Source organism: Neltuma alba, unplaced genomic scaffold (genome assembly GCF_004799145.2).
Source record: "Neltuma alba isolate B1F8T4 unplaced genomic scaffold, ASM479914v2 tig00011073_pilon, whole genome shotgun sequence".
In the NCBI taxonomy this organism is placed as follows: Eukaryota; Viridiplantae; Streptophyta; class Magnoliopsida; order Fabales; family Fabaceae; genus Neltuma; species Neltuma alba.
Window position 1 is genome coordinate 232,462 of NW_021635815.1, and position 72,089 is coordinate 304,550.

The following is a 72,089-nucleotide window of genomic DNA, read 5'->3' on the forward strand; positions in this document are numbered from 1 at the left end:
TTTTAGGTCTGTTTGGATTAACAAGTAAAAAAAAGTTTTTAATATGAATTTTAGAAAAGTTAGATTGGGTAATATGATTTTTATTTAGTTTAAATTTTATAAAAATTAGTTTGTAAAGTAAAAAAGTTGTTAGGATTATGACCGGATAAGTAAGTTTAGTTTGTAAAATGATCAAAATAGGTATGATTTAAAGTAATAAAAATGATTAAAATATGAATTTATAAAATATAATAATTTTAAATTACTTTAATAGGAAGAAGTTAAATTTAGTGAATGAAATATATTTAAAAAATTAGAAATATTATAAGAAATTATTTATGTCAATATAAAATAAAAAATGACTCTAACAAGTTAAACATTATTTATTGTAAAATATTAAAATTAAAATAATTCTTAATAAAAAGCATTAATTAAAAGAGTTCGATTAATTTAAGAAGTTTTATAATTCATCAGCAACAAATTATATGAGGAAAAAAAATTAATTCTCCGCAAGAAAAAGTAATAATTTAAATAATTACTAATATATTATATTATAAAATAAGTATTAGAGGAGATTATATCAAATTCTTATTTTTCTTTTTTCTTCATATTTCATTTTTCCATGTTATTCTGGCTAATTTTTTCTCCCAAAACTAGACGTAAAGACAAAGGAATGAACGAAAACACCACTGCCTCCCTCCCTTCCTTTCTTTGTCTCAAACCAGTAACCACGATTTTAAAAGCTACAAGCAACTTTCACCAACTTGTGCCAATCGTAGAAAATAAGCTATTTTTGCCTTAAAAGTCATATGGACGAAAAGAGAAACCAAACACAAGAAGAATTAGCCAATTTGGCTTTTGGTCCATAAGCAGCTTATAAATCATTTTTTAAGTGACTCCAAACAGGCTCTTCGTCATACCAAGCGAAGGAAAACACTCAACAAAGTGAATGTTTGGATAAGAAAATTCCACTGCTAAATCGATTGGGATAAGCATGTATTAAGCTTCTACATCAGATCTAAATATTTTTTTAAAATTTTTTTGGGGTCTCCCTTTAAATTCTGTCTAACAAGTGAAAGTGTATGTTGTTTTGTGCTAAGTATTTAAGCTGTTTAGTGTTGATTAGAGTCGATAATACAGGTCAACCCACCAGTTATGGGTTGACTTGTGGTGGGTTCAAGTATCGAAGGGCTGGTCCTAAAAGGACTAACTTCTGGCGGGCTGATATGGCCTGCTAACTCACCACTTATTTTTAAAATTTTTTTGTGTCTTTTATTTTCTCTTAATCAAATCTATTCCAATTCTTAAACACCTAAAATAAATTATACAAATAGAAATTATCAAAAATAAAATATGAATTCCAAAGTTCCAAACATCTCAAAATATTAAGCATATATGATATATCATCCTAAATTATTAAACATATATCCAAAATTAAAACATAACAAATCTAAATCAACAATAACACAAACACAATGTTACAAATCACTATTAATTGCTTAGTCATGAGTCACCATTTAATGTTGATATAGTTTGAAGAATGATATGAAAATGTGAAATTATTTGGTTGAGCTTGATAAGTAAAATCACCTTCTTTTTGCTCAACTAACTTTGCCACAAATAAAATTTATAATACAAAGTAAAAGATATATTACATTATGGTAATTTTAAATAATGAGAATGAGATAAATGGTCAAAAAAGTAAACATAATTATATTTGAAGGGTGGGAAAAATTTAAAATAAAATAAAATAAAACAAGCTAACCCGCTAATCTTGTGGGTTAACTTACTGCGGGTTTGTTTTGGTGGTTACGAGCAATATCCGTTTTAAAATGAGCCTAATTTTTATCAACCCAATGTACCACTTTTTGGCAGGTTGGCAAGTTGAGCCCGTGAGTTCAACCCATATTACTGGCTCTAGTGTTGACAAGGCCCGTCAAATCCTTCCTTGGTACTCCACTACTAAACCTCTTTGATTCTTTACTATTTATTTTATTTTTTAAAACTTTTTGGCCTACTCAGTATCCAGTTTTTTTTCTAGATTTATTATCAGGTATTCAAGCAACTAACTAATTCGGATCAAAGTTTGTTTTATATTTTACGATTAAGGTGCATTTAGCATCTCTAAATATTTTAAGGTGTATTTAGCGTCCCAAAGTATTTTGAGGTGAAATTTTGTCTATAACACATTAAAAATGAATCAATTTCACCCTCCCTGCTTTCCCTCACCTTCTTCTTCTCCCTCAACTTCCATGTGGAACTCGATGACAAACGAGTGGCTTGCTTGATAAAGACCCAGAATTAAAAGTTTCATTATGATAGAAGTAAAGATGGAAGGGTGGCAAGCATTATTGCTGATTGTTATGAGCATAGCGCTGACGATGCTATTCGCAAAGCTTCTATTTGATTTCATGTGTACTATAATCTGTAGAACCAAAACAGATAATCAATGGGAGTACTAGATGTTACTGCATGTATCTCCTATTCGTAAAGCTCTGTATCAAAACCAATCCAAGTCCCTCTTCTTGTGCTCTAAAGTTACATACATACATATATTTATCTTAGCTTTTCCTTTAAAATTGCATATATGGAAATGGCGTAGAGGGTGTCCGTGTTCTTGTTGGAGTGAGAAATTAAAACATCATGCCTTTTGGTGCTGTGCAAGCTCTCTTTTGATTCTTTGCCTATGAAAACAAGGGTGGCAAATAAAGCATTCAGTCCGCTTCAATGATAATTATAAAAGGACATGGGAGGGAATCTGCACCAGTGAGGGAGGAGGGTGTGTGGGGGAGTTGAGGCAAATCAGCAAGAGGAAGAGAAGGCCAAGAGAAACCCATGGGTAACGGACGTGCTGTTAGTAGGGAGGTTTTTCTTTTCTTTTCTTTTCTTTTGTTTTTTTGTTTTTGGGGTTAAAGTAGGAAGGGTCAAATTGATTATTTTTAACATGTGAGGGGTGAAATTGCACTCCAAAATATTTTAAGACGTTGTATACATAACAAAAAGTATCTCGGGATGTTAGATATACTTCAACCCTATATTTTATATAGAGACACTGTAAATTGCAATTTTTCTTAAAATATTGACTATTAATCTAAATGTATTTTTATTTTTATTTTAGGTTATGTATAATTTAAAATCTCATACAATTATATATAACAACTTGTTCTCTTTTATAATTTGATGCTCCTCTGCATACTTGAAAGTTAAATCTACTTCAAAATTTATTACTCCATGCATCTTGTATATTAGAAGTTATTTTAATAATACTTGCCATTTTTTACACTTTTTTAATAAAGTCAATTTAATTAAAAAAATAATATGAGTACATTAAAAAGTTGGCCTATCACATTTGGGGGGTGTTTGGATGAGGCAAAACCATGGCTTAGAGAATAGCTTTTGGAAAATAGATTTTGGAGAGAATGGATTTTGAAAGAATAGATTTTCTAAAAAAATGATTTTGATAAAGTGAGAGTGTTTGGATAATTGTTGTCAGAAGTGTTTTTTCATATGTAAAAATTACTAAAAGGGACACAAGTTTAAATGATAATTACATGTAAGATATATTTTATAATATATGTTTATTTGAAGTAATAAATTTGTTAATAATATATATTTTGGCAACATAATAAATAAGACATAAATAATATAAATAATAAAAAATTAATGTGTATATATATTAATAAAATAATTAAATATGGTTTTAGGAAAATGATTTATTTTGCCAAAAAAATATTATTATTTCTTAAAAATTTTAAAGATGAAATCCCATAATTTTTTTCACAAAATTAAATAACCACAAAAAAAATTTCATATTAATTGTCTTAATAATAGAGGTTGCAACGAAATATATTTGTCTAAGTAGTTTTTTTTAGCAACACATTACATTATCTGAAAATAAAAAAGAAAATAAAAAGGACATGACTATTCTTGTATATAGTGAACAATTTGATCTCTCATGGAGTTACAAAGCCGAGCTATGTGAGATAAAGATTCTATTAATGAAGGTATTAAGACCTTGTCTACATATTAACTCTCCAATTAGGTTTTACATTAATGACCAGAATAATAATCTTACATTTAAGACCAATATTAACTCTCCAATTAGGTCTTACATTAAAGACCGGAATAATAAATTTATTAATTTTTTTTGCCAACATAATAAACAATGTATAAAAACATATACTAATTACTATATCCAGTTCTAAATGTAAGAGTTAGTTGACTAATTTGAGTAGATTAAAAAAATAAGTTAAGTTAATTACTTGTAATAAACAGGTGTTGCCTTTCCTACAATATCCCTATTCATCAAGTTTATTGGTTATAACTTGAAAAACGATAGACAAATATGAGAAATAAAATAGATTGGGGTTTTATATTTAGGACCAAATAAAAGTCAAATGAGGTTTTATATTAAAAACATGATATAGTAATTGTTAATATGTGTATATATAATTATAAAATATAAGATAATGTTTTTAGAAAAATAAATAATTGTTTTCAACCAAAAAAAAATTACCATAGGGGGTGGGGGGGGAGAACCACTCAAAAAGAAATTTTTTTTTGCTTATTACAAAACCTTGGTTTTGATAGGCAAACCATGGTTTTATCATAAAACCATAGTTTCAAAAAATTGATGGGTGTTTGGATAATTTTTTCCCAAACCATGGTTTGGGCAATCATCCAAACACCCTCTTGGACAATTTGAGCAAAGGTCAAATTACCCAAATGATCAGGCTAGCCCAGAACCAGAATAACAAAAATAGAAACCCAACAATACAAACTGCAACAAAAAAAATTAACAACGAAACAACTGGAAAGCAAAATGTTCACATACCAGAGCTGATGGCAGACCCAAACTCTAGCTAGCAGATGTGAAACAGCCAGAAGCACAAGTCCCTACCTGCACCAGCCATCCCTCCTCCATGCACAGCAGCTTTGACAGCTCCAATACCCCTGGAAATGCATCTTACGAATAAACTCGTCGACCTTATTCCATAAAATAATGCCATTATATATGTCTTAGGACGTCTACACCCTCTGGGGTGTTGAAATAAACCTTGGTGCCACACACTAGATCTAACAAGGTGGAGCCAAAAGCATGTTGAACATGAAACTAGTTGGAAGTTGTTGTGAAAGGAGTTGACTGGAGGCGACGCAGCAACCATAAACAAAACAAATGTGTAGCCTCAAACTAAAATGAATAGCCGTGACACTACCCATTTCATGGCTATTCTTTCCCCTCACCTTCATTGTATTAGAATGTGAGTTTTTTTGGCAGAAAACTCATTATAAACCTCAGCAGAGAGTTAGAACGAGAAGCTTCCCTCGTAAAACCATTACCAGCATACAAAGAGTACTGTTTCTGCTTGTGACTCTCCTCCCCATGCTTGTGCTCCATAATATTATATCCAACATTAAGCAATTTAATGTAAAGCATCAAGAGCCAACATCTCTTATCTATAGTCAGTCTTCTGAATTGACAATCCCTTATCATAACTTGACAGCGCTGTTTGAGAAGGAATGAAGTAAGACAAGAGAATCCAACTTTCCCAAAATGAAGTAAACATTTTAGACATAACAAATAACAGCAATGAAAAGAGGACATCGTAGAAGCCCAAAACTCATTGTGAAACAAGCCTAGTTCGTTTAAGGAAATGCGCAGGAATGTTAGATTCATCTCATGCCCTCTTCTTTGTTTCTATCATGTCAACTGAGGGTGGATTCACATCATTAGGATGAATGGGCTCTCGATGATTTGCAAAGGACGTAGGTTGAATATGACTTACATTGCAGCGTGAAACCAATAGGAGTTGGGTCTGGTGAAAGAGGCTAGTTTCTCACAACATGATGAACCAAGGTTCGAATCCCCGTTGAAAGAGGTGTCCACATTTAATGCCTGACAGTGCCTCAAATAGGATTTTTTCCAATAAGAGGATATGTATGCTTTAGCAAAAAATAAAAATAAAAATAAAAATAAAAATAAAAATAAATAAATTGCAACGTGAAGCCCAAATAATAAGCCCAATATTCCTTTAACAAGTAAGTAAGATAATCATTTGAAAAGGATCTATGACTTACTCAAAAAAAAAAAAAAAAAGATATATGACTAGAGGTAAGACCCGCACAATTGGAATTAAAATCATAATCTTGCACCTCCTTATTACAGTGATTGCCATGAAACCCAATCTCCCCACAACTTCTTCATAGAGTGCCAATATGCTCACCTATACACAACTGGAGATTAAAGACTTCCAGAAATGACTTGAAATGGCAATCTTAATACGTAAACCACCATATTAAACTAGAGAATGAGAGTCAAATTCCCAAAATAGCCCAAATAAACTTCCAATCTTGCGCGCAACCTCCAATGTATAGTAATCCCTAAGAAGATCCAACGCCTAAATCCACGCATGTAGGAAAGAGAAAGACACCGTGCCATGAAGATAGAGATGTTCAGCATCCATGAATAAACAGCGATCATTAAACCTTGAAGAATCCAAGTACCTTGACTAAGAATATAAGAACAATCCTGAGAATTTTCAAAGTGAAGCAAAAAATAATTCCCCTTTTGCTAGACAATACTACCTCAATCTCGAATGCACTAATGAAAAGAAATTGTTAAAAATTAGCATAAACTCCTATAGCACGAGAAACACGTGGCAGTCATATTCTAATGTTATGCTTCTAATACTTTGGGTGCTTTATTTATTTATTTGTTTGTTTGTTTTATTAGTTTACCAAGTCAAAAAGTGAGGCTTGTTCACATTAGTTTGCTATTGTTTTGTTTTATTTTATTATTGAATAATGGGGAGTGCCTGAGAGATATCTGGGTAGTTAGAGAAAAATATGGGAAGTAAATTCATGGCTTCATATTATAAATTAAGGATCATGCTGTGATCATTTAATATGCAAAAAATCTAGAAAAGGATTCCTAAAAGATATTCTCCATTTCCTTTTTGTTTCATGGTACCAGAGCTAGGTTTGTGGATGAGAGGAAATTTTTGGTTTACTACAATAGAGATCTCAAATAGAGGAAATGTTCATAATGGAATGGAGAAACCTGTAGGTAACAACTACAAGTATTGGGGACTGTGTATGGAGGCGCATCTTTAAGATTAGAACTCATGAGAGTTGGTTGCCTGTGTTGATGTAATTCCTCTAGGTACTCTTGAGAATGTTGAGTCATAATAGAAGTGGAAGATCAAGTATGGGAAGGCTCCTTTTGCTTTAAGGACATCTATTAGGAAAGCGTTCATTGATCATGTTCATGATATCACTTCTCCAAAGGAAGCTTGGCAAATGCTCAAAAGGCTGTTTACCAAGAAGAACACAGTGAGATTGCAACTGTTGGAGAGTGAGTTGGCAATGTTGACATAGGGAGGCATGTCAATTTTGGAATACTTCTTATGGGTTAAAAATATGTGCTCAAATTTTAGAAATTAATGTAAATGGAAAAGATTACTGAAGCTTGTCTATATCACTATCTTATTCATGCTTTAAAGAAGGAGAGTGGGCTTTTGTCACCTCTATACAAGGGTGGTCAACACAACCTTCCATTGAAGAATTAGAGAAGTTGCTCTCTAATGAAGAAGCATTAGCGACATAGATGACAAAGAACTTTGAAACTGATGCAATTCTATTTCCGAAGGGAAAGTCAAGCATGAAAAATGTGTTTGGCACCAAAAACAAAGAAGAAGATTCAAGTGCTAAAGAAGATGGCGATTCACACCAAGAAGCCCATCACATGCTTTCGATATAAAGAAGAATTGTCGAGTGAAGCTCTCTCAGGTCAACATTGCATGTACAATTGAAGAAGATGATCAGCTCAAATGGGATCATTGTTTTGCTGTTGAGGCTATTGGGCAAAAGTCAACCCAAGCTTTCACGAATTATGCATACAATAAGAAGGAGGATTGGATCATCGATTCATGTTGCTCTCATGATGTAATTAGAAATGAGACTTTGTTTTTGGAAGTACATGAACATTATTTAGATCGAGTTATTATAATTGCTGATAGCTCTACTCACCTAGTAACGAAAGAAGGCATTATGACTATTGACATAGCTAACGATGCAAGCAAAAATAATGTCAAATTGCATGATGTCCATTATGTTCCAAGTTTGACTAAAAATCTAGTTTTAGTTTCTTAAATTATAAATTCTAGAAACTATGTATTATCTGGCCTAAAGGATGAGAGAGTGCTTAATAATGTGAAAGAAATATCTACTGATGATGTCATTTTCTCTAGTGAGAAGAAAGGTTCTCTATTTGTTATGTCAGCAGGAGAAGCATATGTCAAGAAGACAAGCTAAAATGATAATGCTGCAATCTGGCATCCCTAGATGGGTCATGTCGTAACATCCCAATTTTTGAATATTAGGACTCAATATGCATGGCTGTGATTTGAGTAATCATAAGTGGCTTTTGATAGTAAAATTTTGTTTATACATGGCTTAGAAGAACTAAAGATAATGATTGCAAATACTAGGATGGACGTTGAGAAAAAAACTTATTTAGACTAAGTAAAATTAATGAACCTATCGAAGCCGTAGCGAAAGCGAGTCTTCATAGGGCAATTGTCATTGCTTATAGACTTAAACTTGGGTGATCTATCCATGACCAGGGTAAAGCTTGAGTGAAACTAAGTGGAGGTTTGAACCGACTGATATTGAAGAATCAGTAAATGAGTTATGGTTAGGGGCAAAATACCACTCGAACCCAGAGCTAGCTGGTTCTCCCAGAAATGCGTCGAGGCGCAGCAGTTGACTGGACATCTAGGGGTAAAGCACTATTTCAGTGCCGGCCGTGAGAGTGGTACCAAACTAAGGAAAACTTTGAATACTAGATATGACCTCAAAATAATAGGGGTCAAGGTCAGCCAGTGAGACGATAGGGGATAAGCTTTATCGTCAAGAGAGAAACAACCCAGATCACTAGCTAAGGCCCCTAAATGACCGCTTAGTGATAAAAGAGGTAGGGGTGTAGAGACAGCCATGAGGTTTGCCTAAAAGCAGCCACCCTTGAAAGAGTACATAATAACTCATTGATCAAGCACTGCTGCGGTGAAGATGAAGGGGGTTAAGCGATTTGCCAAAGCTGTGGGATGTAAAATTGCATCAGTAGGGGAGCATTCTGCCTTGAAGGGAAGGACCCATGCATTCAGTGGTGGACAAAGCAGAAGCGAGAATGTTGACTGAAAGGAATTGAAAAACGTGCAACGGAAAATAAATTTAAAATTTCAATCCCTTGCCTGGATCTACCGATCGTGTTTAAGTCAAGTAGTAAGAAGCATTACCTTCGATGTTTGATTTCTTGGTGGCTCGGTGATTCCGTCGTTCAGGATGCCTCTGCTCGCCTCCTTTGTCGCTTGAAGTCGACAACTCCGGTCGGCTTCCTCTACTGGTATCAACATGAACAGCTCTCCAGTCACAAACGACGTGCTAGCGCCTCTTTGTCCGTCTAGGGTTTTTCAAAGAGTCCGTCCTCCTTCTCTATTTTGGCCGTCTCTTATCTGCAAGTGTTTTCACTCTCTCACTCAAAATCCTAGCTCCCAATATCAAATATATAGGATGCTATAGGTATTATGAATGATATTTAATTTCAAAATTAATCCTAAATTAATTCCGAAATTAATACAATATCAAATATTGCCTAATCAGATAAGAGAACAATTAAATAAATATGGTTTATATTAAATCCGTCTCACAGATTTAATTCACCTATTTATTTAATTCAAAATAAAGATATGACGGAATTAATTTATATAGATTTAATTTATCCTTATAAATTAAATCTAACAATTAATATCTCTTATATTTATATAATATGTATATATATACGAATTTATATATATACACGTCCACCCTATATTATTCATTGAATCTGGACATATCTTAGATTCAATGAATCTGGACATCATAACTCGTGTTGGGCTATTTTGTGTGTGACCCTATAGGCCCATATGAAGTTGGCAGTGGGCCATTAACTATAATGACTCACAAGTCGTAAGCGGTCTCTAGCAAGACATCACGACTACCCAAATCATATTAGGATCGTTGAACGATGTAACCTTTCATACAACCATATCATGTCCCTTTTGTCACACGACATTTTGGTCATGGATGAGGCATGGAGAACGTCATCCTCCTATTCATGACCTTTACTTTCTCGATCCCTGAGTAGTCTGAGTATAGAAACGGAACTACCTTTCCCTTATAGTATGGCTATACATTTCTCAGACTCACTCATCGAGGGGCCCAGTAATATCTCTCTACGAATGTGAGGGACAAATTCCATTTTGACCATTCACATTCCTCCGCATGAAAAACCACTAAGCCTGAACATAGTCTTTATGATCACTCGGTCAAAAGTGACTTTTGACTAGGTCAAAGCTGAGCGTTTCTCATGTAGGAATCCATGATGATCTCAAGTCAAAGGGCACAGTGACATGGTTTGTATATGAGAGAAGCTTATGACTTAACCCATGCAGCTCTCTCATAGCGGGTCGGTCCAACACCTTGTACTCTTACATATGCCTATGACTTTAATTTATATCTCTATATATCTTTAAAGTCATACTGGTCTTATTTCATCTCTGCTCCCATATAGATGACCGACCAGGGACATTTAGGATAAATCATGAGTTATCCAAGGGTAGTCATCACAGTAAACATGCAAATAATATGATAACGTAATTAATAAATTCATAAATCAACAATGTTCATAACATAATGATTGGCCCCCAAGGCACAATTTCCAACATTGGCTTGAGTAACACAAATGTTGGTGAGAATCTAATGCCCTGAAAACCTAAGAGTTCCTACGCAAGGTTCATCCAAGGAAGGTAAGTCAGGGCCTAAAATTAGGCCTAAAGGCATAGTCGATGGACAGCAGGTGAATATTCTTGTACTAACCTTTATTGGTCTTGAGGGACAGAGGAGGATAGGTTAGCTGAAAGATGGTCATCGGTTCAAGGACGCACGGTGCCCCTACTTTTTCAGGGTAATAAGGGTAGAGAAAATGCTTCGAGCCAATGTTCGAGTATTAGGCGCTACTGCGCTGAAGTAACCCATGCCATGCTCTTAGGAAAAGCTCAAACGACCTTCAACAAAAGGTTACTTGTACCCGAAACCGACACAGATGGGTAGATAGAGAATACCTAGGGGTACGAGACAACTCTCTTTAAGGAACTTGGCAAAATAGCCCCTTAACTTTGGGAGAAGGGGTGCCTCCTCACAAAAAGGGTCATATTGACTAGGCCTGGGTGACTGTTTACCAAAAACACAGGTCTACTTAAAGGTATAAGACCATATATAGGGGCTGACGCCTGCCCAGTGTTGGAAGGTTAAGGATTTTAGTGACCCAATTATAGGGGAGCCAACGACTAAAGCCCTAGTGAATGACGGTCGTAACAATAATGGTCATAAGGTAGTAAAATTCCTTATCGAGTAAGTTCTGACTTGCACAAAAGGTGTAATGATCTGGGCACCATCTCAGAGTGAGGCTCAGTGAAACAGATATATCCGTGAAAATACGAACTACCTGTACCTAGACAGAAATACCTTATGAAGCTTCACTATTCCCTGGGATTGGCTTTGGGCCTTTCTTGCATAGTTTTGGTGGAGGGGAAAGAAGGCCTCCTTCTGGGGGGCTCGAGCCATTAGTAAGATACCACTTTGGAAGAGCTCAAATTCTAACCTTGTGCCAGGACCTACAGGCCAAGGGACAGTCTCAGGCAGACAGTTTCTTTAGGGTGTAGGCGTTCCAAAAAGTAATTGAGGTGTGCAAAGGTTTCCTCAAGCCAGATAGAGATTGGCCCTTGAGTGTAAAGGCAGAAGGGAGCTTGACTACAAGACCCACCCGTCGAGCAGGGATGAAAGTTAGCCTCAATGATTTGATAGTGTCAAATAGAAAGGCCGTCGCTCAACAATAAAAGTTACTCTAGAGATAATAGGTTGATCTTCCCCAAAAGCTCATATTGATGGGAAGGTTTGGCACCTCAATATTAGCTCTTTACCACTTGGGGTTGTGGTATGTTCTAAGGGTTGGGTTGTTCAGAACGTCGTGAGACAGTTTGGTCTATATTGGGTGTAGGCATTAGAGCATTGAGAGGACGTTTCCCTAGTATGTGAAACATCTTACCTTTAACCCCTCAAAGTATGCATTCGTAAGTGTTATGGTTCAAGTAGGTCAAAATATAAGCCTGTGGATTAAAAATTTCAACATAACTACTCGGATTACTATTCACTGTTTAAATTCAGATTTCAGGTCCAATTTTGAAAAATCATAACTAATTCTATAAAAATTGTATTAAGGTGCTCTAAAATTCTATGGAAAAATCTTTGAAAGCTCTTTAAGGAAAAAAATATCCAATAGACTTATCCTTACCCAATTCTTACAGTTTAATCAATAAAGATTACTGTTCATTTGGTAAAATTTGGAACTTCCAGATTCTATGCCTCAACTTTGAAAATTTGTATCTTCTTGTGTATACATCCAATTGAGGTGATCTACCTCTCATTTTAAAGATTGGGATGTGTACTATGAGTCCACCAAATTTTGTGGCTTAACTCATTCACTTGATAGGTCAAACTAGAGCTACAATCTCACTGCTCCATGACCTACGTTTTATCCGTTAACTTTTTTTACTTTAATTCTTTCTATTTCTTTGGCATACATAAATTGGGTTTACACTTTCCCAATTATCCTCATACATTTCCATTTATCCCATAAATATTGTAATTAAATACATGATATCATGGGCATTGATAACATAAATTACATAATAGGAGAATTATACATTGAATAATAACATCATTCATTAAGTCAATAATTCTCCACTTTCTTCTCCTTGCCTCTCATGCCATTATCGCCCACCATTGATTGACCTAAATGATTGGTTAGATAGAGATAAGATTCAGGAGAATCTCAGTAGCAAACACTACCCATAAGCATGCAAGACATAATACAAATGCATGACATGTTATAACATTAACACATTAATGCCATGGAAAGTAAGTTACAGTATTTCATGCTTTCATAACATATAGCCAAGGAAAAACATAACATAAACTTGCAAACATTTCATCATAGCTTAGTCACATCATGCAAGCATACATATCAAGCACACAATATAGGTAAGTTCACTACCTTGTAACATAGTTTTCCTCTTGCTTTTCTTTTGATTCTCTTGTCTTTCCAACCCTATGGATTTTCGGTCAACACCATTAAACATCCTCTTAGATGTTCCAAGGTCCTAAACACATCAATACACAATGCCAAACATGTATTAGAACCAAGACACCAACCTATTTCTTACTTGGTTCTTTCTTGAACATAATTGAACTCTAATTTTTGAGTTTCAATTCCAACCTTCCTAAAAAATTTTCCACATACTATTCCCACATAATTTTGTACGTAGAATCCATTTTCAAGCTCAAAAAAATCAAAATTCAATCTTAACCATCTAGAACAGTCAAGGCCGAACAAAATCACAAATTAAGGGAAAGTTGGATTTCTTGCAAAATCAACACAGAACCACTTGATTCTTGTTGTTTCCAAGATTTTAAACATGTTTCTGCCATCTATTTCATCTTTCCCCTATTCTTTCAATTTCGTGCAGCACCTCCCTTATAGGGTTTCACCCATGAAAATCTAACCAAATCACTTACCAAGCTCACAAATAGCAAGGGGAATGAAAACTACATTCAAATCCATAAACATACCTTGAATTAGAGCTTGAATTTGCTTGGGACCTCTTGTTCTTCATCTTCTTCTTCTTCCTCATTGTTGTTCAGTTTCCTCTCCCCTTTCTCTCCCTTCGCCGAAAGTGTTGTAGGTGTGAGGGGAAGAGATATTTATTAAAACTTGAATGAATCTTGGCCATTGATTTCAATTTTGGGTGGCTTAATCTTGGCCCTTGATTTCTTTTCTTTCTTGCCAAGAAATTTGCCACATGTGCTGCCCTTCCTCTCTCCTCTTAGTCAGCATCTTTTTGCCCAAAATATCTTCAAAATTTTGGACCAAGTGGAAGGGAAACAATAAGCCACATATGCAAGCTTATTTCACAAGCTTACTTGAGATATTTTGCAAAGTCATGATTAAACCTTATCCAACCAACTTGACCATGTGCATGGGCTTAGGGAGCACGAAATTATCTGATTCTTTGGGCTAACTAAGTGCCCCAAATCTGGTTAGGAAGGAAACGGATTAATCTAGCTCAATCCCAACCGTAATCCTTTACCCGATTTTCTCCTTTTAGGCCTTTATTAGAAAAAATAGCTCGGGGCCTCAAAAATTTATTTCTTTCCATGAAAAATCCACATTTAATATAAAAGTATGATCTGTAAATTTTGGGGATTTTTCATAACCTCTAACTATTTATTTCACATTTTTCTTCGAAATCGGGGTTTTACCAATAGAATTTTAGAAGTAAATTCCCCATAAATTATTTCCTTCACTTCCAGTGCTTGGAAAAAATTTATAAATTCACATATATTCCCAAGGAACTTACCCATATTTTTTCTTGAATTATTGAGGCCCTTATATAATTAAAATAATTATATTTCCTCAATTTTCATTATTTTCTTCAAAAATCATTATGTTTGGGAAATGTCGCAATAATTTGTTTTGGGCTATTTTCACTCCCAAAACATCATATATGACTCAAAAACCCCTAATTTACCCATTTTCTATTTTTAGGGAATTTTTGAGAATTTTTCATAAATTTTCCATTTTGACCCTCAAGGGACCCGACATTGTCAGTCCGACTTCCTTCTGGGTTTCTGAGCATTGCCAATGTATCTTCCATTAACTCTTAACTTAATCTTCTCAAGGTATACTTATAGAGAAAGGAATACCTATCCCTCTCTCCTCAGTGATGTAATTAATTAAATAATATTTAATCAAAGTCGATTTTGCCGAATTCTTTTCTACTGGCTCATAACTCCGTCGATCTGTCTCTGGGTTTCATTCTTTCCCTTTCATCACAGGAATTTCCTTTAATTTTTCTTAAGCCAAAAGTCAAACCTAAGATGGCTATTTTGACTTTCCCCGGATATGGTATAAATAGGCTTTAAATTTAATTAAAGTTAACCTCGTCAATTTCTGGGAACAGAATTAATTTTACAATTTGTGTAAATTCCTCAACTACTGTTTTCTAGTTTTTTCTGATTATTTGAGGCCGTCTCATACCTTAAATAATTCAATTTAAGTTACTATCTCAAATTGCTCAAAACCTTGGAATGACTTCAGGGCATTTCCGTCATTTCTAGCCTTATATCGGCTCCGGGATCCTATTCCCATTTTTTTGGAATTTTTCTAAAACATTTGGGCCATTTTCGATAACTTTGAACATTAGTTGACCAGAACTTTCATTCATTTCAATTAGGTTCTTACTTAGCTTGGGAATCTTTTCCTTACAATTTAGTCCTTGGGAATCCCTCTGTCCCTCCAGCGAGTCTCTGGGACTTCTGCTAAAAAGAGCACGGTAGCCTACCTTTTTTTGTTTTACACCTCATAATTCTTCCTCAGCTAGGCTTAGGCAGAATAACAGAGCAAGTAAAGTGTTAGTAGCATAGCAAAAATGCCTTTCTCGTCATTAATATGTTTGCTCACGGTAATTGTGGCCTCTTAGGAGAATTGGTAATTGCATCAAAGATGCACTTGCTAGTACTAGTACATCTAAGAATTCCTAATTGGTTAGTTTAAATAGCCTCGGTCTGTGGAACAAAGGAGTATCTTGGACCTACAACAAGGTATTACGATTCTCAAATATCGCAGAACAGAATAGGATATGATGAGATAGAATGCAATAGAAACAAAGACACAAGGAACAGGTTACCCACTCTTGACGGTCAAAGTGAACCCTTTACTTCTGAGTTCTTGAAGTAATCTTTAAAGTTTGGATCTTTCAAGGGGCAAATGATCCTATTTTTTAGTTCTTCTTTTTGCATTAGAAGACTTCTCAAGCTTTCTAACAAGTCCTAATTTATAATTTTTGGAGAATTGTGAAACTAATTATGAATTTTTGAAGTCAAGTTATGTTGCTTGTGTTTTTGGCCGCAATGAATGGCCTAGAAACTGATATGAAACACAATTTTTAAGCTAAAAACACATTAGAAAGGGTAAAGTTCATAGGTGGCTTGGTTTTGCTATGCTAGGGTTTGATTCTAAGGCCCTAAGATGAAGCTCTAACAACTCCAGACCTCTTAGTTTGTAAGATTAACACCTAATCATCCTTCTCTACTCCCCTCTAATCTACATTCCTCCTAAAATCCCTAAGATCCAAGTGGAAAAATTGCGAGTTTTCTAAGTAGGTCATGAATCAATTATAAATTATGAATCTAACGATATAATCTAGTAATTTAAAGATAATCTAGGCTAAATAAGCCTAGAAATTGAATCTAAATCATGGTATATTTATTTACTCCAAACCTTAGAAAAGCTGTACGAGTTAGAATTCAAAGTAATAATTTAGAAACCTTAAAGAAGGAGTCAGGGGTTGAGGTTTAGTATGTAGCTTACCTATGAGGTAACATAAATTCTTACTTGTTTCTTCTACTGGCTTCTCTAGAAGGGCTTTTAATAAATGACCACCTTTAGGATTAGTTTTAGGTTTTTTTTGAAATGGAACAACTATGTATAAAAATGGATAGAGAACTATTTGTAATTGATAATTGAATTGGCATACCTAAATGTTGTGAAAATAGCAAATTTGTAGAACTCTAGGATTAGATAGAGACCCAAATTAGGGATTTCTAGAATATTTTTGGATTTTGATAGTGAACTATGATGTTTACCACAACAAAAATACTTGTGGTTTCACCATGGCAAGAGATAATATTGTTGTGGTGAGAGATAATATTCATCACAATGAGGAGTTCAAGTTTGTTATCCTATCTATTCTCACTTTGTGTGTTCATTTGATTCTTATGTTTGGGATGGACATGATGCGACAACATGTTTGCAATTGGAATGATATGTTTATGCCTCGATTACCTGAGAGTAATATTGAATGATATGATATTAATTTTGTGATATGAGCAAGGAATGCTCTGAATCTCATATGATACATATTTTTGTGTTACCTGATGAGAATTGAGAAATGTTATGGCTATGATTAATTGATTTAACACATAGGGGAGGTATTGTTATGGAGACTGATATATACTACCATGTGCTTTATCTCCATAGCGTGTGTTGTTGTTGGCTTTTTGGCGAGGGCAGTGCACCCTTATTGCAATACTCTAGAAGTATTTGGGCATAGTATACCCTGAGGACATTATACCCACTAGGATACTAGACACTAAAGCTATTGGGATAGCATACTCTTTTTTAGAAGAACCCATGTCCTGCATGTGCTCTACCGACTTTGGTCAGTCCGCATCACACATGTAGACTGTCACATCCAGTATTTTGGTAAATAACAATAAGGACGTTCCTAGACATTTAAGAGCTAGAATAATAGGGGGAAAAAAATGAAATGGCACAATTCTCAAGGTTAAATTAGTGTGAGGGCAAAATTATAATCTCTAAAAGTTATGGGCAAGCTTACATAATTTTAAAAATATATATTAGAAATTCTCAAAAATTATTAGATAATTATGGAAAATGGGAAAAAGCCCTTGGATAGTATGTTAGTCCCAAAAATTTTGGAATCATGATGGAAAATAATTATTATTGGATTTTCAGTAATTATGAAAGTTTGACTAATTAAGAAAAATTGGTCAAAAATTAATTATTAAAAGTATTTCTAAGTCTCAAAAAATTGAGAAAAAATAAGGATAATATGCCTTGGGAATTATATGACATTGAGTGATTTTATTTCCAAATTACCCCTAGTAAAATTACAATGGAATTTAAAGGCTGTTTAAGCTAATTTGGGGTTTATATTTGGAAAATTCCAAATAAATACTTTTAAGGATAATTAAATCCCGAAAAAATTCACAAGGTATCTGTAGGGTTTATAGGAGATTATAAAGCAGAAAGAAGCCTCTTAAATGTTTTGAAATTCCAGGAATGTCTTCATGCGTAAAGAATTACTATGGTAATTAAAATAGTTTTCTTCTTTACCATTGATAGAAAATTATGATGGCAACAAAGGAGGGCATTTTAGGAAGAGAAAAATGATAACAATATATTATGGATCTAAGAAAAAATAATTACCGTGGCTAGGATATTGTAATTGTGAAATAGAAATTAATTTCAATGCAAAGTGTACTGATAAAGTAAAAAGGAACCTTCTCGATTTTTACTTGGCCCACATTTTGCCATTTATCAAGCCATGAATAGAGAGGATTTTGTGTCACTTGTCAAGCCAAGTATGGAGAGAATTCTGACTTTGGAAGATCAATTTTAATTGGATTTATTTTAAGGATGGAAATCAGTGCAAGATTACTTGGGGTGTTGACACCCAATCATTGTAATTAGAGTGATCTTGGATGGAAAACATGTAAGGCTTGGCTTATAAATAGCCATCTCCCTCCCTCACAATCGCTCATTTCGGCCAACGTAAGGGGAGCTCTTGCAATTTGTTATCTTGAAGTGCAATCAAAGAGAAAACATTTGCTTAGGTCACACAACTTTGGATATAAGGTTAATTTAATGTTCTATCTTGTATTATGCTATGTTCTCTTGAGTTTGGTGGTTGAAAAATGTTGATTCCCCTAACAAGAGGTGCTGGCCAAAATTTATTAGAACGGAGGGAAGATGATTTTGATGTTAAACCTAGTTTGAAGTCATTGATTATAGCTTGTTTCAAGTGGTATTGTATTGAAATTGGAAAAATTGTTTGATATGGAAATTCTATGTACCTTTTAGTGAAGTCTGAAATTATACCCTAGGATGTGATTTTGTGAGTTTTGATGCTTCTATTGGATTTAAAATGGAAAATAGTGTAGGGTAAACCTAAAGAACAAATTTTGGAAGCATTGGAATTAAAGTTGGAAATTTAGAACTTTTGTATCATACCACTTGGCCAACACTATTTTAAAGGGAAGGAATTTTCTTTTCATGAATCCAACCTCATACTTGAATTCTACACAAGAAGAATTATGTAGGATTGACATAAAATGATAATTTTTAAGTTAAAGGAACTAAAGCTTCAAAATTCAAGAATTAAGGGTTAGGGGTTTACTTAAGTATTGTCAACAAGTCTTGTGTAGTTTGAGTTGTAATATGGTTGCCTCTTTGTAATGTGGTGTTTAGGATTTGACATTTGTGGAGGAAAAGAGCAACACCAAAGAGCAAGAGTGCACTTGGATCAAGGTAGCAAGATTTAATTAACTTTAATGCTGATATTGCATTGATTGTTGATGCATGTATGATTGCTATTATGTGGTTGGGCTATGATGAATGTCTATGTGGCTACTCCTTACATTGAAATGCCTTGGCTATTGCATGTTAGAGATTGCCTTAAGGATGAGGAAGAATTAGTTTCCTAATGATAGCAAATGTTGAAATGCTTCATGATGGTGTGTATTTGATGTTATGGTTGATTTTATCTTACTATTAGGATTTGAATAAAATCTCATTCCTTCCAAATGCAAGTAATTTTTCTAGGGGCAGAACCATTAAGGAGGAAGAAGAAAATTTTGAAAGAAGGATGTAGATTTATGAAACTCCCTTGACTTTTGACAATTGTAAATAAATGTACGCATGGATGTCGTAACCCTTTAAGTTGTTATCTTGGAGCTGTAATTTGACTAAGCTTCTATCCATATCAAATTCTAAAATTTGGCATTATTATATTCACATCTTAACCTTCTAATGCATAGGTAGAACATTTAATTTGAATATATGTACGAATTACAATGATTTTTCAAAATTAGGGCTTGAAATTTGGAAAAAGTTTTTGACCAATGAACAGTAGAAAATTCTATAGAAATTTGGCACTATTACATATGGAATTGGTTCCTGAGATTACTTTTCCTTTAAAGATAAATTAAATAGATTTTAGTAGGACTTGGAATCACTTTGTTCGGATTTTTCGAGAATAAATTATGAATTTTCAAAATTGGATAGAAATTCTGGAATTACCAAATGAATAGTACCTACGTAGTAACATCCCAAATTCATTTTTCTTGAATCTATGACCATCCAAAGTGGTATGAATTGACATGAAATGGACTCTAAGGTAATATAGAAGTAAGATGTAACATAGAAAGCTCATAAGAATCACCAGTCACATGGTTAGAGCTCAGCCTATGGGTTCAAGTTTGGCAGATATAAGGAGGATATAAGGTGGAAATTGAATAATTAATAATAGATAATGAATGATGAATAAGCATGTATATATGTTGATTTTTCTTTTAACTTATATGTTTGTGATACCTGTTACCCATTATGTGATAGTAATATCTTTAATAATTATCTTGGCTGTTAGTCCCACCTGAAGCCTCTTAGGGGTGCTCGTAGGTGAGGTAGGTAGGAGATTTTATTACTAAGACAATAGTCTTACTCATTTACACGTACCATTTTTAGGTAAGAGTAGCAAAGGATTTATGATAGGGAAAGAACCAAAGGCGTGAGGTCACTTTCATTGATGACCATGCTTCGAACCCTATTTATGTTTATTTATTTGTTATTTACCACCTAAAACATCTTTATGTAATTTTTTATTCTCCATCTTAAAATTATTTATATGTTTTGAATTATAAATTTGTTATTAAGAGCCCTAAGATTTTTGGGACCACGATTAAGCGTGATTGAGGATTGCTTTGAAATAACCTAAATCTAATTTTTTTTATATTATTTGTTACAAACTATGTCAATTAGGTATATGGGAGACTTGTTGTAACCATGTTATGGGTATAATTCTTTTATAACATGGGTTTGCATAAGAGGCAAGTATGACACTTTTTATAACCATAATATGTTATATTGTTGACTTATTGTTTTATCCTTTTATGTCATGATTATGTGACAGTGAAAAAGAATTTGAAATAATTTTTACAACTCATTTTCTTTAATTACCGTGGTAATAGTGTTGGCATTCCTTGTTTGTGTTAAGTTTGGCAAGTTTCTTGTTAGGGTGTTATACATGTGGGTTATCCATTGTTGCAGCAAATTTTGTCAAAACAGTTGTGATAGTGTCATATCCTGTGAATTTTATAATGAAAAACGAGAAATCTATGATTGACTGAGAGTCAGGCAGTGTAGTAGAAATGTAGATGGAATAACTTTTAAAGTGAAATGCGGGGAAGGACTTGACTATCATTTTAAAAAGTTTCGGTTAAAGAAGGACAAAACTGAAAATTATGCTTAAAATTCCTAAAAATTTCCAAAAATTCATGAAAAAAAACTAAAGGGTCTAGGTAGTGTGTGAAGCCTAAAAGATAAAAACAGCATGAAAATAATTTATTTTAGAATTTTCTGTAATTTTATGAAATTTTAGCTAATTGGGGAAAAATTAGACAAAATGAATTATTTAAAATATATAGTGGTCTCAAAGTTTGTAAAAAAAAATGAGAAAAATTATTTGACTGGTTATTATAAATTTTAAAATTATTCCTGGCCTTTAGAGATGCATAGGTTAGCTTTAAAAGATTTAGAGCCGAATTATATCAGTAGAAGGCTGATTTTGAGGAAAAAAAATTAAATTGAAGGAGTTTAAGGTCAAAATTAAATCTTAAAAAAATAGAACCTCTTCTCATTAAAAGGAAGCTATTGGCGTAAATAAATGAAATTTTTGAAAGTATTGGATTTAACAAGATCTAAGAAAAATTCAACCAATATTGTGAGATTATGTAGTGTGATGATCACAAGCTTGGTAGGACAAAATATTTTCCCATTTTTTTTACATGAAATGGTGCGAGGACATGAATGAAATAATATATTTTATTAAGAGTTAAGTTTGAAAGAATTGAATTATTTAATAAAAAAATTTTATTTTTTCATATGTGTGATAAGTGGCATATAAGGTGTCTCTTGAGGTGGCATTGAAATTAAATGAGGAGGAAATCTAAGAGAATTAATGTGGCAAGATCACAAGGGAATTCAAGCAAGATCAATACAAGTGTCTATAGTAAAAGTAAATGGTAAATTTGAAAGATTACCATAAAGTAAATTTGGCTTATATTATAAATACCCTATCCCCTCCTTTATGGCCAAAATTTTGGCCAATTCAAGAGCAAGAGAGTGAGAAGAACAAGTGATATCTAGGTTCAATCATGTGCTAACTTAAGGTAAGAGCATGCATTTTCCTCTGGTTTATGATGCTCAATGGTTTGATGGGTTTAAATATGGTTTTGATGAAAGTTAAAGGTTAGAAACCCTAGGGTTTGGTGTTATTGAATTTGATTCATGATGATATATAGATGATTTAAAGCTTTCATATGGATTAGAGAGTAGAAAATAGTTCAAAAATGGTGTTCAAACTTTGTTTTTGGAAGAATTTCAACTTGTGAAACCTAGGGTTGTAATTTGGTGAAACCTGGTTCTTAGAGCTAGGGCTTGATTTTTGTTAATTTGATACTTCTAATGAGTTTAGGAAGCGAAATTATATAGAGATATGTGAAGAACATGTGTTTAGAAGCATTAAAATTGGAAATAAAATTTTTGAATTCCAAAAGTATACCTCTCGGCCAAGGCTAGTTATAAAGAAAAGAATTGGATTTTGATAAATCTAAGTTCATATATAGATTCTATATGAAAAATTATGTAGGAAAAGCATGTGGTAGTTAAGTTAAAGGAGATGATACTAAAACCTTAAAATAAAGGTTAAAGGGTTAGAGTTTTAGGTTAAAGTGTTTAATGGAATTGTTTAAGTTGATTTGGAATGCTATTGTTGTTTACTTGATAGGCATTAGCATTGAACAAGAGAGGACTCAAGAATAAGGACAAGAAATCAAGGAATCAAGTTTGTAAAGAAGTAGCAAGAACTTACAATTTTAGTGTTGAATTGCATTGGTTATTTTTGTTATGTGTATGTGCCATGATGTGGTTTTGGATAATGAAATGTGTTTAACTCTTTACATTGATGCCTTGGCAAATATGTGTAGTTGAGTTGTTGAATAGTATGTTTTGTGCTTCCTTTGCATGGCATATCAATAACATAACAATGAAGTATAATGCTTGCATATAGTATGAACTAACCTTGCATTTTGATACTATGATTGATGTTCTTTACTACTAAGATTTCTTCGAAATCTCATCCCCTCTATATGAAACTGATTAATAGGGGTTAGCTCATTAAGGGACAAGGAAAAGAATGTGGATGCTTGAAGAGTTATGATTGAAATGTCATGTATTTACATGTATGTAATTATAAAAGTTATGGATTTATGTAAACATTGTGTTAAATGCTTCTATGGATGATGTTCTCAACTCTTGGGAGGTGCTATAGCATCTAATATTTTCTGGTTAGAATGGTTGTGAATGAATATGGAAGATGATGATTTAATTTCATAAGTTAAGGCAATTAAAATGGGTTTAATTGCCTTTAAAACCATAAGTTTTGGCCTGCGACTTTTCTAGGTAAATGATGAAATTTGAATGTGAAATTTGGAGAGCTTAAAGCTCATATTCTAAGCTTTAAAATGGAGTAGATCATCAAATCTGGAATTGTACATAAAAAGTTATGAATTTTTGAATTTATGGTAAAAAGCTGGAAATTAAAAATTAACCAAGAACAATAATTTTTGTAGTCAAATTGGGGCTCGAATGTAATGAGTAATAGACCAATGGCTATTTTCTTATGTAAAAAATTGAAAAAGCTTCAAACATAACTTAAAACCATCTTATTTTGATTTTTCTAGAATTAGTTATGAATTTTCAAAGTTGGCAATATTTGTAGGGTTACTAGGTAAATAGTAACCTGTGAATAAATTTTTCAAAGTATGGTTTTTCCAAGCCTAATACCATATGATGTGGTTTCAATTGACTTGTTTTGACTCCATATATGGTATAAAGTTAAGGTGTTACATTTTTTACATCAAAGTAAAGGTTCTGGCTTTGTATGGTTGTACTATTTAGTTACTAAATGCTTGCGTGCGAGTTATATGCTAAGAGATGTACAGGAAAGTTTATAGCAATGACATGTGTTGAAGATGGCCAATCTAAGGAGATCATTAACAAGAGGATGCTAGGTGAAGATTATCCACTATTTTATCATGGTGAACAACAGGAAGACCCTGATGACCTTGAGCCTCCATACAAACATTATGCCATGACACCAGATGTCACATCCAGTAATATGACATTTAGGAATAGGGATATTCCTAAATATTTAAAAGCCAAAAATGATAAGGAGAAATAGAATAATTTTGGTGGAAAATAATTATTATAGTTTTCTAAATCAATTATGAAAAGTTTGACTAATGAAGAAAAATTATAGAAAAATATTTCTAAGTCTAAGAAAATTAAGAAAAAATAAGGACAATTTTCTTTGAGAATTGCATGGGATTATAAAATTAGTTTTATGATCAAATTGCCCTTAGAGAAATTACAAAGGAATTTAAGGGCAATTTAAGCTAGTTTAAGGTCCTTTATTTGAAAAATTCCAAATAAATATTTGGAAGGAGGTTAAAATCCCAAGAAAATTCCTATGATATCCCAAGGAATTATAAGAGATTATGAAATTAAAAGAAGACCCTCAAGTATCTAGGATTTTTCCAAATTCTTTTGAAAAGTGGAAAAATCACTAAAGAGAAGAAAATTAGTTTTCCTTTTATTTAATTATTGGGAAATTAAATTTGAGACAAAGAGGGAAATTTGGAAAGATAAAAATGAGGAGAATAATTTATGGATATGACAGAAAATAATTACTGAGGCTAGAGCACTGTAATTATAGAAAAGAAGTTAAACTCGGAGTAAAAGTGCACTGATAAAGTGAAGACTAGAGTCTTACACTTTACTTGGCCCACAAGTTGCCACTTGTCAAGCCTCTAATGGATGGTAATTAAAGCTTTCCAAGTGTCAAGCATTAAGTGGAGAGGATCTTGACTTTGGAATTTAATTACATTATGATTTACTTAATTAAGAGAGAAATTTCAAGACTAAGTAGGAATGTGACACTTGGCAACTCATTTGTGATGGTGGTTGGGATATTTTGGTGCATTAATTAAGCTCTTCCTCCACCTAAATCAGATCATGTTTTGTCCAAGGCAAGAAGAGAGGGAAAAAGAGGGAGCTTGATGGAGAAATCAAGAGAAAGGGAGCAACTTTGATCATTTAAGTGAGATTTAAGGTTAGTTGTTGGTTTCAAGTTGTTCCTTCTCTTGTTTTCATGCTTTGTATGATTGAAACTTTTGGTTTTTCCTCTTTATTTGGAGTTGGTTGAAATGCTTATGGTGTAGGGGAGGAAGTTTTATTGTTCAATCTTGTTAGAACACCTTAAAACATGATAGATCCTAGTGGTTACAAGTGGTTGTAGGTTGATTTTGGAGTGTTTTCTTTGTTATGTTGCATGAGGACCATTTCGGCCAAAGCAAGAGCTGAACCTTAGGAATTGTTTTTCAAAGTTTTGAGGCTTCCATTATGTTTAGAATGGAAAATAGTATAGGATAAACCTAAAGAGCAAGTGTTGGAAGCATTAAAACCAAAGTTGCAATTTTTGGATTTTGAACCCTAATGGTTCAGTCAGTTCAAAACTAAAAGAAAGAATTTTATTTTGTTAAATCCAAGTAGATACTTGGAATCTACCTAAAAAATCATGTAGGAATGAGTCAAGAGGGAATTTTTAGGTTTAAGGAAACAAACTCTAAAATTTAAAGAACAAAGGTGGAAGCTTTAAGGGACAAAGGTTGTCCTTGAGTTATGTTGTTGATTTTTATGTGGAATGGTTGATTATTCTTGCTGCTCTTTTTTTGGATTGCCATGTTAGGGTTTGGAATTTGTGGAAGCAAGAAAGAAGAACAAGAAAATCAAAGAGCACTGGACCAAGGTAGTAAGATTTAATTAACCTTAATGTTGAGTGTTGCATTGATTGCTATGCAATTTCATGTGCTATTATGTGGTTGAGCTAAATGATAGTGATGATGATGATTGTGTAGCTATACTCCTTGCTTTATGTGCCTTGGCTATTGCATATTAAAGTACTACATGTATGAGGTAAAGTAGTTCCCTATTAATAGCAAAAGGTTGGAATGCTTGTAATTGATGCATGTTAATGTTTTGGTTGATTGATCTTGCTACCGGGATTTTATTGAAACCTCATCCCCCACATGTAACTTAACATTTTAGGGACTGAATCATCAAAAGGTAGGCTACAAATCCAAGGATAAATATGGTGATAAACCATGAGAAAATATTTATATTTGGTTATGTATAAGTATCTATGGTTGGTGCTGTAATCCCTAAGTAGGACGCTAAATTAGAGTCACGTTTTATTAAGTTACAGAATAAATTTTCATGTGAAATTTGATATGCTTAAATTTGACATCATGAGCTTTAAATCGATAGGCAGCAAGTTAAAAAAGGCCAACTACACGATTTTTAATGAGTTTTCAAAGTTAAGGTTTAGAATCTAGAAAAAAAGATTTTTGCCAAATGGACAGAGGTAACTTTCACAAAAACTTGACACTTTTTCAAATGGAATTATTCATAAGATTATTTTTTCTTGAAAGATCATTCAAAGAGATTTTTATAGAATTTTGGACCACTCCATTTTGAGTTTTCTAGATTAAGTTATGAATTTTTTAAGTTGAGCCAGAAAACTAGATTTTTACTTGATGAACAGTAAAAATTTGAAAATCAGCCTTTTTCATGGATTTTTGAGCCCAAGACCATCCAAGGTGGTCTAAAATGGTTTTATTTAAACATTAAGTGGATCCGATAGTAAGGTGTGACACCATAAGATGTTTATTCCTCTGTAGCATCAAACAGAGCAGGGGGCATGGATTTTAGGGATGACATAGGTAATCCTCTAGTGCCCCAACCTAACAACAATGAAGCTGGACCCAGTGTGAGATTGTTGCCAGAGCCAATGGAGTTTCCTACATACAATGCATTGTTAGAGGAATTCAAGTTTTGGGCCAGACATAAGCCAAATGAGAATCTAGTCACCACAGTGTATCTAGATTTCCTGTACCAGATAAGGATCCTGTGTCATGCAGTTACACAGGAGGATTGCACAATGGATGATGCGATATGGGTTTAATGTGTTATTAGCAGTACTCCCATATACAGATATATGGTGTCATGTGTCATACCTTAATTTATTATCCCGTTTTACATTAAATGGGAGCAATTGGAACCATTTCACAAGATATTAAGTTGGAAAATTTTGAATTTTTAAATTTGATTCAGGTTATTATTCATTATATCCCTAATTTTCGTCAAACTTTGAAAAATCATAACTAATTCTAAAAAAATCAAAATGATATTGTTCTAAGCCCTACTTGAAGCTTGCAATGAGCACTTTAAGAGAAAAATACATCCAAATTATGAACTCAGCTCATATGTGCTTAGTTTCAACGACTAAGTGCACTATTCATTTGGTAACTTTTTCAATTTTTCAGAAATTTATGCCTAATTTGGAAAGGCATAACTTCTTGTACAAAACTCTAAATTTTATGAAATACTACTCATTTTAAAGTTAAAAATATGAACTATTGATCTATTGGGTTTCATGATCAAACTCCTTTATTTGGACAAAATTTTGCATGGTCAAACTTTGCCCCTTTTTAGGTCAACCATTATCCCTTTCATGCATAACTTGCCAAACCATAACCCTAGTCATTCAAACATGCTTTAACCATATTTTAAAGCATATAGCAAGTAATTTCACATAATTTATGGCCCTTAAAAGTCATCTAAATGTCAATACACAAATATTACAAGACTTTTACATAAATGTCATTATAAATTCCACCATATTTTCTTTCATGGAGACACCACTTCCTTGTCCTTGGTCACATAACTTGTAACATCCAAACTTTTGGGCCTAGAAGTACCAGAAATAGCTTACATTGGATAGGCTACCAGACCCCTATTAGTAGAGGTCCCAAAGACGAGAAAGAAAATTAAAGCAGTTTTAGGGACTAAACTACAAAGTAAAAGTTTTCAGGGGCTTAAGTATAATCAAGGCTAGAGGCTCCAGTAAAGTCTCAAAGGCCCAGAGAGAGAAAAGAGGGTAGATACAGGCTAAAGGTTAAGTTAGAAATCTCAAAGAGAGGATTGTATGAAGTTAAGTCCAAGCAGGGACTAAACCGTAAATTCAGAAAGTTATGACCAACAGGGGTAAAAATGGAAGAGTATACAACAAATTCCAAGGAAATCCTAGAAAAAGGGAAATAATATTCTAAGGCTCTTTTGTGAAGAGAAAAGATGAAAATACCCCCGAGGCAGCTTAAATAGAATTTATAAGGTTATGGCCGGTAAAAAGTACATTATTTGAGGTAATTATTTACAGTAGCAAGCGACCTAAAAAATATACACAAAAATGAGGTTAAATGGTTTAAAGGATGTACTAATTTATAAAATTAGTCTCGCAACCAAAAGGCCAGCAGAATGGCTTAAATAAATTAAAAAGCCAATTATGCTGATAAAAGGGCATTTCAGTAAATGAATTTTTATGTAAGGCTTAAAGGAAGTGTTATGGCCTAAGAAAATTTTATAGATACTCTCTAGGATTTAAGAGAATTTATGGAGTAGACAGAAGAATTTTCTGAGCTCCGGAAGGCCATAAAGAAAGCCAGAGAAACGTGGGCCAGGTAAATTCGAAGAATCAGGTTTGATCCAACGGCTAGGATCTAATCTCCCTTATCCTCCACCACATTTGTGACACTTGGCATCTTCTAGAAGGATGAGATAAGTATGATGCAAGAAGATGATGCAATGATGATGTAAAAGTCAACTTGAAGTTCCAAAATTGCCCTTACCCTTTTTATTAGCCACCAAGGGCATTTTGGTCCATTCAAGCCAAATTTTTGGCTATAAATAGGCACTCCCTCCCCTCACATTTCGGCCAAGCAAGGAACCATAGGATAAACTCTACCGCTCTTGCATTTAGAGAAAGAAAGAGCTATTTCTAGTGAGAGAAAGTCCACCTAAGTTCAAGCTTCAAGATCAAGGTATGTGATGGTTGTAGCATCTGATTTGATGCCTATTTTGAATAAGCTTCTCTTTATATCTGATTCTAAAATTTGGTATGCTTAAAGTATACTCTGTAAGCTTTAAATCTATGGGTATAACACTTCATTTGGATATGTGTACGATTTATAGTGATTTTTCAAATTTAGGGTTTGAAATCTGGAAATAGTGTTTAACCTTTGGAAGAGTGTCGAGTTCCGTACAATTCTGGTACTGTTCAGAGTAGAATTAGTTCCTAAAATTATTTTTTTTCAAAATTTAAATTAAGGAGATTTCAATGAGACTTAGAACCACTCAATTTGGATTTTTCTAGAATTAATTATGAATTTTCAAAGTTGAGCAAACATTCTGGAAGTCCTGCATGAACAGTGCCGCGAAGCAAATTTTTCAGATTTGATCTTCTTGAATCTAAGGCCATCTAAAGTGGTCCTAATTGACAAGAAATAGATCTTAAGGGTGGAAAATGATGAGATTTATGTTAGAAAAGCTAGAAAAAAACCCCTAAAACCAAGAGAAAGGGTTGAGGTTCAAGAGAGGTAGTCTTGAATATTATGTAATCTTAGTCCTAATAGATTGTATGATCATGTGACTATGTTTAGGACCTTGAAACATCCAAGAGGATGTTTGGTGATGTTAACCGAATGCCCACATGGTTGGAAAGTCAAGGGAGTCAAAGGAAAAGTACGAGGAAAGCTTGAGGTGCAAGGTAGTGAACTTACCTATTGTCATTGCTTGATGTTGTATGCTTGTGTGTTGCCGTGTACATGTTATTGAATGTTATTGTGACATGTTTTAGCTACTGTAATTGCTATTCATGATGAGTAGATTATGTCTCCATGGCCGTGCATCAGGAAGTTAGCTTTGAACATGCTAATATCTCACTAATTAACAAGAGAATAAACAAGTTACGTGTAGTGCATTAGCATCCATCTAGCATGATTAATATGGTACTGTTTGCTATTGAGATTCTCCTGAATCTCACCCCTTTTCCAACTAAACATTTAGGTCAATCATCAATGGGCAATAATGGCATGAGAAGCAAGGAGAAGAAAGTGGAGAATTGTTCATGTTAATGAATGATATTATTATTCAATGTGTAATTCTCCTATTATGTAATTTATGTTATAGATGCCTATGATACCATGTAATTAATTATAATATTTATGGCATGAATGGAAGTGTATGAGCATGAATGAGAAAGAGTAAGCCCTTGTCATGTATGCCAAAGAAATAAGAAGAATTAAAGTAAAGAGATGTTAAGGGATAAAACGTAGGTCCTGGAGCAGTGAGTTTGTAGCTCCAGTTTGACCTATCAAATGAACGAGTTAAATCATGAGATTTGGCATACTTATAGTACACATGCCAAGATTTAAAATGAGTGGTAGATCACCTTAATTGGATGTCTAAACAAGGAGATACGAATTTCCAAAATTGAGGCATGGAATCTGGAAGTTTCAGATTTTACGAAATAAACAGTAATATTTATTGATTAAACTGTATGAATTAGGCAAAGATAAATCCAATTGGATATTTTTCCCTTAAAGAGCATCAAAATATTTTTCTGTAGAATTTTAGAACACCTTAATACAAGTTTTATGGAATTAGTTATGAATTTTTGAAGTTGGCCCTGTAACCTGGAACTTAAACAGTAAATAGTAACCCGAGTAATTATGTTGAAATTTTAAATCCACATGCTTGTGTCATGATCTGCTTGAACCATAATGCTTATGAATGCGTGCTCTAAGGGGTTAAAGGTAGGACGTTTCATAACTTGTATGCTCTATTGGTGTTATGTAGACATAAAGAGGAATGAGATTTCATAGAAATTTTAGTAGCAAAGAAATTATAACAATAATGTTAAACATGCAAGATATATTACAAATTCTAAGTCATTCTAAGTCAATATGTTAATACATCTTGCCAAGGCATAAGATGCAAACAAATCAAGCACATTACCATCAAACAATTTCAAACACCACATGGCATATATTTAAAGCATTCTATCATGTAATAATCAAGCAAGTTAACATTAAAACTGTAAATTCCATACTACCTCTTTATGCTTAGTTACACGACTACCTCCCTTGGTTCTTGGGCCTCCAAATGCTCACTAAAATAACCTATCAAACATGAATTATGGTGTTTCAAATCAATCATACAATCTATTTTCCATTAATTTAAGGTTTAGTATCATCAATTTTTTCATAACTCCTATAGGTATTTCCTATAGAATTTTCCATGTAGAATCCTTTTTTGAACTTAGATTTATCAAAATCTAATTCCTCCTATTAGTTCTCCTCTTGATTGAATAGGGTACCTTGGGATTTAAAATTCTATTTTCAATTTTAATGCTTAGGAACACATGTTCTCCTTGTATCCCTACATGAAATCACCTTCTAAATCCATGAGAAGTGTCACACCTTACTTATATAGTACCTTAGCAGTCATTTAGAACCATTCCAGACCATGTTGGATGGTCTTACACTTACAAATTTCAATTTGGACTTTAATTTTTGGAAAATTACTGTTCACTGTCCAGTTTTCAGATTACTGGTCCAACTTTGAAAAATCATAACTAATTCTAGAAAAATCGTATAGAGGTGTTCCAAAATTCTAAAGAATTCTCTTTCAATGCTCTTTAAGGGAAAAATATTCGACTGAACTCATCCTCACTGAAAACATACAGTTTATTGGATTAAGATTACTATTCGTTTGGTAAAATCTGGACTTTCCAGATTCTGCGCCTTAACTTTGAAAATTCATATCACTTCATATACACATCCAAACGAGGTAATTTACCTCTCGTTTTAAATCTTGGGATGTGTACTATGAGTCTGTCAAATCTCGTGACTTAACTCATTCATTTGATAGGTCAAACTGAAGCTCAAAACTAACTGCTTCAGGACCTACGTTTTATCCCTTAATATCTCCTTACTTTAATTCTTTTTATTTCTTTGACATACATAACATGGGCTTACTTTTTCCCATTCATGCTCATACATTCCTCTACATGCCATAAGCTTTATAATTAAATACATGGCATTCACAACATAATTATAACATAGGAGAATTATACATTGAATATTAGTATCAATCATTAGTATCAATAATTCTCCACTTCTTCTCCTTGCTTCTCATGCCATTAGTGCCCATCATTGATTGACCTAAATGGTTGGTTACAAAGGGGTGAGATTCAGGGGAATCTCAGTAGCAAACGTTACCACATACATGCACAAGATGGATGCTAGTGTATGGTATGTAGTTTTTCATAAACTTAAGTTAACTAGTGATATGCCATCATGCTTTATGCTTGGTATAAAAATACATGGCCATGGGAACATATTAAAAACAGCATTTCCAGCAACAATCATCATGTCAAAACATCATTCAGACAACAAATGCAAACCAACACATGAGCATACCATGTCAAGCACATAAAGGGTAAGTTCACTACCTTGCACCTGAAGCTTTCCTCTTACTTTTCCTTTGACTCCCTTGACTTTCCAACTATGTGGGCATTCAATTAACATCACTGAACATCCTCTTGGATGTTCCAAAGGTCCTAAACATAACCATAATGATCACTAGGACCATTAGATTACATAAAGTTCAAGACTAGCTTTCTTGAACCTCAACCCTTTCTCTTAGTCTTAGGGTTTTCTTTCTAACTTTTGTAATATAAATCTTATCATTTCCCATCCTTAAGATCCATTTATTGTCAATTAGGACCACTTTAGATGGCCTTAGATTCAAGAATACCAAATCTGGAAATTTTGGTTCGCGGGTACTGTTCACGCAGAATCTCTAGAATTTTTTGCTCAACTTTGAAAATTCATAATTAAATCTAGAAAAATCTAAATTGAGTGTTTCCAAGTCTCACTAAAAGCTCCTTAAATTAAATTTAAAGGAAAAATAGTTTCAGGAACCAATTCTATGCTGAACAGTACCGGAATTGTACGGAACTCGACACTCTCCCAAAAGTTCAACACTACTTCCAGATTTCAAACCCTAACTTTGAAAAATCACCATAAATCGTACACATATCCAAATGAAGTGTTCTACTCATGGATTTAAATCTCATAGAGTGTAATTTAAGCGTGACAAATTTTAGAACCAGATATGAACAGTAACTAATTCAAAATAGGCATCAAATCAGCACGTAATTCTTCCAATTTTCACATAGATCCACTTGGATCTACCATACTTTGAGGTGTTCTAGCAAGATCTAACAACCAAACTCCCTTCCCCACTCATCAACCATTTTGACCAGCCATCAAAAGGGAGAGAAGACAGATTTTTCAACCTTAAAAGAGAAGGAAAACAAGACAAGAACACATCTAGAACCAAGATCTCACCTTGAATCCTTGATTGATGACCAAAGTTGATAGCTTTCCTTGGTTCTCCTTCCAAAACCCTCTCTTTTCCTCTCCTCTTTGCCTTGGACGAAATTCCCATCTGATTTAGGGGAGAGATGAGCTCCTTAGTGCTCTCAAAATATCTCATCTACCACATTTAATGAAAGTCCAAGTGTCAAATGCCTAAGCCTTCTTGAAACCTCTCTATTAATTAACTTAATTCATAATATAATTACATTCCAAAGTCAAGATCCTCCCCATTGGTAGCTTGACACTTGGAAAGCTTTAATTACCACCCATTAAAGGCTTGACAAGTGGTGACTTGTGGGCCAAGTAAAGTGCAAGACTCTGATTAACACTTTATCGGTGCACTTTTACTCTGGGTTTAACTTCTTTTCTATAATTACAGTGCTCTGGCCTCTGTAATTATTTTCTATCAGATCCATAAATTCTCTTTAATTCTAGAGAGTATCTATGAATTTTCTTAGGCCATAACACTTCCTCTAAGCCTTGTATAAAAATAATTTACTAAAATACCCTTTTATCGCTATAATCTGCTCTTTAATTTATTAAAGCCATTCCACTGACCTTTTGATTGTGGAACTAATTTTATAAATTAGTATAACCTTTCAACCAATTAATCCTCATTTTTACGTACATTTTTGAGGTCTCTTGCTATTTTAAATAATTACCTCAAACAGTGTACTTTTTACTGGCCATAACCTCATAAATTCCATTTAAGCTATCTCAGGGGTATTTTCATCTTTGCTCTTCATAGAAGAGTCTTAGAATATTATTTCCCATTTTCTAGAATTTTCTTGGAATTTTTTGTACACTCTTCCATTTTTGCCCTTACTGGTCATAACTTTTTGAATTTACAGTTTAGTCCCTGCTTGGACTTAACTTCATATAATCCTCTCTTTGAGGCTTCTAACTTAACCTTTGGCCTATATCTAGTCTCTTTTCTCTCTCTAGGCCTTCAAGACTTTACTGGAGTCTCTGACCTTGATCATACTGAAGCCCTTGAAAAACTTTTACTTTGCAGTTTAGTCTCTGAAACTACTTTGACTTCCTTTCTCATCTTTGGGACTTATGCTCAAAAAGGGTCTGGTAGCCTATCCAAGTCAGGCTACTTTTGATGCTTCTAGGCCTAAAAGTCTGGATGTTACAAGAAGTATCAAAACAACAAAAATCAAACGCTATCTTTACTTGGCTGAATAGTCTCCCCCTTTTGACACAAGTTGATATCTTTCAAATAACCAAGTTTATCTAACAATCATTTCCAACCCTTTAGACCATATAAGAACTTAATATCAATCATAAACCATTAAGTTCATTTCGTGCAGCACCTATCTCTTAGGGTTTGAAACACCAAACTCCACCAAAACCAAGTCTAAAACTATTAAAACATAGAGAATCAAGTACTAGATAGGATAGTCAAGATTTTACCTTGATTAAACACTTGATTCACCTTGATTTTGGCTTATTCTTTCTCTCCTCTTCTTCCTCCTTAAATGGGCAAACTCCCTCTACCTCCGAAGCTCTAAATAGGCCAAAAGAAAGGTGAAAGAAATGGGGAGGAATTGATATATATATATATACATAGACCTTGAACCACTTAATATATGTCACAATCTCAACCCTTGATTTTTATCACATAACACGTACAAATCTCCTTCATTCTCCCTTGATTTGGCACCACATGTGGGCTAAGGTATAATCCACATTTAATGCAAATTGCCACCTTATAGGACACCTAATCATGCACATGTGAAAATTCCACATTTTATTCAAAAATCTATTCTTCCAACTCTATTCTTTAAAAAATTGTATTATTCTATCTAGGTCCCCAACCCTCATAAATGGCACTATTCAAGTCAAAAAAAATGGGAAAAAATTTAGCCCCACCAAGTTTAAGGTCATCACATTGTGTAATTTCATGTAATCGGTTAAATTTTTCTCAGATCCTATTAAACTCCCTGTCTTCAAAAATTATTTCCATGTATGTACCAATAGCTTCCTCTTAAAGAGACATGACTCTCCAAATTTTCTCAGATTTTATTTTGCCCTAAAAATCCTTCAATTGATGTTTTTTTCCAAAATCGGCCCTTTATCGATAACATTTTTAGCTTTGAATAATTTAAAACTAACCTCTACATATGTGAAGGTTGGAAATAATTTTAAAATTCATAATAATCCTCCAAATAATTTTTCTAATTTTTTCATAAATTATGGAGGCCCCTATATATTTTAAATAATTCAATTTGACCAATTTTCCTTTAATTCTAAAATACAAAAAATTTCTAAACTAACCTCTACATATGTGAAGGTTGGAAATAATTTTAAAATTCATAATAATCCTTCAAATAATTTTCTAATTTTTTTATAAATTATGGAGGCCCCTATATATTTTAAATAATTCAATTTGACCAATTTTCCTTTAATTCTAAAATACAAAAAATTTCTAAAATAAATCATTTTCATCTTCTAGGCATCAAATACTATTCTGTACCCTTTGTTCTATTTTTCATAATTTTTAGAGAATTTTCTAGAATTTTCAGTCTATATTCATATCCTGTTCAATATTGATCGTATATTTTAGAAATAACAATTCGGTCTCGGCCTGATCTCAGTTCAAAAATTGTACCGTCTCTCTATTGGCTACCTTGCTTAACCTATGACCTAATTTATATTCCTCATTTTAAGGATTAAAATTAACAGGATATGACATCATGGGTTCAGTTATTTCTGTCATTTGATAGCAATTACTTTTGAACAAATGGCTAACGCAGTAGAACATTTTGTTTTATTGCATTTTTCATAGATGACTACATGTTATGAGCTGAACTTTTAAGTAGAATGTTATATGAATACTAGATATGTATAGTTAACTTTTGTTGCCTACAGTATAAAGTAGAAATGAAATATAAGATTAGTATATAATATGGCTCTATTCCTTTTGTAGTTTAACAAAACAAAATGGTTAGAACTTAAAGAAATATTGGAACAGGGGAGTGACTTGAGGAATCTTGTAGGCCCCTTATGGATTTGATTCAAGTAATCATGAATCAAGTAGAAGAGCAGCGGCGGACTATGGAAGAGATTCAAGCTAACCAGGCTCGACAGGAACAAGAGCAAGATGTTGCAACAGTAGCAGTAGTAGTAAACATGTTATTTGAGTAAAGGATGGCCAGTGTGCTACAGTAACTAGTCCAACCTCAAGGTCTACCAATTGATCAGATGAGACCAGTAGTGAAACAAGATATACAGTATTAGATCAGTCGATTCCAGAAATATAATCTGCCTGCCTTTAAAGGGACATTTGATGTGTAAGTAGCTAAGGATTGGGCAACTCGACTAGAAAAGATATTTAAAGTCATAGACTATCCCTTAGATACTAAGGAATAAGTAGCTATCTATAAGTTAAAGAGGGAAGCTGATCAGTGGTGGAAAAATACTGAATTAGAGTTGGAAGAAGGCAATACCCTAATCATATGGAAGGTATTTAAGGAGCGATTTTTTCAAAACTACCTTCTATATTTAATATGGGATACGAAAGAGGTAGAGTTCCTTACTTTGAGGCAAAAGGACAAGGAATCATTTGATGAGTACTTAGCTAAGTACATCAATCTGTCCTGTTACTCCACTTACTTACATATCATAATAATGAGCAATGGTTCACAGATAAGATGATCAGAGGACAAAAACCTTTATTGAGAAAGAAGGTAGCCTTACGATAGATTAAAGTATTTAATCAGGTAGTGAAAACCTACCAGATTACTAAAAAGAGCTTGAATCATCAAGATTTAGCTAGAGTAGCCCCAAGAACCGATAGACTGCCTGCTAGAGCTGCATAACTCCTAACAGTGGCAGCAAGAGAAAGTGATGGGGATTTGGTAAATGGTCCAAACAAGGTGGAGAAAGCAGAGGTAGATTCGATATAACCAGGGTAGTCAAGGTCTGTGAGAAATATAGAGAAGACCATGGTGATCAGCTATGCTTAATGGTTAGAACATATGCTTCCGATACGGCAAACCTGGATATTTTGCTAGAGAGTATCCATAGGATAGAGACGGTTCAAGACCACAGACCCAAGGTAGAGCTTTTGCCCTGACATGAGAAGAAACTTGTAAATCACCTAAGATAATACCAGGAATGGTTAATATCCCTGTATATACAATGTTTGACTCCGGCACAAGCCATTTGTTTAATCAATAAATATTACTGTTCATTTCGTAAAATTTGGAACTTCCAGATTCGGTGCCTCAACTTTGAAAATTCGTATCTCCTTTTGTACATATCCAATTGAGGTGATCTACCTCTCATTTTAAAGCTTGGGATGTGTACTATGAGTTTTTGAAATCTCGTGACTTAAATCATTCCTTTGGTAGGTCAAACTAGAGCTACAAACTCACTGCTCCATGACCTACGTTTTATCCCTTAACATCTCTTTACTTTAATTCTTTTTATTTCCTTGGCATACATAACATGGGCTTACTCTTTCCTGTTCATGCTCATACATTTCTATACATGTCATAAATACTATAATTAATTACATGGCATCATAGGCATCCATGACATAAATTACATAATAGGAGAATTATACATTGAATAATGATATCATTCATTAACATCAATAATTCTCCACTTTCTTCTCCTTGCTTCTCATGCCATTATTTCCCATTGATGATTGACCTAAATGGTTGGTTAGGGAGGAGTGAGATTCGAGGGAATCTTAGTAGCAAACAATACCATATTAATCATGCTAGATGGATGCTAATGCACTACACGCAACTTGTTTATTCTCTTGTTAATTAGTGACATATTAGCATGCTTAAAGCTAACTTCTTGATGTATAGCCATTGAGACATAATCTACTTATCATGAATAGCAATTACAGCAGCTAAAAATGTCACAATAACATTCAAATAACATGTACACGGCAACACACAAGCATGCAACATCAAGCAATGATAATATGTAAGTTCACTACCTTGCACCTCAAGCTTTCCTCTTACTTTTCCTTTGACTCCATTGACTTTTCAACCATGTGGGCATTCAATTAACATCACTGAACATCCTCTTGGATGTTTCAAAGGTCCTCAACATAGTCACAATGATCATACAATCTATTAGGACTACTAGATTACATAAAGTTCAAGACTACACTACTACAATGAAGACTTTTTACTTCTGTTTTGGATGACTTTTTACGTCTGTTTTGCAGGGGACATGAAAAGAAGGGACATAAAAAGTACCCCCTTTTTACTTCTGTTTGGAACGGATGAGAATTAACGTCTGTTTGCCAAAACAGACGTGAATTTACTCTGTTTTTTTTTAAAAAAGATTCAGTTCGTATATACTGCTTCTCCTACAGCCACAATAGCCATAATAGCCACTTTCCAGCAAGTTGAAATAGTATGAACCAGTCAATATTTTCAGCCAAGACATATCAACATCATAACTTCATCTATATAGACACATTAATTAACTAACTAGTCAAAAAAGAAGAACAAATTACAAAAGTCAATATTGATCCTATTGTCTCTAAACATAAACTTGCTCAATCCCTGGACCACAATTCTTGAAGCAGTTGCTGTGCCAAAAGGTCTCGGATGAAGTTAATGTCATCAATAGTATATGAACAATCATTATCAAAAATCTGTAAATTGACAAATGAACAAATTTAAACATAGGAAGAAAATAAAATAAGTAACAATTCAATTTAAAAATTCAACTATTACAAAACTAAAATTATATTTACTTACCTCATCAAATTTTGTAATACATCCGCTCTCAATAATCTCAAACATATAACGGATAATGTAATATCCGCACTCTGTTGGCCCTTGTTGCTTAGCACACTGCAAATCACAAGGAAATGATAATCCAAATTCATATATAAAATAACTGCCATCAATGAAAGAACTTCAATTTAAAGTACTCACACTAGGATATACCCAAGTTGTTGAGCCATTTTTCCCGGAACGCTTCCCACCGGTTATATAATAAGTCTTTAAAGCCCTATAAGCAAATGAAAGCACAAGTTAAATAATTTATATTGAAAACAAAATTATTGATCTACATTAAGGTACTTACGTGTTGAAAACGCCCCTCATCTCACCGCTTGGACGACGACCCAAGGGATCAAACCAGTAGATGACATTGTCAATGGGACAAGAAACACACAAACTCCAATGACAACTGCATCATAGAGTAAGACTTATACATTACTGGATATCACAATAATTCTTAACAATTTAAGTATGTATAAATAAATATAATTAAGCTACTTGCCCTTCAATAATTGGTGCCAAATAACAAGGTAATTTAGTGTCTCCAATTGTATTGCCCACATATCTGATTCTCCTATCTAGTGGGTTGTACTTCTTCTGGACACTTGCAGGGCATAAATATCCATACAAATTTCTCTTCTCCATTGATGACATGCATTTGTTATGGAAGAAGCTATCATTGAATTGAAATAAGATAATTATTAGTATGTGAAAGTAAGAGATTAGAAATTTAAGTTAGAAATGAAAAAGTAAACTTACATGATTGCTAATTGAACCCATGCTATGTCCAACTCCTTCAAGGATAACAAATCCCTGATGTCTTTGTTGTCAAGTCCAAAGAAATATGATTTTTCTTCACCCACAATCCCTACAGGCATCTTTATGTCGACCTTGTTAATTGTTTTATATTCCTCATATAATTGTGCCAAGCAGGGATATCTATTAACATCTTCCTGGTCCTAATGAAACATCAAATAAACATAATAAGTATTATAAGTATTATGTTAAAAAAATGCACACAGTATAGAATAACATTTTCTTACCATCACAGGTATTATCTCCTCATCAACAAGGTGTCTAGGCCAAAGAATGAAAGTTCCAATTGCCTGACCTAACTTCACAACTTCAGCAGTCGGGAATGGCACATCCGCACCTGTCTCTCCCTCTCGAACAGTCGTAACTGTAACCCTCGCTTGGTCCTCTTGAATATGTTGGTGATGGATAGTGCTCCCTTGATTGTAGAGGAGAGCGTCAGCAACAACACGCATCCTTGGGACCTCTAAACGAAGACAACAAGGTTGTCCAAAGTCCGGCGTGGGACTACTAGGATCATGCTCTCCCAATGCCCCCGGTGGATTACAACTGTTTTTAGTGCTAGGAAAGACGGGGGAATCCTAAATGAGAGAAATGCAAGTATTAAATTAAATTAAAAAAACGTTGGTAAAACTCAACATTAATTTAAGTGAAATTGATTACAAACCTGGGATGTGCATTGTTGTTGAACTGTCCCAATTTGCATGCTAGAGACCATAGATTTCATCTCATCACGAAGCTCAGCCATAAGCTCTTTTCGAAGTGACTGGCGTAACTGGGCCTCAATCTTGACCTCTAGCTCAGATTGGAGCTCATCACGAACTTGGTCTCGAAGTTTAGCTATCATCTCATCAGTGGGTTGACTTCGTAGAGAAGCTCGTGAAGTTTGTCCAAAATATTGGGTAAGACCAACTGTCCTCCCTTCTCCTCTAACGCGTCCGGGGTGATCAGGCTTCCCAATCGCTGTCGCTAAAATGTCCATCCTTCCACTCGGACTAAATGAACCTTCACTGCTTTGCTCTTCAAGTACCTCCTATAACATTTTAAGTATGATAAAAAATTAATGACAGTATAATAGAAAATTAATGATAAAATATAAGGAATATTACCATAAGTTAAAGTTATTTGATGTATACAACTTACAATTTTTTTAGCAATCTCAGCAACTGCTGGATTAATATATTGACCCTTCTTCATCCTTGCTTCCTTCCATTTTCTATGACGTGGAGGAGGAGGTGGGGTCTGAACAACGATACTAGGATCAGATTTTGCAGCTTCCTGCATCGCCTTAAAGTCATCCTGCATGATCCTCTCCTCAAGCATCTTGTAACCTCCACGGGATAAATAGTGCGGATATAAATTTTTAGCTTGCCTTTCTTTATTCATCGCACTTAATTCCTGTGGAAAAGAAAACAAAGTAAATTGAGTAAGTGAAGTAAATTAAATCAATGACTTTGCTTTATAAGGCAATGTACCTGAAATTTAGGATCATGCCGTGATGCCACAAACCTCCTCCAATCATCTGGATCAAGGAAGGAGTATTTTTCGCACGGATCATCATCTTTCCTAGACCCTCGCACATACTGGCTCGTGAGTGTGTGCTTAAAATCTTTCCAGCGCTGACGAACTTGCTGCAACAAATGCTTTTTCATTTGCTCAGTACGAGGGATGTCATACGTTTGCTGCAAAGAAAAATATATATGTTTGAGTTTAAGATCTTAGTTATAACTATATTTACAATAAAACAAATGAAATAAAATTAGAAAGTGACATACCAAAATATATTCCCAAATCATATCCTTCGTCTCCTTAGAAATTGACTTCCAATTAGGCCATAGAATATTGACTTTGCTTCGGGCAACGGAGCCTATATAGCTAATGAATCTGTCCTTCTCTTCACCAATTGGATTCATATTGGCATCAAAATCCACATGCTTCTTCTGAATACGACCATGACGTACTGCTAACTTTGGTAGCCTTGTACTACCTCTAACCTTCCTTCCTTCCGGCTGATTGACATCATCGATGTCATAATCCTCCTCCATATTGGCATCAAAATCCTCCTCCATGTGCCTGTTGAAAAACCAAAATTAGATAAATAAGTAAATTATAGTGAAATGTATTAATATATAAATAATATCAAGTACATTGCAATGAAATAAATGAAAGAAAATAACACAAGGTACGTTGCAAAATTACATTACTTGATCTGACTTTATGCATTGTCCCATATCCCTTCACAATGATCATCTCTTGCAGCATATTCATCATTATCTACCAATTCTACTTCACTTGGTCTAGGTGGATTTGAAGCAAAAGGTGGTGTCTCATCAAGATTCATGGTAGGATCACTGTCCTTCTGCTTTTTACTTTGAAGGACAATAGACAATTTTTTATTTGCTGGATCAATAACATAAAATACTTGTTTTGCCTGGCTTGCTAAAATGAAAGGCTCATCTGCATAACCAACCCTGCCAAGATCAACTAATGTAAATCCAAATTGTTGATCTATTTCAATACTGTTGTTGTTGACCCATTTACATTTGAAGACAGGAATCTTGAAATTGGTGTAGTTTACCTCCCATATCTCTTCAATAACTCCATAATAAGCCATAGATGCCAATTTGGGGTTTTTATCTTTCGAACTCGAAAAATGCATCGCTTCAGCAACCACCATTACCCCACTATTCTGCACAGTACTTTTGTCATCTTGAGCTTTTGTGTAGAAGGAATATCCATTTATGTCGTATCCACTCCAAGTGATAACTTCAAAACAAGGACCCCAAGCTAACCATTTTATTGTATCAGATACATTGGCCTCTCTCAAAACTTTTTCACTGAACCATGTTATAAATGTTTTGTTATGCTCATTTGCTATCTGCATATCACTTTTCTTTGGATACTTCTCTTTTAAACTTTTTTTGTGATCATCTAAATACGACTGCACTTCTTCCATATTATTCAATATGTATAAGTGTGCTTGTAACACTTCTTCACGACCCATACTCTTTACCTTCAACCCCCTGATTCCTTTACTTGTACCGTTTTCATGCCGAGATGGTGTCTTAGCTATAGATAGATATGTTTTGCAAAATTCCATAGCCTCTTCGCTACATACCTTTCAACAATTGATGCTTCAGGTCGATAAGGATTTTTAGAATAATTTTTTAAGACTTTCATGTACCTCTCAAATGGATACATCCATCTTAGAAAAATAGGACCGCAAAGCCTTATCTCCCTCACTAAATGAATGATCAAATGCACCATGATGTCAAAAAATGCTGGGGGAAAGTGCATTTCTAGTTGAGACAAGATAACATAACCCTCATTTTCCAATTCATCCAATTTCTCTATGTCAATGACTTTGCTACAAATAGCATTGAAGAAGATACATAATCTAGTTATAGTGCTCCTCACATCATCTCTCATTGTGCCTCGAATAGCTACGGGTAATAGTTGTTGCATCAGTACATGATAATCATGAGACTTCATTCCCACTAACTTCAAATCATGCATTGAGACAAGCCTTTTCACATTAGAAGAATACCCCTGGGGCACCTTGATGTCATGCAAACACCGACACAAGCTTGTTTTTTCGACTTTAGACAATGTGTGGGCCGCAGGTTCCATATAAGCCCGCTTACCACCCTCTCTCAATTGTGGATGTAAGCGCTCTCGAATGCCCATTTCAGCCAAATCAAGTCTTGCATTAATTCCGTCTTTAGTTTTTCCGGGTATGTGCAAAAGAGTACCGATAAGACTATCACACACATTTTTTTCCACATGCATCACATCGATACTGTGTCTTACATCAAGACTGCGCCAATATGGAAGATCAAAGAAAATAGACCTCTTCTTCCATATGTTTTTATCACTTGCAGCTTTTTGAGTCTTACCGAAAATGACATTGATTCTTTCAACTCGCTGGTAAACTTCCTCTCCAGTTAATGCCTTCGGAGCCATGCCATGCTCTGGTGAGCCATTAAAAACCTTTTTCAATCTCCGGTATGGGTGGAACCGATCAAGAAACCTCCTGTGACCGAGGTAAACTGTCTTCCTTCCGTGCTTAAGTTGGTGGAAGTATGTGTCTGCTTCACATATAGGACATGCTTTATGCCCCTTCACACTGTATCCTGATAGATTTCCATATGCAGGAAAGTCATTTATCGTTGTAAAGATCATGGCACGCAACTTAAAGGACTCCTGCTTGTATGCATCAAAAACATCCACGCCTTCTTCCCACAACATCTTCAAATCTTCAATTAAAGGTGCCAAGTAGATATCGATATTGTTTCCTGGTTGTTTCGGTCCTGAAATCATCATAGAAAGCATCATGTACTTGCGCTTCATACATAACCAGGGAGGTAGGTTGTAAATCACCAACAGTACTGGCCATGCACTATGTGTGCTATTAAGAGTACCGTAAGGGTTGATTCCATCTGTACAAAGCCCAAGGCGAAGATTTCTTGGTTCAAGACCAAATTCTGGAAACATTTAATCTATTTTCTACCATTGAGGAGAATCAGTAGGGTGCCGAAGATATCTTCCATCTGATATTCTCTCATCAAAATGCCATCTTAACTTCTTCGCTTCTGTTGCATTAGCAAATAAGCGCTTAAATCGTGGTATTATCGGAAGATACCATAACACCTTCAAAGGTTGCCCTTTACTTGTCTTGTCACCATCATAGTTACCAGCACAGTCCATGTTCTTTTTCACCTTGAATCGTGAAGTTTTACATTTTGGGCACTCACGTAGACCAGCATACTCTTTTCTATATAATACACAGTCATTAGGACAAGCGTGTATCTTTTCATAGCCCATACCCATCCGAGACAAGATTTTCTTTGCTTCATACACACGATTTGGAAGAACGTTATCAATTGGAAGCATATCACTAATCAATTGAAGCAACTCTGTGAAACTTTTGTCAGTCCACCCATTATTTGCTTTTAAACTGAACAATTTCAATACAGCTGTCAATCGTGTATACTTAGAACACCCAGGGTACAAAGGCATCTCTGCATCACTCTTCAAGTTATCATTTGCATGTGATTGCACAAAGAACTCTACCCCTACATCACAAATCATATCGCTCATTCTATCATTTACATCATCCATATCTTCCTCTTCTTCGAGTATTGAACTTGTTCCTACTTCACCATGCCATATCCATTTTGTATATCGAAGATTTATACCATCACAAAGCAGGTGATCTCTAATATCATCAACACTTAGTCGCCTCTCATTTAAACACTTGACACAGGGACAAAAATACATTCCGTTATTGCTACGAGCATTCTGTTTAGCAAATTCAATAAATCGTTCTACTCCGTTCTCATATTCATCACTTGTTCTTAAAGCATTCATCCAACTATGATCCATTCTGTTACTACCTAAGGAATTATAAACAATTTAATTCCATTCAGCACAGTCCCAATAAACATTAACCAAATTCAAAACTAATGATATCAATTGAATCCGATTCATTCCAATTACAACATAAATCATGCCAATTCCAAGCAAATGATTTCAAACTTCAAATCTATTACCCAATCAATGTAAACAAATTTTAACTTATCTAAATGCAATTTTTTCATTAATCATTTAATGTATACCCAATCCTTAATCTAAATTCAACACATATAGCAAACTATCTAATGCAATCCCTCTTAGGCATTTTAACAAACACCTTGTATGCATTATTTTTCTAACAAGATTAACAAGGCTTGAAATCATTAAAATTTCTACCCAATCAATATATACAAATTTAAAACTATCTAAACACAATTCTTCAGCAAAAATTTAAACAGCAACCTCAGAAACCAATTCAAAACTCCTCAACCTACTCAAACCCACCGTACAACACACTAAAATGCAACGGTTGAATGAACTTACCTTCACCGTTCTGGCGTGCCTTCGAATCAAAGGCCTACAGAGAGGACGACGACGGTGAGCTGCTGTGCGTGTGAGCTTCACGGCTTCAACGGCGAGTTGCTACAACACGGCTACTGCAGAATGAGCGACACAATGGAGGGAGTCCGGTTACGGCCTTGAAGAGCTGAAACCAGGGGGAGAGACCGAAACAAGTTGAAATAGCTCACGGCTACTTCACGGATAAGAGGAAAATGAGAGGGAGAGACCGATCGAAACTGAAAGTTGGGTGCGAGATAGCTGCGAGCTGGCAGAGTTCTTCGATCGCGCGCGGTACATATGCAAATCTAATAGATAACTACCGATGCGAGTTGCGCTGCGCAATTTTTTTTAAAAATGAAGCCCATTCACGTCTGTTTACTTAGAAACAGACGTGAATTCACGTCTGTTATAGAGAAACAGACGTGAATTCACGTCTGTTTTGGGTCAACAGACGTGAATTCACGTCTGTTTTGTTTAAAACAGACATGAAGTCTCTTCTGTTTTGCAAAACAGACATAAACGAGGGAGGTAAATAACACATTTTGTTGTAGTGCTAGCTTTCTTGAACCTCAACCCTTTCTCTTGGTTCTAGGGTTTTCTTTCTAACTTTTCTAATATAAATCTCATCATTTTCCATCCTTAAGATCTATTTCTTGTCAATTAGGACTGTAAGAATGGCTGAACACCCAAGAGGGGGGTGAATTGGGTGTTAATTAAAATTAAAAACCTTTTCACAATGTAATAAAATTCATAAGAAATTCTGAGTATAAAAACAATGAATCGACATAAGCATAATCACAGTAGTAAAATGGTTTAGCTGGAAATATAAGAAGTAAGGGAAGAGAAGATGCAAACTGTGATTTATCCTAGTTTGGTCCTCACTGACCTACGTCCAGTCCCCAGGCTCCCCCTTCCTCTCACTGAGGTAATACTCCCCTTTACGCACCGTAAGGATACAATCTGATAATGATAAAGAAGATTAGATATTTCTTCTCTCAAAGAAGTGATAGATGAATCTTAAGCACGTTTGGGAAACTCTCCTCTCTATCTTATGAATACATATGTTTTTGTCTATGAAGTACAGAGACAGGGAGTTTTCTCTTGGAGCTATAAAAGAGAATATGTTGATTCGGCATTTTAGCATTTGATGTTGTAAGCTCAGACTCTTCTATTTTTCTTGTTTTGAATGCTCTTCTATTTATAGATGATGTTGGGTACTTGACCGTTGAGCATTTTCTTCCCGTTTGGCTTGAAGAATATGACCGTTGAAACTAGCCGTTGGAAGCTTCTGACGAAAGTCGATTCTTCACATCATAAATTCATTGTGGCTCTTTTCCTGAAATAATCTTCTTCAAATCAAGTAATAAGTATCTGATAATCTTAGAAACAATAAGTTGAAAAACATGGAATCAATCATCAGATCTTCAGATATTCAGAAAGTAAGATGAACTTACTTAATCGATGCCTTGATCGATAATCCTTTGATCAATCATTTTATCGATTAATTATATGAAGAAAAGATATAGCAGATATATGCAATTATCGAATAGATTATGGATCATATGATGATCGAACATGTGATCGATAATTAATGAAACATGAATGCAGTGAGCTTTAAATGATTTATGCAAGAATAAACTTTTTCAAGTTGCGTTTGCCTTCGTATCCTTTTAGTAGAGAGTTATGTGTAACAAGAAGGCTGAGAAAAGCTTAAAGATAAAAAGATAAAATATTTCAAAATCATCATGAAATGCTGTTATGAAATGAACTTGTACAATGATCGAACAAGTGATCGAACACTTGTTGATCGATGAGGTTATCGATAAACAAAGTGTTATAGAACAGAATTTAAAGCAATAATTTTCAAACACATTATCGATAAATAGATGATGGATAACCTTATTGATAAACAATAAGCAAAACTATATTCAGTGAAAACACAATAAGCAAACCTGATTGAGTATAGCAACCTTTAACATCAAATCTATGAACTTGTCTCTTAGTGCATGCAAACCATGTAATGCATCAATGTTCATAAATATAAGAGAGAGGGTTTAGAAATGCTCATTTGAATTCGGCAAGTTGAGAAATTGATCCCTGAAGTCCATTGCCAAGCTTAATGCTCATTCGTATTGGCATTTGTGATTATGCTTTCAAGGTTGATGCCAATAATCTTTCTATCTTCAATCGCTTTCTCTTTTCGCCATATCCTAATTGCGTATTAAATTATAAATCCTCAAATTTGATAATTTATCCTTGTAGTCCAGTGAGGAGTTTCTTTCATAGCACAAATTCTCCTGTTATGAATTCAACAACTTCTTCCAAGAAAAATAGTTAGTACAATCAAATATCAAATGTATACATAATCCTTTCTATAAATTGTTTTCGAATTGGATCATGAAAGGAAAATGTGAAAGCAACTCATCATCAAAACTAATTAATTGATAGTGAATGCAGATGAGTATACTATTTTGACGAAGGAGATGAGCTTTTAAGATATAAGACACATGTGAATGTGAAGTTCCCCTTTAATCAAAAAATTGATGGGGTGGAGACTAAGGATGATCGAATAAGAATAGTAGAAACACAACGCATAATTATAGGTCACGTTATCAAAAAAAAAAAACAATTGATCGAATATGTTATGAATAATTTTTTACAGTGAGAAGTCATACCTGTCTAAGTTGATCGATCATGCGATCGATTAATCAATGTTCGATTAATAAATTGATAAACCTTACCCATTTGACTGATTGACGGAAGAGTCTCTTTTTGCTGTTGATCGATAAATTATTTGATAATTGAGTTATCGATCAGGTTATCCATAATTCTACTCCCCATCATTTCTAGTCAATTCCATATATCCTGTTGATTGATGAGTTGATAGATAAATTGGATTTATCGATCAGGTGATCGCTAAATTGAGTCTTCTTCGAGACATGATTATCGATGCTTTTATCGATCAATCCCTACTCTGTTCACCTCTGTTTTTCAATGTTAAAACAGAGCTTTCCTGCAAAACAAATTTCTATCCTCTTCGATGCTTAAGTTAGTCTTCTAATCATCAAAACATTAAATCGAAATACTCAAAATAAAGAAGTAATGCAAAATTTCTTACAGCTCATTGGGATTTACCATTCCCAATTCTCTTCTGAAGTAATTGAACTCCTGCTGGTCGAGAGGCTTTGTGAAAATGTCTGCTATTTGATACTCAGTAGGAATGAATTCTACCTTCACATCTTTCTTTTGAACATGGTCCCGAATGAAGTGATGTCGAATATCAATATGCTTGGTTCGGGCATGATGAACTGGATTCTTAAACAGGCTGATTGTGCTTGTGTTGTCACACATGATTGGGATTTCCTTCAACTTGATTCCCAAATCTTGTAATTATTGTTTTAACCATAAAATCTGAGCACAACAGCTAGTAGTGGCAATGTATTCTGATTCTATAGAAGATATGGCCACAGTGTTTTTTTTCTTACTAGACCACGAAACAAGACAGCCTTCTAGGAATTGGCATTGTCCACTGGTACTTTTTTTTGTCTGTTTTGTATCCTCCGTGATCAGTATCTGAGTATCCCATTAGATATTCTACTCCTTTCTTTGGATACCATATTCCCAGATTTGATGTTTTGACAAGATATCTGAGGATTCTCTTGACATCTTCTTCATATGATTGCTTGGGAGCTAATTGATCTCTAGCACACATTCCTACGCTAAACTGAATGTCTGGTCTGCTTGCCATGAGGTAGAGTAGTGATCCAATCATCTCTCTATATTTAGTCAAGTTCACATCCTTGCCATTCTCGTCCGCGTCCAATGATATGGTTGAGCTCATAGGTGTATTTGCACTATTGGCTTGCTCCAGACCATATTTCTTCAGAAGTTCTCTCAGAAACTTTGTTTGAGATATGAAGATCCCATTCTTCTTCTGTTTGATTTGCAACCCGAGGAAGAAATTCAATTCTCCCATCATTGACATCTCCATTAATAGAATTTTATCTTATAATTCTTTAGGATGCCTACAACACAAATATTAGTTCTTCAGTACCCAACTTCTCTTGGGTCCACACCATGTTAGCTACAATGACTCTCTGCTCTTATATGAATTAAACCATATGATTTCTAAGCAAGGAAGGTATCAAAAGATTTTTATAACTAAAAGATCATCAATCATAAATTCTTTTGAAATCAGATTTGATCAGATCAACTTTATGAAAAACTAATAGCTTGCGTGAAAACAGGTTAGCCATGAATGATCATGAATTTGAAAATGATGATTTATTCAAATCATGAGTGTTATGTAAAAATATGCACATGAAGCTATAAGATAAATAATGCTTCCTTTGAAATAAGGTTTTTAACGCACTTGTTTAAAACATGAATGTTGAAAACAAAGTTTTTAAAAAACTTGTTAAAAGTAAATACTTTTGTTTTAAAAAAAATGTGGAAGTTAACAAATTGAGGGAAAATATCATATAGCTTCAATTTGTAAGATTAGATTGAATAACATGTCAAACAACAATATTAACACATTAGAGAGTTTTTCTGAGAGTAAAAGTCATATGGATAAGATGTTAGCCGAAAGGCTTTTCACGATGGAGGTTCAAAGACTTTGCTCACACTCAAATACTGGATTTTTGAATAATGAAGTACATTAACTCTTTAGTCCAAATGACTAGTAGGTTAAATAGATTCCAGAGGCTATATAAGTCATTCCATTGAAATGCTTAATCGCATAATCGTGCTTGGAATAACTCAGTCAACAAAGATAAACACATTAAGCATAAGGCTTTGACGTATTGGAATCTTTTTGTAAAGATAGACTTGAAACTCAAATGGATGGTTAACTTGTTAGACTGAAGGTCCAACTTGTTGAAAAATAGGATTTAGGAGTTCAAGTATAGGATAGCATATTAAGATCAGGAATTAACACGTTAGAGATGGAAAAAACTCTATTAGAAGGATTTGAAGCATTTCTAACTTTTAGCACTCAAAGTATTAACTTCCAATTTTGAAAATCATTTGAATGTAAAACAAAAATGAATATCTTCCAAATCATTTGTACATACTTTCACAATGAGTTTAAAAAAATTGGATTGTGCATTTGAAAATACAAACACATAGAAAACTATGCACAATTCTATTTTTGGTCCATTTAGCAATCGAAAAATAATTTGAAGATCATAAAAGATTGATTGCTAATGGAATGCAACAAGGAACAAGCATTCATTACCCAAATATGAATTTCATATCAGCACGGTAAAGGGTAAAGATTAGATATCACCATATTTCTTCTTGTCCTTGTGAAACTTGCTTGATTTTGATGGATTAGTGTTGATATTTTCTTCTTTCCACATTCAGCACCAAAATCAGCACCAAAATCCATACCAGATCAGCTTTCTCAAGATTTGTTCATCAATTCCTTTGTGGTCACAATCTTGAGGAAAGGCTTTCTCCCTTCTTTCTTAGGTACTTGGAGGATTGCTTTTGCATACCCAATGCACCTTTCTGTGAGATTGAGACTTTTGATTCCTCGCTTTGGATGCTTGCAATATTCTCTCATAAAATGTAGATTCAAGAAGTCTTCTGCTTAATGCTTGAGAGATCCTCCTTTTCTTGTTCTCCTCAAGGTAATCAAATTTTACACTGCGGTAGTCCATCCTTGAGGTCCAATGTACTCCTTTAGCTTGTATCCATTGCTTCCTATGATTGGACTTTGTAGTTCTAGCAATGGGTGCTCTAAGAGTTTTCTTATTGATCATGTGAGTAACTCTCTTAGGCGCTTTCTTCTTCTTTGGGCCAATATGTCCATTCTTAGAAATATCCTATAAAATTGAAATACTAGAAGAATATTTTGGTACCCACTTTGCTTCGGGTCCTTGAGTGTTAGCATTGGACCTTACTTGTCCTTTAGGAACCCAAACAAATTTATTTATCACATTAAGATTTCTTCTAAAATAGCATGTGTGAGAAATGTGACCTAATTTACCACAATAATTGCAAATAATAGAATGATATCTATTATGAGATTTTATGCAAATATTGTGTTGGTCAAAGGAATGCAATGTTAAATGGTTTTTCTTTGTAAGTTCTTTCTTCCCAGTAAATTTTTCAGCATGATTAAAAACATTTTTACTTTTAAAAACAGAATCACTGACTGGTTGAACAACAATTTTATGCAAACTTTCAAAATCATTTTTCATAAGTAATGTGCGAGAAGAATTAGGACCATTTACCTTAAGTGCATCTTCAGCTCCAAATAATGATTCATCATATTTGTCCATACTGAGCTTTTCTTGATGCTCATTGACAAACTTATGGAAGTATTGTGTAATTTCACCTTCTTCGATCTCGACTTCTATTTGTTCACTGAGAGTGGATGATTGTGTATCCTTTTCTTGATCAGTCTCAAGTGAACTGTCTTCACATTTAGCTTTAACACAAGTGTTAGAAGTATAACTAGAATCAAGAGTATCCAAAATATCCTTGGCACTAGAGCAAGATTTGATTTTCTCATAATCAATTTCAGTTAAAGCACTATACAGAATTTTCATTGCTTGAATGTTTAAAGAAAACATTTTCTTTTCTTTTTCGGTCCAATCCTTTCTTCGTTTAAAAATAAAATCATTTGTAAAAACATATCTCATATCAAAATCAATAGTTTTCAAAAAACGTATCATAAGAGCTTTCCAAAACCAATAATCAATATCTTTGAGAAATGGTGGAATTGTATAATCAAAACCTTCAAAATCAGCCATGATCTTTGCACTTGAGATCATTAGATCCTTTAAACAAGTGACCTGCTCTAATACCAAATGTAAGAATGGCTGAACAGCCAAGAGGGGGGTGAATTGGGTGTTAATTAAAATTAAAAACCTTTTCACAATGTAATAAAATTCATAAGAAATTCTGAGCATAAAAACAATGAATCGACATAAGCATAATTACAGTAGTAAAATGGTTTAGCTGGAAATATAAGAAGTAAGGGAAGAGAAGATGCAAACTGTGATTTATCTTGGTTCGGTCCTCACTGACCTACGTTCAGTCCCCAGGCTCCCCCTGAGATTTTCAATCAACTATCTCCCTCGAGTTTAACACGGGTACTTGAGAACCACTACAACCACAAGTTTGATCCGGGCACTTGTGTCGCCCCTTACAATCCTTAGACTAACCAGTCTAATTCAACAACAACCTCTCACTGAGGTAATACTCCCCCTTACGCACCGTAAGGATACAATCTGATAATGATAAAGAAGATAGGATATTTCTTCTCTCAAAGAAGTGATAGATGAATCTTAAGCACGTTTAGGAAACTTTCCTCTCTATCTTACGAATACATATGTTTTTGTCTATGAAGTACAGAGACAGGGAGTTTTCTCTCGGAGCTCTAAAAGAGAATATGTTGATTCGGCATTTTAGCATTTGATGTTGTAAGCTCAGACTCTTCTATTTTTCTTGTTTTGAATGCTCTTCTATTTATAGATGATGTTGGGTACTTGACCGTTGAGCATTTTCTTCCCGTTTGGCTTGAAGAATATGACCGTTGAAACTAGCCGTTGGAAGCTTCTGACGAAAGTCGATTCTTCACATCATAAATTCATTGTGGCTCTTTTCCTGAAATAATCTTCTTCAAATCAAGTAATAAGTATATGATAATCTTAGAAACAATAAGTTGGAAAACATGGAATCAATCATCAGATCTTTAGATATTCAGAAAGTAAGATGAACTTACTTAATCGATGCCTTGATCGATAATCCTTTGATCAATCATATTATCGATTAATTATATGAAGAAAAGATATAGCAGATATATGCAATTATCGAATATATTATGGATCATATGATGATCGAACATGTGATCGATAATTGATGAAACATGAATGCAGTGAGCTTTAAATGATTTATGCAAGAATAAACTTTTTCAAGTTGCGTTTGCCTTCGTATCCTTTTAGTAGAGAGTTATGTGTAACAAGAAGGTTGAGAAAAGCTTAAAGATAAAAAGATAAAATATTTCGAAATCATCGTGAAATGCTGTTATGAAATGAACTTGTACAATGATCGAACAAGTGATCGAACACTTGTTGATCAATCAGGTTATCGATAAACTAAGTGTTATAGAACAGAATTTAAAGCAATAATTTTCAAACACATTATCGATAAAAGATGATGGACAACCTTATCGATAAACAATAAGCAAAACTATATTCAGTGAAAACACAGGTTAATCGAATAGGTGATCGATTAAGTAATGATCGATCAAGTGATTGATAAAGAGGTTCAATCCTGTATAATCAAAGAACTGATTTATCGATTACGTTATGTGAAAAACAAGGCAAGCATGAAGTGCTGTGATCGATCATATTATCGATAATGTGATTATCGATCCGGTGATCGAAGAACCATGATTTAAAAGCGATGCGCTGATTATCGATCATGTGATTGATAATTTGCTGATCGATCAAGTGATCGATAAGCTACTGAAATAATTACCTGCGTGCAAAGTTATGACGCAATGTTCGATCATATTATCGATAAATGACTGATCGATAAGGTGATCGATAAATGGAGACTAAAGCAAAACATAGAATGAGTAGAACGCATTACCATTTATCTGTCTTCTCATCGATAATCTATTTATCGATCATATTATCAATAAATGCCTATTTATCCATAGCGTTAACCTTGTTTATCGATCAAGTGATCGATAAATACATTTATCCATAACGTTATCTGAAAACCATTGATCCAACAGGTTATAAAATCTCAATAATGCATATGAAGATAAAAGAGAAGAATTGAAGAGATAGTACCAGGAACTCGATAAAGTGATCGAGAATGTAGTTGCTTGATCAAGCTTAAGTAACATCTGATAATGGCTTTTCATTTCCTCATTTCTTCTAGTGCTTTTACTCAATAACATGTTTGAGTAGCATGTTGCTCGACAGCTTAATCAATCAATGTAGAACTTATGGTCTTTGCCTCAATAAATTTGAATTCTGATTTAAGCAGAACGAAGGTCAACTTTGAGTGATCATAACTCTTCCAATTCAACTCCAAATTTTGCAAATGACCTATTCCCAGAAAGCTCTTTGAGTCTACTTTCTAATGCAATAAGAATTACCCTAAAATTCATTGTAGTTACAAAGTTATCTTCATCACAATGACTGAAGGGCGGAATCAAGGCGTTAATCCTTACTTCAATGTTTCGAACAACATATCTCCCTCATATGAAACTATTTGGAGTTTATTTTGGTGTCCATGAACCGTGTTCTGAGTCTAGTTTCATATGAATCACGTTTCACCTCAAACGGATTTGTGGTTTAAGAGATATTAAAGAAATACCGAACCTATATGAGCTGAATGAAGAACAGAGTATAACAGAGTATGTGTTTTATCGATAACTTGATCGATAAGTGGATGATCGATCAAGTGATTGATAAATGCCTATGAAAATCACCTCTGAAGCTTATTTTCCATGTTTATATGAAGGGTGACTCAATATATGATTATATAACTTCCGGTTTGTGCATTTTAGCTTCTGATTGAGCCATTCAAACTTCTGATTGAGTATAGCAACATTTAACATCAAATCTATGAACTTGAATCTTGATATTTCCATTTGGTCTTGCAAGTTCTTCTTTTCTCAATCTCTCTTCTTCTTCTTCCTCTTGATCATTCTTCACAACTCAAAGTTCAACATAATAACTCCTTTCTTTTCTTGAGGAAACTATATAGGATATTAAGTATGATAGTTAGTCAAAATATGAGGTAAATAATTTATGCAAACTTTTTGCTCTATTATTTGATATCATCAAAACTAATCATATCTAACAAGGACCACTTTAGATGGCCTTAGATTCAAGAAGGTCAAATCTGAAAATTTTGCTTCGCGGGTACTGTTCACACAGAAATTCTAGAATTTTTGCTCAACTTTGAAATTTCATAATTAATTCTAGAAAAATCAAAACTGAGTGGTTCAAAGTCCCACTGAAATCTACTTAAGTTATCTTTAAAGGAAAAAAAGTTTTAGGAACCAATTCTATGCTGAACAATACCAGAATTATACGGAATTCGACACTCTTTCAAAAGTTAAACATTGTTTCCAGATTTCAAACCCTAACTTTGAAAAATCACCATAAATTGCGCACATATCCAAATGAAGTTTTATACCCATGGATTTAAATCTTACATAGTGTACTTTAATCATGCAAAATTTTAGAATCAGATACAAAGAGTAACTTATTCGAAATAGGCATCAAGGTAGATGCTATAACCATCACATACCTTGATCTTGAAGCTTGAATCTTGTTCCTTCTTCTTGGCCTTCACCCCTACGTTTTTCTCTCTAAATTTTGGTAGAGTTTTTCCTCTACAAATGGCTGTTAAAATGCTCTTCCAAGGTGGGGTATTTATAGCCAAAACTTTGGCTTGAATGGACCAAAATGCCCTTGGTGGCTAATAGAAAGAGTAAGGGCAATTTTGGAACTCTAAGTTGACTTTTACATCATCATTGCATCATCTTCTTGTATCATCCTTACCTCATTCCGCTAGAAGATGCCAAGTGTCACAAAAGTGGTGGAGGAGAAGGGAGATTAGATCCTAGCCATTGGATCAAAACTTGTTCCCTAAGTTTCCTCTTAATTTACTTGACCCACGTTTCTCTGGCTTTCTTGATGGCCTTCTGGAGCTAAAAAAATTCTTTTGTTTGCTCTATAAATTTCCTTTAATTCTTGAGAATATCTATGAATTTTCTTAGGCCATAACACTTTCTTTAAGCCTTGCATAAAAATTCATTTACTAAAATATTCTTTTATCAGTACAATTGGCTTTTTAATTTATTAAAGCCATTCCACTGGCCTTTTGGTTACAGGACCAATTTTATAAATTAGTACAACCTTTCAACCATTTAATCCCATTTTTGTATACATTTTTGAGGTCTCTTGCTATTTCAAATAATTACCTCAAACGGTATATTTTTTACCGGCCATAACCTCATAAATTCTATTTAAGCTGCCTCAGGGGTATTCTCATCTTTTCTCTTAACAGAAGAGCCTTAGAATATTATTTTCCATTTTTTGGGATTTTCTTGGAATTCTTTGTATACTCTTCCATTTTTACCCCTGCTGGTCATAACTTTATGAATTTACGGTTTAGTCCCTGCTTGGACTTAACTTCATACAATCCTCTCTTTGAGGTTTCTAACTTAACTCTTGGCCTGTTTCTACTCTCTTTTCTCTTTCTAGGCCCTTAAGACTTTACTGGAGCCTCTAGCCTTGATTATACTTGAGCCCCTGAAAACTTTTACTTTGCAGTTTAGTCCCTGAAACTGCTTTGACTTCCTTTCTCATCTTTAGGACTTCTACTCAAAAGGGGTCTGGTAGCGTATCTAATTCAGGCTATTTCTGGTACTTCTAGGCCTAAAAGTTGGAATGTTACAATTCTCTCCCTCTCAATAGAATTTCGTCCTCAAAATTCTGAGTTAACCCTCTATTCTCACCTTTAATGAGAGGTTAACTAAGGAGAATATCCCTACTTATAGTTAACTTTGACCTCTTCAACTTTTCATTATACCTCATTTCCAGGTTTCAACCCAGGGCTCCATAGTTACATGAATTGTCGTTTTATACTTTTTTGTCACTTACATGAGCATGGCCTTTGCTTTTAAGCATTTTGTCACCACTACTCACATTCTTCTTATACTTTAGGGTTATTCTTTCATAATAATACCATGACAGTGTGCCTGTCTTCATGGTATTTTACTATACCATGGTATTTTGGGTTCTCTTAATACGGCCTTTACCTATTCTTTGCTGTATACCCTGCCATTCCTCTTTACTTTAAGGGCATATCTCCTTTGTTTCCTTCATTGACTAGAACAGAATTGAGCTAGTCTAATTGACAATAAAGGTGTCTGGAACAAGTCAAGGGTACTCTCTCTATATTAGTCCACCACTGAAAGAGATTTCAGTATCTTAAACTCATCCTTGGTCATCGTCTTCCCAAAGAGGTTCTGTACTCTTACCCCTATGGCTCAGCCACTTTCTCTTAGTCTTGGTCTTTCATGACCTCAGGAGCTACTGCGCTCTACCGTAAGCCTTTTCAAGATCCATTGTGACCCTAGAATACTATCATTAATATGAGCCATCTTAGGATCTCTAGGAGACTCTAGACCATAGAGTTGAGTAATAAAATAAGTCACCTCCCCTCAGCTAGTAACTTGACTGATTATTCCCCAAGACCAATCATAGATATCAGTATTGTCTTCTTAGGCCTTACTCAATCCTTTCTATCAACTCCTAGAATTCTTAGCCCTTCCATATTTCTTTAGCCCTTAGTTTTAGCTTCCTTAGGCCACTTTCTTTTCTTCATGAAAATGGTGAGAGTGAAACAACCTAGTGCTGGCAGAGAAGAGAGCTCTGACAAGCAAGATCTGACCAAAGAGACTACATCGTCGAGTGCCAAGAGCAAGCACAGGCTGAAGGTTAGGCAAAGAAAACCACCACAGAGTGGAACCTTAAAGATCAAAGAAAGCTAAACACCTCTTCACAACAAACCTCTCAAAAAAGATCAACTCGTTCAAGGTCCAAGTTGCTTGTAGTTTCTGAAGAATTAGAAACTGACTTCGATGAAGAAGTATTAGTTCAGAAAGCTGTGGACATGACTCTAAAAATTTTGTTACCTAAGTAGCCGAGATAGAAGAAACAGAGGGCCAGTGGGGAAGTATCTCGTCAAACTCCTGCTAAATTCTTACTTAGAAAAATGGATGAGGACGTTAATATGCGTAAGTATAAAATTGATTTTGCAACAAGAAAGTTCTACCCAGTAGTATCTGTGGACCTAAATAGTTTGAAAACCAATAAGAAAGATCGACTGGATCTATCTGACCCAATTGAATACTACCCAAATTGGTTGAGCATTAGAGAAGATTACTGGCCTGAAGTAGTCAAGAGATTCTACTACAACATGGAGGTAGTAGAGGAATATAATGAAGAGGGCAATATGGTGAGGAATTGCTTAACTACTAAACTCAGAAGCAGAATCATCTCTTTGGACACAGCTAAGATAAATGAGCTTCTGGGAACCCAAGACTATGTAAAAGGGCCGGATATGAATACTGTAAAGGCATACAAGATTTTGATGTAGACTAATGCCTACCTTGGAAAACTAAGCTTTCTACTGAATAAAATGTGTGATGATTATAGAATAATCCACTACATTTACTCTCTAAGTATGGTGAATAAGTCTGGGAGCTTCTCTCATCTGACTGAAGATGACTATATCCTGTTGGCAAGGATTATTAGTGGGGAGAAGATCAATATTGGGGGATTAATTTATAGTGAGATAAAGAGCTTTATTTTGTTCAAGTCCAAGTCTACTCCTATTCCTTATCCCCACCTGGCTTCTTATTTTCTCTAAGTGCATAACATTACACATCTAGAACCTGAGAAAATTAAGAGAAAATTCCCATCTTTGGAATCACTCAGTTGAATAAGATGAGGATTTCAATGCCCTTTCATCCCACACAGAGGAAGGCAGATAAAGGGAAAGGGAAATAGCCAGCTGCTAGCATCTTTAGAGGTCAAGATGAAGACCAGTCTTCTGCAGATCCTACTCAAACATTTGCACCATCATTCTATGGGAATTATATTCGAGAACTGTTTCAAAGTGAGCTTTAAGAATTTGAGAGAAGATTGTATGCCACTACCAAAGAGTATGGAGAAGTTTCTAACAAGAAATTTAAAGGACTGTACACCGTTTCAAATCTCCATCGCCAAGCAATGGCAGATTTAAAAAGAGAGGTCTCTGAAAGATTTGACACTGTGGACAAGGAAATCAAGGAGCTTAAAAGCCTGGTCACCTTACTCTTTGCCAACTTTTCTACACCGAGCACATTATTGAGTTATGAGGACCTATTTACACATCCAAGCTCACCCTTATTCACTAAACCAACACCCACTTCAGATCCAACTACAATCACTATTGTTTCCACTTCCTCCTCTGTGTCACATATTGTTCCTCCCTCTACTTTACTTGCATTATTTTAGTTCCTCAACCTTAACCTCAACCATAACCACTCTCACCTATTTCTTAAGCTCTCATTCTAGTTTCTCAATTACCCCTACTTCGTATTCCCTTTACCCTTGTAACATCCAAAGTTTTAGGCCTAGAAGTACCAGTAATAGCCTGAATTAGATAGGCTATCAAACCCCTTTTTTAGCAGAAGTCCCAAAGATGAGAAAGGAAGTCGAAGTAGTTTCAGGGACTAAACTGCAAAGTAAAAGTTTTAAGGGGCTAAAGTGTAATAAAGTTAGAGTCTCCAGTAAAGTCTCGAAGGCCCAGAGAGAGAAAAGAGACTAGATATAGGCCAAAGGTTGAGTTAGAAGCCTCAAAGAGAGGATTATATGAAGTTAAGTCCAACCAGGGACTAAACTGTAAATTCTGAAAGTTATGACCAACAGGGGTAAAAGTGGAAGAGGGTACAGAAAATTCTAAGAAAAATCCCAGAAAATGGAAAATAATATTCTAAGACTCTTCTGTGAAGAGAAATGACAAAAATACCCCTGAGGCAGCTTAAATGGAATTTATGAGGTTATGGCCACTAAAAAGTATACCATTTGAGGTAATTATTTAAAATAGCAAGAGACCTCAAAAATGTATACAAAAATGAGGTTAGATGGTTGAAAGGTTGTACTAATTTATAAAATTAGTCCCGCAACCAAAAGGCCAGTAGAGTGGCTTTAAGAAATTAAAGAGCCGGTTTTGCCGATAAAAGGGTATTTTAGTAAATGCATTTTATGCAAGGCTTAAAGGAAGTGTTATGGCCTAAGAAAATTCATAGATACTCTCTAAAATTAAAGAGAATTTATGGATCTAACAGAAAATAATTACAAAGGCCAGAGCACTGTAATTAGAGAAAAGAAGTTAAACCCGGAGTAAAAGTGCACCGATAAAGTATTAATCAGAGTCTTGCACTTTACTTGGGCCACAAGTCGCCACTTGTCAAGCCTTTAATGGATGGTAATTAAAGCTTTCCAAGTGTCAAGCTACCAATGGAGAGGATCTTGACTTTGGAATTTAATTACATTATGATTTAAGTTAATTAAGAGAGAGGATTAAGATTAAGTAGGCTAATGACACTTGGCATAACATTAATGATGGTTGGTGGGATATTTTGAACACATTAATGAGCTCATCTCTCCCCTAAATCAGATGGCAATTTCGTGCAAGGCATGAAGAGAGGGAAAAAGAGAGAGTTTTGAGGGAAAACCAAGAGAAAGGCATCAACTTTGGTCATACAATCAAGGTTCAAGGTGAGTTCTTGGCTCTAGATGTGTTCTTGCCTTGGTTTCTTTCTCTTTTATGGTTGAAAATATGTCTTCTCTCCCTTTTGATGGCCGGTCGAAATGGTTGATGAGTGGGGAAGGGAGTTTGGTTGTTAGATCTTGCTAGAACACCTCAAAGTATGGTAGATCCAAGTGGATCTATGTGAAAATTGGAAGAATTACGTGCTGATTTGATGGCTTTTTCGAATTAGTTACTGTTCATATCTGGTTCTGAAATTTGGCATGCTTAAATTACACTCTATGAGCTTTAAATCCATGGGTAGAACACTTCATTTGGATATGTGTACGATTTATGGTGATTTTTCAAAGTTAGGGTTTGAAATCTGGAAACAGTGTTGAACTTTTAGGAGATTGTCGAGTTCCGTACAATTATGGTACTGTTCATCATAGAATTGGTTCCTGAAACTATTTTTCCTTTTAATTTAACTTAATTATATTTCAGTGAGACTTGGAAGCACTCAATTTTGATTTTTATAGATTTAATTATGAATTTTCAAAGTTGAGCAAAAATTCTGGAGATTTTGTGTGAACAGTACCCGCGAACCAAAACTCCCAGATTTGATCTTCTTGAATCTAAAGCCATCTAAAGTGGTCCTAATTGACAAGAAATGGATCATAAGGATGGGAAATGATGAGATTTATGTTAGAAAAGCTAGAAAGAAAACCCTAAGACTAAGAGAAAGGGTTGAGGTTCAAGAGAGCTAGCTTTGAACTTTATGTAATCTAGTGGTCCTAATAGATTGTATGATCATTATGACTATGTTTAGGACCTTTGGAACATCCAAGAGGATGTTTGATGATGTTGACCAAAAGCTAACATGGTTGGAAAGTCAAGGGAGTCAAAGGAAAAGTAAGAGGAAGGCTTGAGGTGCAAGGTAGTGAACTTACCTATTGTCATTGCTTGATGTGGTATGCTTGTGTGTTGCCGTGTACATGTTATTTGCATGTTGTTGTGACATGTTTTAGCTACTGTAATTGCTATTCATGATGAGTAGATTATGTCTCCATGGCCATGCATCAAGAAGTTAGCTTTGAGCATGCTAGTATGTCACTAATTAACAAGAGAATAAACAAGTTGCGTGTAGTGCATTAGCATCCATCTAGCATGATTATGTGGTATTGTTTGCTACTGAGATTCCCCTGAATCTCACCCCCTCCCTAACCAACCATTTAGGTCAATCAATGATGGGCACTAAGGGCATGAGAAGCAAGGAGAAGAAGTGGAGAATTATTAATACTAATGATTGATGTTATTATTCAATGTATAATTCTCCTATGCTGTAAATTATGTTATGAATGCCATTACTTCAATGTATATGCTTAGGATGTTTATGGCATGAATGAAAGTATATGAGTATGAATGAGAAAGATTAAGCCCATGCTATGTATGTCAAAGAAATAAAAAGAATTAAAGTAAGGAGATATTAAAGGATAAAACGTAGGTCCTGAAGCAGTTAGTGTTGAGCTTCAGTTTGACCTACCAAATGAATGAGTTAAATCACGAGATTTGGTAGACCTATAGTGCACATCCCAAGCTTCAAAATGAGTGGTAAATCACCTCATTTGGATGTGTATACGAAGAGATATGAATTTTCAAAGTTAAGGCGCAGAATCTGGAAAGTCCAGATTTTACCAAATGAATAGTAATTTTTAATCCAATAAACTGTATGTTTTCAGTGAGGATGAGTTCAGTTGAATATTTTTCCCTCAAATAGTATTGAAAGAGCTTTCTGTAGAATTTTGGAACACCTCCATACGATTTTTCTAGAATTAGTTATGATTTTTCAAAGTTGGACCTGTAATCTGAAAACTGGACAGTGAACAGTAATTTTTCGAAAATTAACGTCCAAATTGAAATTTTTAAGCTTAAGACCATCCAAAGTGGTCTGGAATGGTTCTAAATGAATGCTAAGGTATTATATAAGTAAGGTATGACAACCCTTCCTTCACTTCATCTTTCTTCTTCCACCCTATCTGATGCTGACAAAAAAGGGGAGAAGAATTCTGATTTAGACCAAGTCTAGTGTAGTTTTAGTTTCTGTAAGTGTAGATTTAGTTTCTGTATTTCTGTGTTGTGTTTTGGATTATGCTAATTTTGTTGTTCCTGGATTCTATTTTGATATATACATGATTTCAGTTTATTTTAGTTTATCAGTTCATCAATTTTTGTGTTAGTTTCTAATTCTACGAATTTTCTCTTCTAACAATATGATTAAATTCCTGTGCTTCAAATGCTCTATATATCTTATGTCTTGTCATCATAAAAAAAAGGAGAATGTTAGATTTAAGGTTTTGATGATAACAAAATGAGTATTTAAGTTTTTCTGCATAACTTTTATCTTACGATCAAGTGTTTGATCACTAGTTAATTGAATATGTGCTAGACAATTGTCAACGTATTATATGTCCATATATTGTTAAGTTTTATTGATCACATATTAGATTATTCACTGTGCTAGATAACTTGCTAGATAAATAAGTTTATCAATCACTTGTTCGATTATTTGTTAAACTGTTTTAATATAAGGGCTTTCAGGAAATTATCAAGCACTTGATAAATAATTCAATAATAAATAAGCTGTCAGGTAAGAGAGGTTAACTTCCTAACTATTTGAAATGATTTATAGTTTTTCAATCATCTCATCAATCAATTTCTTATCGATAACGTGCTCTAACATTATTTCACAAAACTTCCTTTATTGTTCAATCAGTTGTTCGATCAAGTCCCTTTCTGGGAATCAAGTTTTCACCAATGATGAACGATTACTTAATTGATAATTTAATTATTGATCATTAATCAATCAATGTCATGTTTTTCTCGGATTTGAGTCTTAGTCTTTTTTAACTATTTTTGTGATAACCTGATCAATCAAGGTATTATCAATTATATTTCAGATTATTATGTTTAAAATGCTTTTTCACGATAACTCAATTTATTGATAATCTATTTGATAAACTGATATTCGATCATCTGTTCAATAAAGCTCCAATATATTTATTTACACTGCTCTTTATGATACTTTTCAATAAATATATTTTCATACTATTTTCAAGCTTTTCTCAGCCTTCTTCAATTATCTTATATTCTTATATAAACTGAGAAAGCACATGTCTCAAGGTTACAAGCTTTTTAAGTGATTATCATATATATATTCTTGTTGACTCTATTTCACCATTTATCGATCATGTAATATCTTTAAAATTTTCATAATAAATTAATTAATACTTATATTAATTGTTGTAGCTTAAGTACTAAACAGAGCTTGGAGATAGATGGTAACAAAGGTTGCTAAGGAGGCCAGAGGTTCCAGGTTCGAATCCCAGCCCTGTTTAAAGGAGAATTTATTTTGCTCAGTTCTGTAGGAAAAATTACTTAAATACCCTTGTTAAAAAAAACCAGAGAGATTGCTGCGTTATTTTCCTCTTCCGGTGCTTTAACTTCGAAGAGAGAGAGGAGGAATTGAGAGAATGAGTCATGAACTTCAAACCCTAATCCTCCACTCTCCCTCCTTTGGTTCGTTGCTCCTCCTACCATTCCTTGCTGTCAAAGTTGCTGTCACCGACATGGCATTGTGATTCTTTTGGCTTGCTTCAGTTCTGAACTTTTCCAGCCTTGCTGTGCCATTTTTGTCGCTTGCTCTGTTCGATTTTTGGTGGTTAAAAGGTTTGGAGTTCGTCTTTTCTTACTCTTGTCTGACCATTGATGCAATCTTTATCTTCCTCTCCTCTAGATTCTTAGTGTGCCGCTGTCAGCGATGGAGATGAGTTGGTTCTCTTGCATTTTATTCCTCTGTTTTGGATTTAATGTTTATAAGTGTGTTAGGCTATGAAATTTTCAGTTTATTGTGGCTGTTATGAAGTTTATTAAGGTTGGAACGGTGGATTAATATGCTTGGTCATCTTATTTAATTATTGCCACATACAAGGTGTTTGTAGAAATGTTTGGGAATGCTTAGAAGTCATGCTTTATCTATTGAGCCAAGATGCTTGTTCGGTGGATGAGTTTGAATGATTGCATGATCTTTAATGGGTTGAAAGATTGATGACGATGGTGAATTGTGGGCTGTAAGGTGAGTAGTTGGAGTTTATGATTGCAATGTTGATGGTATTCAAGTAACGGGAGAATTGAAGATCAGCGTAAAAATGTGATTTGTCATTTAAGGACCAAGTTAAATTGCTCTCTTGTGTGTTGGGTTTAATTAGATGAGGATGGTATGTTGAAAATGGCACCCAATACGGTAAATCTTGTGGGATAAATTTAAAAGTGTAATGCCCATCCTATAAGAGCTATTGGAATATTAGGGGTCAAATAGTGGGTTCTATAGTTGTTAGAATTTTTATTTAAGATGGTTCTTGAAGTTTATCTATCTAGTTATTGTGAAAACTTGTATATAAATTTTGGACTTGAGTAGTAATATTTTTGTTTTTGTTTTTGGACTTTAGGGGATTGAGGAGTGAACTTATCTCAAGGTTTTATAAACCAAAACCATTTAAAGGTGGGAGCACAAGAGGTGAGTGGATAACATCCCATTATTATAAATTTTACAAGTAAGCTTTCATTGTTATTGACTCAATTAAACTTTCAGTTTTTCTTTATTTTTCATTTTATCAAAGTGATCATATTTAAAATCTTGTCAAATTTGTTTTACTTATTAAATGTCTTAACATGTTACTTGTTGAGGGAATAATTTTGCTTGTTATGAGGAACAAAATGTACTCTTAATCTTTACCATGCACTTTATTCCGTTAATTAATAGTTATGTTTGGAATTTGCGTAGAGGTTTTGAAGATGTTACTTGAAAATTCGTATCTTGGGGATTACCTGTTACAAAATTTTCTTTAAAGAATTTTATTATTAGAAATAATATATATATCCATATATTTATATGTTAGCAATTGATCCCATGCATGCTTGTACATATTTTGAGAGGACTGAATACAGAACACTGGTTACTAGCAGCAGTACTGTTAGTCCTTGGCACGCCATGGTAAATTCAAGCTCACTTGATTATTCGTGGGCATAGTTCCCGCGCTTGTTTCGTGGCTTCGGCTACGCTTGTTTTGTGGCTCCGGCTACGCTTGGTTGGTTACTTGCCTCTCATGGACTGTGTGTCCATGCTTGTATTCGTGGTTTCAAGCCGTGCTTGTTGTTTCATTCTGTTGATGTCCTACATGTAATATAACATTTTATACTTTTTGTATTGCAAGTTATTTTATTATGAAAAGTGTTTTTATGGATTTATTGAGTTTAATCACATATTTAACCTTTTTAATTTATAGCCGTATGTTGTATAGATCTTAAATCTTTGCCATATTAATACTCAAATTTAAAGTTATTTCATTCTTTTCTTTTAATAATGCATTTAAATTTGATAAATGGGATGTTATTCACCAATAGATTATTTTTGGCCTCAGATAGCACTCCAGACTCTATCCCTCCAGCTGAGCAGTGAAGAGCCTCAGTGAAGATCCAGAACTTCTGAATCTATTTTGAATAGTTGTTAACTAATGTAAACCCAAGAGTACACTTATGTATTTAATTTTGTAGTATGTGCTCCACGAAATCTATAGTTAGATCCTAGTCTTTTGAGATAAATTGGGATGTAATTATATATATACTTGTGTTGGGGAGTAGGGCCCCGAATACTATTTTAAACATGCAGGCCATTGTAGAATTTTCGGGGAGTCTGATTTACCATGGAGACCTTGCTGAAATTTCTACAAATGGTTTATTATTTTCGTTATATGCCCTATTTATAGTGGATGTTAATTGTCAGTGACAGAGAAGGCTCGGGAATGTGAGATTTCTCATATTCCTTGTCGGTTACCTCAAAAAAAAAAATTGGGGTGTGACAGATCACATGTTCCATAAACGATTGATCCATAATGACTTTGATGAATGTTCTATTCTTTCAAGTCTGATTCCCTTACTGTTAATCGATAACATAATCGATCAAGGGATTATCGATAAAGACATCGATTAAGTTGATTCATTTTACTTTCTAATTTTCTAATGTTTGATTCTATGATTTTCCTTTCCTGTATCAAAACCAAGAATCATTATTTCTTTTGTTATTCATTCATAATTACTTGAGAAGAAAACTTATAGTTTTGCCAAGACACTTTTGTAGATTACGAAGCACAACGGACATATTATAGGCTCAACCTATTGCGTCAGAAGCATTTACTACGAACAATCATTGTAACTGCTGAATACACGTAATCGATATTCCAATGGCTACAAGCTCTTGTGTCTTACAGGAAACTAAAAGTCTCCAACTATAAATGACACAAAGAGCATTGAATGAAGTATTGAATTCATTGAGCTACCATCTATAAAAATTAACTCTCACATTCAATACTCTATTTTTTGTTTCTAAGCATCAATGTTTATCATATATACTCTGTGAGAGAGTTTGTAATTCCTTTTACTCAATTCTGTGACTGACTTAAAAGTGTGGACTCTTGAGGGGAATTGTAACCTTATGGGTATTAAGAGGGAGTGATTGAGAGTGACTCAATTACTGTACTGAGTTACTAAGAGCCCGTTGAATCTTGAAAAATTAGTGGAAAACTCAGGGGCACTCTGAGGATTGGACGTAGGTCAAGTGGTTGAAACTGAACCAGTATAAACTCTTGTGTCATTCTTCTTCTGGTCATCCTTGGTTAAATTTCTCTAAACCTATCTCCATTGATTTATTTGATTATTCATTTTATTAAGTTAAATTTTTATATCACCCAATTCACCCCCCTCTTGGGTAAAACTGCCACTAACATTCTCTTCCTCTTGTATTTGAAGAAAAAAGAAATCCTATCCATAAGGACTAAGGATCAAATTATCCTTATTAGATTGATCTAATTTATTAGCTGGTCTAGCACTGAAGCAATGATTAAAAGCAAATTTAAGAAAAGAATTGACATGATTAAATTCCTGAATAGCTATAATGGGAGAAATTCTCATCCTATGGTGAAAAGCCAAATTTCTTTTCCTCTAAATACTATTAAGAAGGTAGATCATTCCATGAGCAAGCTGAATAAGAGTTCACTTGACCTAAAGGATGAAATCATTAAAATTGGAAACTAAAAGCTTAATTGACAAACCTCTAAACCAAATTGCTTTAGTGAAGGGACAAGTAATAAATAGATGCTCCAGTGTTTCCTCTATATCACATCTAAAGACACATAAACCAGAAACACTAAGATGATGATACTTGAAGATATGAAAAGATGGCAAAGCTTTATTTAGAAGTTTCCAAATAAATAGAAGTTGCTTACAAGGTAACTTTATTTTCCAAAAACTGATCAAAATTCATCAAAGATTGGATTAGGATTAACTCTCTATGACCAAATTTGCTCAGCTTTATCTTTAACTGTATAATGGCCTGAGGAATTACTAGATCTAGTGATGAGATAAGATGAATTTAAAATAGAGATCGACTAATTGAGAATTGAATGTGCTATTTCTCTTAAATAAAGTGATTTGACAAGAGCGGTATTCTAAGAGTTAGGGTTCCAAGTAGAAGGGGAGTGCACTAAAAGATCAACCACGAATTCAACAATGGAAATTCAAATATGATCTTGCTACATGTAGCACTAAAGATAGTGATTTAACATAATATTTTTCATCATTCTATCACCCACCGCTCTCTCTTATCCCTTAATGATTTTCTAGTGGTGATTTCTTTACCAACAACTTTTGCTTTCTTTATATTTTTTCCTCCTCCATCTTCTCAGCCACAACTCACCATCGCCATCGCTCCTTCAAAATTTGAGTCACTCATGTCAAGTTCAAGAGTAATAATTTGTTCATAATGGTGGAGAATTGTGGAGGGTTAATAAAGGAAGAGGAGACATGGGATATGGAGGCATGATTTTGAGGGGTTTAGAGAGAGAGAAAAGGGAGAAGAGGAAGAAATTGTGGGCAAGGAAACTACGCCCAAAAAAAGTCACTCCTAAAGTAGAGAAAGGTCATAATTTTCATATCAAAGGGAAATTCGTTATATCAAAAGTAAAATGAATCTAGGCATGGTGCTCTGAAAAACATTCTCGAGACTTCTTGATTCTTGGCTAAAAGTTGATAGTAAGTTAACAAGACAATGGGGTGTTTAGTAACAAAATTTATTTCACACATTGTCAGATGTTGATCTTATATGGTAATCACTTTGTCGTCTTCCTCAATATTTTAGATCATAAACAAGCAACAAAGTTGTCACTGCTTAGCATCTTAAATTATGAGATGTGGTTCTACTAAAAAAATTGTGAGGTGAGGGTGCATCTCTCAACCGTTGTTGTTTTGCTTGTCCTCTCCTCTTTCTTCTTTCAAACTTTCAGCGATCATGGTTAAACTAAACTAGTTCCAATGATAGCAGTGACAAAAATGCTATTTTCTTGCGGAAGAAAGAGAAAAGTTGAAGAAGATGGTTGATGTCTTGCTAAAAGTTTCAATCATTGTGAAGTGCAGAGACGATAGGGAAGGAGACTAAACCAAGGTTTTTTTTTTCTTTTTTCTTTTCTTTTAAAAAAATAAATCTCTTTCTTTTGTCACATTTAGTCATCCTTCTCTTTTAATGCAAGTGTTTTTGCCTAGTCAAATTACCACATTATCTCCTAGTAACTCAGACTAACAGCATATACATGTTTAGTAAGTAGAAGGACACACATTGATAATGGAGTAAACTATAAGTATTGAAAAAATTAATAAAAAATACAGTGATTTAATTCAAAATTTGGTAAAACTATAAGGACTTGTAAATTAATTTTTTCACAATTATATAAGGAGTAATTACGATTTAGACTTAGAATCAGTTTAAGTGCTTATCAAGATAATGAGCACTCTAAGCTCATCACATTTGAACCTTCCAAATATAATTAACATAGTTCAAATTTAAAATTTTTAACTAATTATTTTTAAATAGAAAGATTATTTTTTGAAAAAATAATAGTTAAGAAATTATCTTTATTTTAAATTTTATACATATTAAAATATTTACTTTAAACAAATAAAAAAATTAAATTAAATCTGGACTGTGAAAATCAGATCGAGCCTGGGGTGCACCCAAATCAATTTCATATTATAGTTGTAATTAATAGTTAAATAATTAAGACTTAAGGAGTTCTTTAATGTTGACATCTTGAATTAGTGAATTGCAACTCTTCATTATTTGAACTTGGATAACCTACAGTTTGTCCTTGGAAAGCATCATCGTGGGTAATTATCTCCTACCCTTTTGTCAAATTGTTTTCCTTAAAAGCTTTCTTTATTACTATTACTCAAAAAAATTTATTTCTAATTACAGATTATTTTATTGGGAAAATTGCAAATAAATACCCCTTAATATGTAAAGTTGCGATTTGAGACCCTGAATTTGAAAATAGCAAATAAGGACCGGGTCTGACTTTTGCAAATATAAAGTGTGGGTAAAATGTCTGAAATGCCGCTTAGTCAAATTGTGATTTGGTCTACTAAAGTTGTCATTTGCTAAAGTGAACTTGTCATTTCTCGTAGTCAACTCGTCATTTAGCATACCCTCAGTCAAGTTCTGATTTAATCTACTACAATTGTCATTTGCTGAAGTGAATTTATCATTTCGCTGAGGGGCATTTTAGACATTTCCGCACGATTTCATATTTCCAAAAGTAGGATCAGGTCCTTATCTGCTATTTTTCAAATTAAGGGTCTCAAATCATAATTTTATATATTAAGGGTCTTTGTTTGCAATTTTTCCTATTTTCTTTTCCTTAAAATTTTCTTCTTTTCCTCTTTTTCTTATTTTTCGCAACACATAATTAATTAGGAACTAAGCTTTGAAGTGACTCCACAAGAAATCAACCTGAGTTGAGCCTATACTATATAGGTTTGATTTAGTATTAATTTGTCAGCCTAATGATAAGGTACATCATGTCCTCAAGGAGAGGATCCATTTTGTCCCATGAATTTCACTACGCTGTCAAGAAAGCTAAGTCTTAACGAGAAGCTTAAAAAAGAAACCATTCTCAGCAAGTGAAGAGCTAACTTCTTCTCTCTTTTTTTTTTTGGGAACTAATTTTTCCTTCTTTTTCTCAGACCTAGGTAGTCTCCGTTGTTCTTGTTTGGTTGCTTCCGTTGACCATTCTTTTTTTCTATTATTGTTTGTTAAAATGCTTTTTGAGATAGAGAAGACTTTTTTAGCAAAATAAAAAAAAAATTCATATTAAAACTACCACCTCATTTGCCTATTAATATGCCACCACAGATTTTGAGTCAAATTCTTGCTTGACCAGCAACTTAATAGTCAAAAATAACTTTATGTTACATTTGGATGAAATTGCACCATTTAAATAAATTTAGGGGTGAAATTGCATCACAAATAATTTTAGGATATTGAGTACATTTGGAAAATTTTTTTCAATATATTGGGTGTACCTTAACTCTTTATTTTTAACACATTTTTATTTTAAAAATTAATTAGAAGAGAATACTCTCACCACCCCTCTGCTTTACCTCAATTACATATATTTTTCATTTATTTTGGAAAATATATAAAATTCTATTAAAATTAAAATATATGTTACACAAACTTTTATTATATAATTGATTATTTGTTTCCATCTACCCAAAACTCTTAAACTTTGGTTTTAACATGTCACATCCTGAATTTTTGGGCCTAGAAGTACTCAAAATAGCCTAAAATGGGTAGACTACCAGATCCCAATTGGCAGGAGTCCTAGAAGTTTTCTAAAAGAACAAGAGGACTTTCAAGGACTAAATAGTAAATTAGTTTTCTAGGGCTGAGGGATAAGGAAGATAAAGACTTTGATAAAGTCTTAGGGGTTGAGTGTCACATCCTGTTAATTTTAACCTATTAAACGA